The sequence below is a fragment of the Marmota monax genome, unplaced genomic scaffold (genome assembly GCF_021218885.2).
Source record: "Marmota monax isolate L192 unplaced genomic scaffold, Marmota_monax_Labrador192_F-V1.1 WCK01_AAM20220418_F8-fsc00076, whole genome shotgun sequence".
In the NCBI taxonomy this organism is placed as follows: domain Eukaryota; kingdom Metazoa; phylum Chordata; class Mammalia; order Rodentia; family Sciuridae; genus Marmota; species Marmota monax.
This window is the reverse complement of record NW_026692843.1, coordinates 5121210-5192876: the sequence shown is the minus strand read 5'-3', so window position 1 is coordinate 5192876 and position 71667 is coordinate 5121210. Positions and strand designations below refer to the sequence as shown.

The 71667-nt window shown below is 50.2% G+C and overlaps 1 long non-coding RNA gene across 2 annotated transcripts; it reads right to left on the bottom strand.

Moving 5' to 3' along the window:
* Positions 1-38095: 38095 nt before the first annotated feature.
* Positions 38096-43784, bottom strand: LOC124095659 (uncharacterized). 2 transcript variants are annotated; one of them, XR_006852561.2, is made up of 4 exons: positions 41691-43784; positions 39997-40176; positions 38459-39826; positions 38096-38225 (listed from the first exon to the last, which is right to left on the bottom strand). It is a non-coding gene; the product is annotated as an uncharacterized LOC124095659 (long non-coding RNA). The 2 variants fall into 2 exon arrangements; XR_006852560.2 differs by having other exon boundaries at positions 39997-42131; positions 43500-43784.
* Positions 43785-71667: the final 27883 nt, after the last annotated feature.

The window sequence follows — 71667 nt, the reverse complement described above, 5'->3', positions numbered from 1 at the left end:
TGCCCACGTTTTGACACACTGACTGCTCAGTGGTCCCAGTGTCCCATTGGGACAGGAGCTTCCAGATGATGGGAAGAGGCAGCCGATCACCACCCACCTCAGTGCCTCAACCAGTCGGGCACTTAAGGGCTCAGGTTATGGTCACAAGCTGCAGGGACAGGAAGAAACAAAGAGTGTCTGTCCTTGTTGAGAGTCAGGTCTCAGACTCTACGGCCTTCAAGGACAGCAAGCCTTCCTGGGGACAGGGACTCCTGGCTGGAACCAGTGGAGGGACAGCTGATTGGCCCGTGGACTGTCTCCTAAAGGGAGCCGCGTGGGAATGTGCTCACCACCTACCCACCAACCCTGTGGAAAGGTGGTAAGGGCGGCACAGGAAATCTGCTGGAAATCGGGGGAGGTGGAGATTTCTGTGGTCGTTTTTTCATGAAACAAATTTTTTATCTGATCTTTCGCCTTCTAAAGCCTGAAAAAATAAACCAGTCTATCTGTCAGAGGGTATTCTTTGGACTATTTAAGAGAAAGCAAGAAACACGTTTTATAATTGGTGCTCCCCCTGAGGAGCCCTTTACCCAATTAATTCTCATACAATCACTGTGAGTTAGGTGAGATGGGGTAAGTCAGGCCTCATTCACTAAAAGCCAGGGGACCACACTTAAAAACCACCCTCCCGAGTGAGATCAGATCAGGGTCTCCGTGCTCAATGGGGCGTGTAGGACAAGTCCTTCCACTCCTCCCACAGACCCTCTACAGCACTGTCACCCACCGTGCTCCTCTGCTTTCACAGCTGGATCCTCCCCTGGACTGCCATCTTGGTACTCCATAGCCCAGCGCCATGCCTGGGTGAACAGCGTGATCATGGGCAGTCATCAAACCATGGTCCAGCCCACTCCTCCACCTTGACGCTGTCCTGTGAGATGGAGCCTGTATTTCAGATCTTTACAGATTTCTGGAGGAGCACACGTAGCCGCTCACCCTGGTGTTGAGAGAAGAGAAACCAGTGCTACCCACCACCATAGCACCTCCTGATCATGTGACACTCCTGTCCTCTGCATTCAGAGCCCAAGTCAGATCCATTTACAGAGCATGTGTTCCCTTGTCACTGGCAGAAGCAGCTGACAAGTAATCACTGCAGCACACAACCCATTAAATGTGGGGCTCAGCACCGCACACACCCACGGGGACACCTACAAAGTTGTGGGGGGGACGGAGCGTGAGCACTGCAGAAACAGGGAGTGGCCAGGCAAATGGCACTAATCAAGGACAGGAACTGGCACCTGTTCCCAGCTGAACAGAAACGAGCAAGCCAACCCACCAGCACAGCCCCACCCCACTGAGCCTTTATTTTAAAACTCTCACCAGGTACAACCACAGTGGTCTTGGGGTGGACATGGAGACCGTCCTTTCGGATGCCCATCAGGAACGGCCTCCCCACACTACTGAGGAAGGAGGATGGCCGAGTCCAGGGGTTAATCCTGCCTGGCCTCCTCAGTATTTGGTCCAAGTTCAAATCTTCCTGGGGCTGGTCGGTAGTCAATCACAGGGCAAAGAGGTGGTAGCTGCAGTCAGTCTTCTATAGGTGGCCCAGAGAGTGACAGATGAGGTAACCTTTGTCAGTGAGGCATTTCCACCCAGCATCGGTGTCCCTGGCAGGTGACTTTGCTCTCCCTGTGGTAGGCTGACACAGCTGTCAACATGGCCTCTCAGTCCCACCATTCCCTGCCCAATCTCACTTAGGTCCCCCTCAAGAGTGCTTCCTCCCAATAAGCCGTGCTCACTCCTACTCTGTCCCGCGTCTCTTTCACAGAGAGCCCACCCTGGAAGAAGCACCTCTGCAAACGCCCGCCTTTCCTATCCTTAACATCCCCTCCCCTGTCCCCACTGGACATGGTCAAGAAGTCACGAGCTGGGCCAATGCCCACCAGAACCCTTGAGATGACAACTGGAGGCAGAATCGCCATGGAAACACATCAGGCCTCAAAGCCTGGACCTTTCAAGAAGTGTCAGTGGTCTTGCAGGACTTGGCCTTCTGGGGGCGCTGGCCTAGGCTGACCAAGCACTCAGACACCATCCAAGGAAGCGGCTCCCAAACCCTCACTAAACAAGACGAGAAAACCCTTGAGTGAGTAGTTGGTCTAGAAGCTCAGTAGAGAAATGCTTTTACCTTTGTTCAGATTCACAGTGAATGTCCCTGAGAAATCCTTCTGTCGAGAAGTCGTATTTTGACCTTGTTTTACCCACCATTCTCCAAATAAAATTGGATGCCTATTTCCACAGAGATGTCTCCTAATGCCTCGATAATCACTAGTGCACCACAAAACACAACTCAGAAACTGTTGATAAGAAGTGCATTCTCCTTTTTTTTTTTAAAAAAAAAAATATCATTTTCTTACAAATTTTATGTAAGAACATACCATTGGTTAGGGAAAGAGAAGAAATAAATTAGAAAGCCAGAATTCCGTCAGCCAGTGGAACCACTGTTATTACTATTTCAATGTGTCTTCTTCCATGCTTTTTCCCAGGAAGGAAGGAAGGAAGGAAGGGAGGGAGGAGGGAGGGAGAGAGGGAGGAGGGAGGGAGGGGCAAAGCTGGAGGTACTTGACTGTGTGAGAGCTCTTCCCTGCCCTCATGACCCCACACTCCCTACACACTGACTGCCCCTGCCCCTCCCTCTCCAGCCGGGCTGTCGGGGGCCCCATCACCCCATCTTCTGGGCTCCTCCCTGGTTGTCCTTCTTTGATACCCATCACCCCTCCTGGATCAGCTCATGCTGTGTTTAACCTCCCAGTCCTGGGCTGCTGCTGCTGCTGGCTGGGGACAGGCTGCAACACAGTGCCCCCGGCCAGCGGCTCGGTGACTTCTGACCCATGGCCAGTCCCTGCAGGCCAGAGCAGAACCCCTAGCCAGCGCTCTCCCTTCTCCTCTCAGCCACAAGCCAGCTTCCTGCTCTCCCTGCACCTCCAGTCTCCTCGTCCAGATCTCTTCACCGTGGTCTCTAAGTAAGCGCTCGCCTCTCCCAGGCTGTACAACCTGCGCTGGCCCACGCGACCCCTTTAAGGACAGTCCGAACTCTCCCATCCCTGTCAGGGTCAGTCCCCTGGGCTTCTTTCCCCACCCGCCCACTCATCCAGGCACACCCCCACACACTCACCCTGCTCTCTCGGCAGGCTGCTTGGCACAGGACAGGCATCAAGAAGAGGACAAGCCCAGCCTGCAAGGGCCTCAGGGACTGGTGGTGAAGGACAAGCGAATTATCATGGTATGAGAAGAATCTGTGGACAAATGGTCACCCCCAGAGGGCGGTACAGAGTGCTCTGAGGAGACTGGTTCCACAAACTGCCATTGTCCAGACACACTTCACGCTCCTCTGAGCCTCTGCTCTGTCTTGCCCAGGCTATGAGTATTCTCAGAGCCAAGTCCAGCCACATCTTTGTTCTACTTCTGCTCTAACTTCCAGTCCCATACGACACTGGACACTAACTCCCCATCCACGCCCCTGTACCCTCCCTATTGCATGTTTTCCAGGCTCCCCAACACCGTGAGGAAGACACTAATCCTGGTACCCTCAAATACCAGTTGATGTGGAAAGCTGTAAAGTCTGTGGGCCCCACCCTGTCCCTCCTGCTGGACTCAAATCTCACTTCCAACAACAGCCCATGCAGGCAGGGCCACCTGTCAATCAAGCTCAGCATTCCCAAGAGCAAACTTGTGATCTTCCCCAATATGGCTGAAACCCTCAGAAATGATCCTAAATCCATCTCTCTTCCTCACCCACTGCCATCCCTTTGCCACCAATCAATGCTATTGTTGCCAGCTCCACCATGCCCCTCTAATGGGATTATTTTCATTTCTTCTACCCTAGTTGGAGTGGTAAATAAATGACAACTGAAGTGACTTGGGAGTCCGTGCTTTCCCTGCTCCACCCTGTCCTGCCCTCGATGAGTCTTTTCCAAAGCACCACTCACCACCTTCACAGGAAGTTGGGAACTTCCCCCTTGCATGGAGATTGAAGGCCATACTCTGTCCTGCAGAAATCAACACACTGTGCAGTCTGAGCTGCTTCCCTTCCAAACTACACAGCCCTGCTTGGCACCAGGAAGCATTCGTACGTGTGATCTTGCTTGAGCAAAATCCACGACTCCATCCATTCATTCATTGATTGCCTATTGATCGTTGAGCACCTTCTGTATGCCACACCCCACTCGGGCCCTGCGGGCTCATTAGCAAACACTGCAGACTCAGTCGCTGCCCATGTTCAGTTGAGAGAGACAGCTGAAAATGAATCAAAGGTAAGTACAAACCACTTCCAGAAAAGGAAAACCAGGCAGGGGAAAGAGAAGGAGGTTCGGGAGTAACTTTGTCATGCCGAGTGGTCAGGAAAGTCAGTTCTAAGCAGGCAACGTTGGTGGAGATGTGCAGGCAAAGCGATGGCCGTGCCAGCATCTGAGGGAGGAGCCCTCCAGGAGGAAGAGGCGGCTACCACAAAGGCCCCAGGCCACCTGCTCAGGGTGTTTCTGATGAGAAGTAACAAAGAGGCCGTGGGCTGGAGTTGAGGAGGGTCTGGGAGAGAGCAGCAGACGAAGTGGGCCATGATCAAAGGCTCTTCAGGGTCCCCTTGGCTAAGTAAGCACAGTGCATTCTATCACATTGTCTTCCGGAAACAGATCCCCTTGTCAAATAGGTTTGGGAAATGCTAAGGAAACTGAAGGATTTCTTTCTGTTCCTACTATGATAATGTTAAAAGGGAGATACACAGCATTTCCAAATCTCACTACTTATTCTAATAACAACTGGAACTGTTCAGAGCCAAATACTTCTATGAGCCAATTGCACATAGAATTTTTTGAATTTTCTTAATTTGGTATTTTCTCTCAACAATGGATTAGGAGCTTATAAATACAAAGTGATATCAACATATGTATGCATGTGTTATTGCCTAATAAAATAAGTCTCTTTTTTATGTTCTGAAAGTCGAGAGTCTGTATAAGGAATAGAATCTTCTGGTTTCTTCATATCTGCCTGCCTAAGGTCATTTAGATCTCCAAAACCCTTCTAGCTCATGTCTCAGAAAATGGTGGTTATAAAAAAAAATCTTCATAAAATATGACAGCATACCTACAAAATCTACAATTATTCAATTTTTCAAAAAAATAGCAAAGAAAAATGAATTACTTCCTTACTACATAGCAATTTTTTGTTATAACTCAGTGACAAAAGTGCTTTGGACAGTAAAGAATATAGAAATGTTTAAGAATCTCCCAACTTTGGGGTTGGATTGATTTCTAGACCTCTCACTAGGTAAGATGTGTGACACCTCATGCTTCCTCAATGTGCTGGTGACAGACCACCTAAGAGTCACAGCATGCTGGATGTGTAACTGTGATCTTAAACATTTGCCACCAGATAAGTACAAAGGTAGTACAAACCACTTCAAGAAAAGGAAAAATAGGCAGGGGAAAGAGAAGGAGGTTCAGGGAGTTACTTCCTCATGCTGAGTGGTCAGGAAAGTCATTTCTAAGTAGGCAACATTGGAGGAAATGTGCAGGCAAAGTGACGGCCGTGCCAGCATCTGAGGGAAGAGCACTCCATGGGGATTCAACAAGCTCTAGATGGAAAAAACTGGAAGAGATATACATGTAGACACTTCCTAATCAAACTGTTGGAAGTCAAAGACCAAGAGAAAAATATTAAAAGCAGCAAGACAGAAGAGATTCATCCTATACGAGGGGTCCTCAATAAGGTTAACAGCTGATTTCTCCTGGAAACTCAAAAAGCCAGAAAACAATGGAATAACATATTCAAAGTGTGAAAAGAAACAGTCAACCAAGAATTCTATGTCCAGCAAAACTATCCTTCCAAACTCAAGGATAAATCGATATTCCAGATAAACAAAATTAAGAAAATCCATTGGAATTTTTTTTAATTTCCCATAGGAAATACTAAAGGGAGTCCTTTGGAATGAAATTAAAGATGTCAGACATGACACCATAAAACAATGTAAATAAATATAATTTATTAATTTAAATAAAAATTACAAGAAGAAATCAAAAGCATTTATAAGGATAACCACATAATTAAATATGGTTTTAAAACCATATGAGTATACAATTTATTTGTAACTTTAATTTTTCTCCTGAGTGATTTAAAAAGCAACTACATAAAGCAATCACTATAAATTTGTGTTAATGGGCACACAATGTATAAAGATATATTATTAATTTGTAATTTCTAATTCATAGTATTTTTAGCACAAAGGAAGGAGGAGAGGATGGAGCTTAATAGGAGAAAAGTTTTTTAAAAATTTTTGAAATTAGTTGGTATTAATCTGAAACAGACTGCTATTGATCAAAATGGCAATTGTAATCCATAGGGTAACAATTAAAAATAAAATGTGGCAAAAAATAAAGTAATTAAAATAATACACCAGAAAATATCTAGGACAAAACAAGGCAATAACAGAAGAATAGAGGAATAAAAATATAAAAGGCATACAGGAAAAATGACAAATGTAAGTCATAGTGATAGTTTATCAGTAATTTAATTTAAAATAAATGAATAAAAAGTTCAAATTAGGGCTGAGGCTGAAGCTCAGTAGCAAAGTGCTTGCCTAGCAAGTGTGAAGTACTGGGTTTGATCCTTAGCACCACATAAAAATTAACAAATAAAATAAAGGCATTCTGTCCATCTACAACTACAAAAAAATAATAAAATTAAAATTAAAAGGCAGGTATTGGCAGAATAAATTTTTAAAAACAATATGATCCAAATATAGGTTCTCTGCAAGAAACACATTTTAGATTCCATGACACTAATCTGAAAGTACAAAAAAAAAAAAAAAGACATCTAAAAATAGTAAAATGTAGCTGGAATGGCTACACTAATATCAAACAAAATAGACTGTAGTTTCATAATTGTCCCTAGAAATGAATAATAATATTTTATAATGATTGAATGAGTAAATCCTCCAGAATATATAATCATTATAAGCATATATGCACCTAAAAGCAGAGACGTAAAGTGCATGAAGCAAAACTTGACAGACTTAAGGAGAGAAAGAGATTATTCAACAATAAATTTTCAGACTTCAATATCTCTTTTCCAATAGTAAGTAAAATAACTAGACACAAAGTAAACAAGACATTAATAAAAACTGATAACACCACAAAACAATAAAACTAATATTTATAGTACACACTATTCAACCACAGCAAAATATAAATGTTTTTCTCAAATGTACATGAGATATTCTCCATGTAGGCCAAATAGAAAGTGTTAATAAGTATAAAAGTGTTGAAATAATATAACGACATGAAATTCATAATCAATAATGGTAGAAAAATTCAAAATTCACAAGCCTATAGAAATTGAACCACACATTCTTTAATAAACAACACATCAAAGAAGAAATAAGGGGAATTTAAAAATACTTCAATGTGGTTAAAAAATATTAAAACTTTGGGGTACAGAGAAAGCATTACTTGAAGGGAAATTTGTAGCTATGAATGCCTACATTTATTTTAATTCTGTAAATTCAATGACCTAAACTTCCAAATTAAGTAGCTTTCACAAGCAAATGGAGCCAAATGCAAACATAAAAAATAAAATAATAAAGATTAGAGCTTAAATACATGAAATAGAAGGTATAAAAATAATGGAGAATATCAGCAATACCAAAAGTTGATTATTTGAAATAAAAATCAACAAAATAAACAAACTACAGCTAGACTGACAAAAAAGAGAGAGAATGTTTCAATTACTAGAATCAGCAATTAACTGGCAACCTTACTACTAAACTCACCAAAGAATTTTTAAAATATTATTAATAACCAAATACAGCAAATTAGATAGCCTAGATGAAATTTCAAGAAAGATACCAAATGGCCCAAAAATATCTATACAGACTTATAACAAAAAAAGAGATTTAATAAGTTTCCTACAAAGAAAATCCCAGGACTACATTGAATTACTGGTGAATTTTACCAATGTTTAAAGAATTTACTAATCCTTCATAAATTCTCCCCTCAAAACAAGAGGAAGGCACACTTCCAAACTCATTCTGTGAGACCAATATTAACCTGATTCCAAAATCAGACAAAGACATCACAAGAAAATAAACTACATATCCATACCCTTTATGAATATATATGTCAAAATTTTTAACAAATACAAGCAAACTAAATCCAACAACATATCGAAAGGATTATGTACCACGATCATGTAGGATTTATCTTAATTTTACAGGGTTCATTCAACATATGAAAATCTATCCATGTAACACACCATATTAACACAAAGGACAAAACTCACATGAGTATCTCAATGGAGACAAAAAGTCACTTGGAAAATTCTAACTCCTTTTTGCAATAAAAATACTGAAATAGAAATATAAAGGACAAGAATGTCTGATCTCACCACTTCCATTTAATATTATAGAAGAGATACTAGCCAGGACAATAAGGCAAGAAAAAAAATTTAAACTCTATGTTGTAAAAGTTATAAATCTATCTCAATTTGAAGATGACATGATTTTGTATATGAAAACCCTAAGGAATTAAAACCAAAAAAATGCACCAAAAAATGAGTTCATCCAGGTTGCAGATACAATATAATTTTCCAAAGATAATTGTTTCATAACTTAGTAACGAACAAGCCAAAAATAATATAAAGAAATAATTCCATTTGCAAAGTATTAAGAATGAAATACTTAGAATATAACAGAATAAGTGTAAGACTTGTATATTGAAATCACAAAATCTTACTGAATTTATTTTAGAAGGCTTACATGAATGAAAAGCATCTGTGTTCATGAGCTGGAAGACTATTATTAAGCAGATTATTGTACCCAAATTGTTCTACAGAGTCAACACAATCTCTGATGAAAATGGGAAACCACATCTTGAAAAACAGCTGTAATCTTATCTGAGCTTCATTTTCTTCACTCTTTGAAATGAAGGGATGGGATTTTCATTATAGCTCAATCCTTTTCTTTTTTAATAACTTTATTGGGGTGTAATTTGCAAACCACATAACTCATCCAGTTAAACCATATCATTCAATGATTTTTTTTAGTATACTCATGGATGTGTACAAGCATCGCACAACCATTTTTAGAACATTTTCATTATCTCAAAAAAAAAAAAAAAAAAAACTTCCATTATCACCCTTTTTTCCCCAATAGGTATATCAGGTAAAATTGTCGTACATGACACGTCACACACGGAGCTGCTGTGACAGGTGCAGGCGGGGCCCTCTGTGGAGACCACACATCCTTCTCTCCCTGCACCACCAGAACCTCCAGCCCCTCTGGGTGGGTCTCACAGTTAATTTGAAAGCCACTAGTGACGGCTCTCTGTGGATCTGTCTTTCAATAGCAGAACACTGCAGAAGGAAATCATTGAGAAGTCTTCCAGTTGTCTTGCATGTGTCATTCCCAGGGTCGTGACCCCAACGGGCATGGGAAAGGTAACAAGGACATTGAGAAGCCCACTCCATCCCGTCAGGAAGATGCATCTCCAGGAAGCAAAGGGTGTTGTTGCTGTGTCAAGTCTTCCACACCGAGGGACCTCGAGCAAAGGTCTGAGCTTTGGGGGAGTAATAGGATCCATGGGCGTGCAGGAGGGAGGGCATGCACCGGAATCCCAAGGCCTCCTTAAAAATGCCAGGAAAACAGCTCAGAGTGGAAGACTAGGCTTGAAACCCCAGAACACTGGTGGACCATGAGGGCAGACGCCTTTGGCCCCTCCCACCCCAGATTCCCCCTCTATTCACAGACAGGCTCATTCTTCAAAGCAAGAGAATCCAGTTCCACAGCAGATGTCAACTGAGTACGACACCCAGCTTCCATCCCCGACTCAGTGAGGAGGAGACCCCAGGAATGCCACATGGGAGGGCGCTGCCTGTTACTAACACCTCCAATTTGTACCCAGTGACAAGCACCAACTTGTCCTTTGCTCTGGAGATTGCAGTGGGCTTCAGAGAGATCCCAGGAATTGTTCCTAACAAAACCTATGTGTATGTGTGTGTGTCTTCCTTTCAGTAATTATGATACTGAAAGTAGTCAATGGCACTGATATTTAATTTTTATATTATGTACGCCTCAAAAGTCTGGAGAGATTATCACTCTCGATGGTCTAAAATCTCCTGGTTTTACTTAACAAATATAATATTCTTATAAATTGTAAATGTTTAATAAATTTTCTTTCCCTGAAGGAAAGAAAACCACTTTCTATTCATAAAAATCAACTCAGGGAAGAGATAGACAGAAAGGGCTAGATCCGTATTATGGAGTTCAAGTGAGGAGTTCTGGGGCCTGGCTCCTCCCCCTGCCCTGGGAGTGAGGGGTAGAGACAGCCAGAGGACCACCTCTGCACCCCAAATGCTGCCCTTCCTCCCGCCTCTCTCTGTCTAAAGCTACAGGCCCTGGCAACTTGATTGGCACCTCCGTGTTCACCGCTCCGATTTTTGATGCTTGTTTCCCCGCGGTGGCCTTTGCAAAGCTGTCAGTGTCTACCTGGCAATTCTCCACACAGGGTATTTCCTGGTTATTTGCAGCTCTGACTTAAGCCACATAGTCTCTGGAAGCTTGCTCCCATCCTGCCCTTCCACTGGCTCTTACCTGCTGGGTCTGTTGCATGTAATTTCTCCTCTGTCCTGTGCATACTGAAAGGTGTGTCCTAGTCAGGCTACTGGGGAAGGGAGCTGCTCGTATACACCACTGACCCCCCCCAGGTTCTGTTCCGTAAAATCTTCAAGCCATTTCTTCCCTGTGCCTTGAAATCTACTTCCCTTCATAGTTGAAATATTTCCCATGACTGTATACTCCTTCTTATTTCTTGGGAACAAATGAAGTCCTTCCCATGCATGAGCAAGGGCCACTGTGAGGCCAAGTACATCATCCACCCCTTGAGAGGCGAGCCTGGGCTTACTAACAGAGCCCAGACCTCCCGGAGACTGCTGTCTCTGGCTACAGAAAAAGAGAATGTCGTCCACGCAGACGGTAGGCGCTTGTTTCTTGACTAATAACCAGTTCTCTACGGCAAACTTCCAGGTTGAGCCCAGGGGCTTTTGATCCACACCTGCAGAAGATGAGACTCAGCCTTCCAATTCCTTGAGGCGCCTGAGGCTGGGGGAGGAGGGTGGGCTCCTCCGGAATTCTCTCCCCCCCGGGAGTCTGGGGCCTGCCTCCGGCCCAACTCCAGGTATCCGTGCTGCAGGCTACGCTGGTCATGCTGGTCTTGTCAGGCCTGGCTCCTGCACAGGGCTGCCTCCTCTACGTCCTCAGCCTCGGGGACCATGCGAGCCTGCCACTCTTCTCCATCCTAGGGTCCTTGCCTCTGTCCCCTGCTCCCAGCTCCCCTTACTACTTGGGATCAAGCCACAGTTGGAAGCCACTCCTTGGCAGTTTGACTTTCATCTTCAGTTTGGTTTCCCTCAAATGCCTGATGCACATTAACCGATATCACCCCTGACATTCATCTATTTGGGAACAATGATTTGAATTGAAAGCTCTCACCTCCAACACAAACAACCGTGGGATGTTTCCATGCAAGTCTGCTGAGAAATTATCTGATTTTGCAGCAGCAGCCACTGATTTAAAATAACAGCGGTGCAAGGCAGAACCAATCAGCAGACTCTCCTGACATAAGCTAAACATCTTTACTCCCTGAAACAGAATTATGTATGGTGCGGAAACGCATTGGAGTGAAATTATTCCTGGGTGGAACAATGACAATGCAATTTCCCGGGTTTGCAATGGGCACTTGGGGAATTGGGTAAGTGGCCTAAAAGAGTTAATGTCCCTCCCCACGTGCTTTATTTTAATGTTTGGGAAGTTTATAACCTAGTATACTATACTGCTTTACAGAAATATCTTGCCATTACTAGCTCCATCCATATGAAAATATTTGCCTTTATGAATGAAGACAAAAATATTAAATGTAGCAAGTTTGCAGCTTCCTAAATCCAATCACTTTAAAATTTTGCAGTTTCCACATTAGCACAATACTGAAAATGCCATATGTAAGTATCCACTGCCATTCTGGCCAAAGGGCCATTTCAGTGGTTGGTTGAACGAGGATAAACTGCATTTCTCTTCCACCCAAGCTGCCTTCTCCGCCTTTTGCTGCCTCTCTGTACAGTGTCAATCCACCATCAGCAAAATGCAGGGGAACTAGAGGAAGAAGAAAGATGACAAATTGTCCATGAAAAGGATTAGGAACAAAGACAGGGCCTTAACTGAGCAGTAGCACAGCCACGCAGGAGAAATTAGCCACCGGATGGAAAAGTCAGAAATGGAAGAGCCAGGAAGGGGGTGGGGTGAGATTGTCACAGTAATTTGGGGAAAACATCGTGTGAGAACAGAGATGAATTCGGTTGGATATGCTAACCAGGACTCCTGCTCCCTTTTTCTGAATGAAAAGTCTTGGAAAAGACTGAACTTTTCCAAGAGTGAAAAACAGATCTGTGTTTAAATGATGTTCACAGCCTCTTCCTGACCGGCTCCCATAAATCATCCTCCCCAGGTGGCCCACCCTCCAAAGCAGGATGGTGCAATGGGAGAAACGCGCCTCACTCCCCCTTGGGCACAGTAAATACAGTCCATTATCAGCCAGCAACAGTGGTTCCAAATCCACGGCCCCAGAAGTTGGAGCCGAGACCAGTGCAGAGCAGGATCCAAGCTCCGTTGTTCTTGAAAAGTTTGACTCCGGCTGTCTGGACTTCTCACGACTGCCAACTCGGAATGGAACCCCCTCGGGAACACATTTTCTTACAGAACTTACAAAGAGCTTGCTGGGAGCCAAGGGCTGGGAATGCCGGGCGAGGAGCTGCTCTGAGATCTGATTCCTCACAGAGCGTTGGCACCTCTGGCTGCTCCTGGCCGGCAACCAGAAGCCAGCAGGATAACGAAACGCTGTCGGCCCCTAGGACAGCTGTGAGCCAGGCTCCTTCCCAGAGAGGCGGTGATACTGCCAGGACAAGGCTGGGCTGAGCTTTTGCTGCTCTTATCAGAGGGCCACGAGGGACAGCTCTGGACAGCACGCACATGCTTCGTGCCGTTGCTGGGGACAGGCACCAGGGCACCTCCCTCTGCAGGGCCAGCGGTCTCTAGGCTGCTCTGGCCTTCACAGAAGCCGCCTCCGCAACATCAGCTTAATTTGCCAGCTTCAATCCCAAGTGATTTGTGACAAGTAGTGTCCACTCCCTGATCATTTTAAAATTAACTAGGAACTGCTGTGCAGGCTGGATGTTGGTCCTCTGGTCTGTCTTGTGTTGATGGCCCTGTCCTTGCCTGGCTGTTGACGCTACTCTTCTTTAGTCCCCATTTCTGCTCCACGGAAGAAAGGGCTGAGATGCTAGGAGCCAAGATGAAGGAGGCTGTCCTGCGCCAAGGTTCTGTTTCCACCATGAGGGCATCCAGAGGGACAGCAGGGAATGTCCCTCAGGGAGTTTGCAGCTGTAACCCCACAGGAAGAGAAATATCCCCACCCAGGCAGCATGTTGTCCTCCCAGACAAAGCCACAACCTCAACTCTAATTCATCAAGTTCTTAATTATTTCCCTGGTTCTGAAAATTAGAGTCCATTAATGATTACAGAGGGGAATGGCCACGTGTGAACTTCTGGTAGCCACTTTCTGAGCACCCCTTGACAGGACCTGAGAGAGGCCATCCTCGACATGATTCGCCTCCCACAAGGACCCAGAGAGACGCAGCAGGCCATGGCTGTGTTGGCTCAAAGACTGTGGTCCTGGCCGGCCCCACCCACGGCAAGGGCCCACGAGGCAAAGCCACCAGGCAGAGGGGAGGCAAGAGGCCAAGTGGACAAGGGCAGGCCCTCGGGGAGCAGGCTTGCCACGTGAAATAAGGACACCCAGGTAAAGTTCAGGTGAACAAATGAACTGTCTTTAATACGCATTATCCCTCGAAATATTTGGGACACATGATACTAAAAAAGGTCCCTGTCGCTCACCTGGAATCAGATGCAGCCAGGCGTCTAAATTGTTTTATCTGCTAAGTCTGGCAGTTGTGACTGGGGGTTTCTGTCAACTCACAGTCACACCTAACTGGGAGCCAACACAAGCCCTGGGGCAGCACCTCCTCCTCCACCCCTGGGGACTTCCAGGGCTCAGAGCTGCTCCCGGACTGGGAAAGGCTTTCTCCGGAAGGTAAGCTGGACAGCAGACACCAGAAGTAACCCAGGGCTAACCGGAGGAGGCCACTGGGGTGAAGTAGGGGAGTGTAATTAGCTGAAAGCAGGAGGCTGCAAGCCACCCCTTTCCAAAATGGCAAGTGGAGGAAGTGTCAGGAACAGAAAAACCGAAAGAGCCAGAGGGGCATGGGGCGGGCGGGACACCACACCACCAGCCTCCAGCCTGGGCTTCGCTCCCAGCTTCACAGGGCTGGAAGGTCTGCTGAGTGGGCACTGGGACAGCAAGGCCCCTCTGCTTCCCTCCGGAGCTTCCCAGCTCGTTACTATGATCGTGATGATCCACACCTAAGGGACACGTGCCGGAGCGTAAATTCCAAGACGTTAGAGATGAATAAGGAGACAATAAAAATTACCCCTACTTCCGAGATTGGAAGATCCTCCCTGTCCCTCCCTCCATCCTCCATCTGGGCCGGTGTCAGAACCACAGCACTTACCACATTTCCTAACCTGCTCTTATCACTTAATAAACTGGGAACACCATTGCCCGTGCTCACGGGGTTCTCAGAACATGGTTTGTAGGGACTGCTTAGTACTCCAGTACATCTAATGGACCACAGCTTATTCAACTCCTTTCCTCTCTTGGTACTTAGGCCATTTCCCCCTTGATAGCTATTCCAGAGAGCACCCGGAGCCTCCTGCAAGGCAGCCCTTCAGGAATCCCTCATGCCATAGGAAGAGGAGGACCTGAAGAAGACTCTGGGGCCACAGTGGTAAATAATGTTAAGGTTTTAACTCATATTGTCAGTTTATCCTCCAGAACATTGCTATATGCAAAATGCAAGAACTGCTGTTTCCCATGACCTTACAACACCAGGCTTTACCTCAGAAATCTTTACCAATTTGATCAGCCAAAAATATCCCTCATTAATAAGATCATATTTCCTTCACTCCTAACAGCATGAACATTTCCTCAAGTGTTCACTGAGGAAGTTTTCACCTATCTAGCGAGTGCTTCTGCCTGATTTCAGGATCTGGGGCATTTTTTTTAAATCTTTTACTGAATCCCAGGGTTTTTCCATATTAAAGATAATAACCCTTGATGTCAGAACGCTTCCGTGAGGACCCACTGTCTGCTGAGAAGGGAGAGGGCGCAACTGGGGCTGGGAATTCTCAGGGGCCGAGGCACCAAGTCTCAGTGAGCTTCCTTGTGGCTTCTTCCTTGTTCTCTCCCGCAGCCTTGAAGCCAGACACCCACAGCCCTCCTTCTGGGGTCACCCAGGGCTCTGACACCCACCTCTTCAATATGCTGAAGTGAGAATTCGTCTAGGAGTGATCGTCTCCACACGGTCAGCGAGTGGTCCCAACTCGCCCGCCTCATCAGGTGCTGGGCGAGGGGTCCTCACACGCCTGGCCTCGGCCCCGCTCCCTGTCCACCTTGCCCTCCCACTCCCACCTCCTCCCTGCTCCCCTCCCTCCACACCTGCGGTCAGCCTCTCTGGGCTCTTCCTGTGGAGTAAGAGGAGCGCTTTCCATTTTGATTGGCACTAACCCTAACCCTAACCCCTGCCCACTGCTGAGCTCCGAGGGCCGCGTCCCCACTTACTCAAGACTCCTGGGCCCTCTGCAGACCCGCAGTGCTCCGTGCCTGGTGCACCGGCCAGGTGTGCTCCTCGGATGCAGTGCGTTACGGTCACCAGGTGGCCATCTTGTCATGGAACATAAGAAAGTCATAGATCTGAGCACGCTGCCTCCAGTGCACACTCTGCCAACCGCACTCTTGAAGATGCTCTTCCAGGGCTTCTAGATGAACCGTCCCACCGCAGGCAGGTTTTTGCCCGTTCCTTAATCTGGTTTCTGGGTCCCGTCTTAGTGCACTTGGGGGAACTTACAGAAGGTGGTCGTGATGGGGGCCTGACTGTGACCTCCTCACCCTGTGTGGACTTGCGGACTTGAACTGCAGCAGCTTCGGACCCTTACCAACGGAATGGGGCCCTCGCTTGCTGCTGATGCTTCTTTTTCTTTTTTTTTAACGTCAAGGAACCATTCTCCTCTTCCTGGCTTATTAAGTTTTTATCAGAAATTGATGTCGAATTTTATCAGGTGTCTGCCGGGAATTTGTCGAGGTCTTTCGTCTTTTAATCTACCGATGTGATATATTTTATTAATAGATTTCTGAATATTAAAACATTATTGTATTCCTAGGCTAGATCTATATGGTCTATGAAACTGTTGTTTGCAATCTGCCATATATTATTCAGGGCTTTTTGTTCTTTGATTCAACAGTGACCAGCTGCATCTCACCAGGAGCCAGCCGGCCGCGGCTCCAGCCTCCTCTCCCAGCGAGGTGGCCTGGAGTCCCCCACCTCTTTAGGACTTAGCTTCCAGCCACCCCTGAAAAGTGCAGCAGGGGACCTCTTTTCCCAGTGCTTGACAATCTTTCATACAGCAGGGAAATCACTGGTGCTTACAAGACTGGAACCCCTCTCCCCCAAACTCTGAAGAATCCTGGAATTATTCTGGGAGAATGACCAAAATACTGAATAAAAACAGAAGGGCAGACACAAGAGATTGATTCCAAAATGTTACAAAACTACACTAATTAAGCCCAAGCAACTTTTGAAGTTTCTCCTCATGGTTATTAAGAGGTATAAGTGTGACGCATTTTCAGTCAGACATGAAAATGTTCATTTTTCTCAGGAAAAAAGCTTCACTAGCCATTATCACCCCTGAGTCACGTGTGGTGTTTCTTAAGAGCTTTTTTTTATTCTCATCAAGTTGATTATAATGTCTTCTTTTTGTTCTTTCCTCAGTCATATTTGTTCATTCCTCATTTTACATATTGAGATTTTCCCTCTTTTCTTCTTACATCGAATTTATCAGGGGTTGATCTATCAGAATGTGAATCAGTTTTTAAGGTTCTCGAATTCCTCAAGTTTATTGTTTTCTGTGTCCTAATTCATAAACTTTCTCATTATCTTATGTTTCCTTTTTAACATCCCTGAACTTAGCATCCTGGATTTTTAATTATGAAATGAGGTGGCTGTTAGAGGTCTGCTACCGCTGTTCAGTCTGGCTTCCTAACAAACAACCTAAATGATGCATTTGACCCCAAATTGACTGAGGGCTTTTTCCTTTAATTTTTTTATAGTTCTTGTTTTTTAATCATTCTAGAATTAAAGGCCCATTTCCTTTGATCTAAAATTCCCTGGAAAAGCATTATTTTAATTTTTAGCTGTATTTCAGTTTTTGTTATATTTTTGTTAATGAATCTATGGCTCTTGGTGTAGCCATGCATATGGCCAGTGCAGTGTGTCCCTTAGGATAATTCATTAACTCATTTGCTCGTGGTTCGTTTTTTCATTTGGTTGTTAGTTTCTACAAATATACCATGGACATTATCCTTTTTCTTTGGGTGACATAAAATCACGGCACATTACTAAATGCTGAGTGAGCTCTTTTATATATGGTCCAGGTTTTATCTTTGTTTTTGTCAACTTTTCTTATGGGGACGTTGTTAATCATGACTTTGCCAACCATTTCTTGTACTTTTAATTTATTGCTACTTTATATATCCTAGTGATTATATTTTACGCATATTGGTGGTGATTCTTACTTTCAGTGAATATGGAAATAAGCCACCCGCAGCTGCTTAGACACTGGTGTGATGCAAATATGGCCTCCATCTCCGTCTTCCAGCTTTCATTTGTATTTCCCACTTTGTCTTTATCCAGCCCATTGCTTTTCAACCGTTCCCTACTTTTCCTTTTAGATGCATCTCTCGCCAATGGATTTTAATTTGACCCTGTTCTTGGATCCGGACTGAAAGCCTGCCCTGGGGATCTGGCCGTCCACACACGTGTCTGGACCGACTCCTAACGTGCCCTCATATTTCTTCACGCTTCCTTGTTGCTGTCCTTTATTTTTTTTAGCTCCTTTTTCCCTCTGGTTATTTGCTTGAGTGAGAATCTTGGTTTTATTTCACGTGTGCTTATTTTTACCTTTGTTTTTTGTTTTTTTTTTTTTGTCATCAAACCTCGTGTTTTTTCCTAGTTACCATTAACACTGAGATGTTATTCAATGACTCTTCTCAAATAAAATTAAAATTTCTCACACATTTATTTGTTCTCTTCCTGCCTCATTGGCCAATTTTGCTTCTATTATCTAACAGCTAAACTAGATAATTAATACTAAATGGTTTGCTTGCCTTGTGCAGTTTTCTTCAATAATTGTATTTGGGTCTGGGTTGCTTTCTAATCATATAAGCAACAGTTATTTGAACGTTGTGTGCTTTACTGGCTTTGCTGTGGCCTCCTCTTTGCACCACGGCCTCCCCATCTGTCTATAGCTGACTGCAGCGGGTCTTGAATACACTCATCACTAAGGGCACATAACTGGTACATTTATCAGGTTCTTTACAAATCTGAGAATGACCTTTTCTGTAGCCAATTCAAATCAACATACACGCAATGTGCAACTACTATGTGTCCGGCACCTTGCTAGAGAATTAGGAATTCAGCACAAATCCTTGCAGCCCTTATCTTATGGAGCTTGCAGGCTGACTCAATGTCAGCTTAAAAAGGTACATTGACCTCGCAGAGGCTACTTGGGTCAAAAATTTTCTGTAAAAACTCTGCAAACTTTGACCCAGGTTATCTTGTATTTATTGCAGAAAAGTCTCTTGGTTATCTAGACTCAGATGATGGAAGAGTTGAAAATTTTTTCCTAAGGTTAATTGTTTAGGTAAATATGAAATAAAAATCTTTGGAAATCTTAAGCAGAACTAAATGTGTGCTGTGTGTTTCAAAAAAAGTAAAAGTGGATTTGGGTTTTTGTAGGTTAAAGAGACTCTCTGCGGGTCAATTTTTCCCTCTATGGGTAAGCTTCTCCTCAGCCTGGATGTGTACTACACAGCATTTCAACCAACAACAAGTCACACGCAGGGCGGTCTCGTGAGATTCCATCGCCTGGTGACGCTACAGCCATCTTGGCTTAGCGAGTGCAATCTATGATGTTCACACAACAATGAAATCATCAGACAATGCACTTCTCAGAACGCATCCCGTCGTTGAGTGACGCTTGACTTGTGCTTCCTTTTATCTTTGAAATTCAAGCTCCATTAATTGTGTCTAGTACTCCGAGAGTCCCTGTGATTCCTCAGTGGTGACTCGGCCTCAGGGAGGCCCAGGGCACATGCACTGGATTTCTTGCACTCTGCATCTCCCGCTTTCTCCATCCCTTTATTACTTGCCCCCTTTCTCTGGGCTGCCCTGTCTCCTTAACTCTGTCTTCTACTTCACTGGATCAATCTTTTTTTAGCCAGTTGCCCACGTTGCTGTTTGAAGTTCTGTACTTGCTTGTTTACATGTGGCCTTGCTTTATCCATCTTCAAAAAAATGCCTCCTCTGATTTCATAGGTGCAAGGTGTTCCTAAATCTTGTTAAAAACAGAAACTAAGAACTTTCTGGAATTTCCGCTCCCTGGCTGTTGCCTCTTTTCACAGAAGACTGGCTCTGGGTCAGAACTTCTGGTTGTCTCCTTGAAAGTCTCTGTTCGCAGTCTGTACTAGTAAGGAGGGTTTTTCTTCTGGGCCCCCCTTGAGTTGTCTTGGGTCTGTCACTAGACCACTATTTTAGGCACAGAATAAAGGGTACAGGGAAAGAGGAGGCTTCCTGCAGCCATGCTTGCTGTGTTGACTCACCTGAGAGGACAGACGACAGAACAGAACTGGGGCCTTCCCACACAGGAGCCTCCTTTTCGGAAGTCTCTCCTGGGTCCATTTGGGAATCCACACTTCCAAAAACAGACTCCCCATCTCTACCTGGCCTGGATGCTGGCCTGGTCCAGATGTGCTCTCTGCCCAGCCCCTCCCAGCCAGGGATCTGAAGTGTGGCTCTGCTGGACTTCTAGCAGTTCTCTGAGGCCATCTCTGTCCTTCTGGTAAGACATGGTGGGGGCTGGCCTTTCCTTCCTGGTGGTCCTGCCCCCAGAAAATGAAGATAGGTGGTCAAGAGTTCTCTGCCTGCAGATGCTGCTGTGGTCTCCAGCTCCAACTTCAGATCTTCCCTATGGTCACACTTTTCTGTTCCTGTCCAGGGAGTCCGGGTAGTGAGGATGGGCAGAGACGGCCACCTGGTACCAGAGCCCCAACCTGGCTGAGGACAAGAAGCAGGGGAGGCGCCTTGCTATATCCACACATGGAGAGGCCACCGCTGCTCCTCCACCCTAGGATACCTGCTGACCGGTGCAGGGAAGCACAGTCCAGGGGACAACTTGCCCCAGGTCCTCTGAGGGCTGCTGACTTGCAGAAGGCTGAGAAGGAGAGCTGATTCCAGCCTTTGCCCCCTGAGGCCCTTTCTGGTGCACACCGGGTGAGTGCCGGGACATAGGAAGGAGGAGGACTGAGCAGGCTCTCTGGCAGCACCTTCTGGCCAGAGCCAGGGCTCCATAAGCACCGCGTTTCCCCAGTCGCTGTGCTCTGGAAGGAGCCGAGCCACAGCCTGAATCCTGAACAGGCAACACCAGGGTCCGGGTCCCCAGGTCCCCGCAGGGAGGACTGTTCATGCTTTCACTGGGGAACATTTTTATTTTAGCCTTCCAGTCTCAAAGTGCAACGCAAGGCAACCATGTGGAATTTTCCCAAGAAAATTAAATGAAAATAAAATGTCCCTCGGACACTCAGCCACGTCCCGGGACCAGGAAGGGAGATGCGCCCTGTGCTCGGGAATCCCGTTGGTCCCCTTCTTGTTTCTCAGGGAGCCCGTCTGGGCAGGCTGCGTGGGAACGCGGGGAAGCTGCCGCCCAGCGCGCAGGGCGGCCGCCTTCTTCATCTCGCTCCCCATCGATCGCCTCTAATGAGCTCCAGAGCAGCTGCAGCTAATGGTGGTGCGTCTGGTGTTGAGGGCAAAAGTGGGAGAAGATTATCAACCCAAGGGGCTTAACAGTTGCTGGACGGCCGAGCCCTGGGGGCGATGATGCACTTGAGAGGTCACTGAATCAAATGAGGGAAAGATGCAGTGCCTGCCGCCAGAAGAAATGCAGCAGCTCTGGGTTTCTTTTCTTTTCTTTTCTTTTCTTTTTCCAACAGAGACTACAGGCATCAACAAAACCGTTACCTTCTGCTAGTCATTAGTCCCTGACCCTTCGCCCGATGAGAAGGCTCCTAGTGGAGCCGCCTCGTCCTAATTATGACTCATCAGACGGCAGCAATCCTACCCAATTAGTGGGGCGTGAGCGAGGGGCACTTGATGGAACAGGGTCCGAGCCCTGTGTGAGCCGGGCAAGCAGCCGCCTGCCCTCAGCCCTCCACCCAGCCTGCTCCTTACCTGGGGGGCAGCTGCCATTTGATCTGATGCGCTTGATATTTCATTCACTGTGTTGCCTGCCGCCCCCCTCGGAGATCTGAGAGGGGCCAGATGAGTGGCCATAAGAGGTGCTGAGGCCAGCGGCCTTCAAGGGACAGCTAACCGGCAGATCCTATAGAATGCTCGCAGTCAAATGTCAGCACAGACAGAGAGCCACAGGTATTAGACAAGATAAAAAAAAAATGACTGGCAAATGCCTTCAGGGGTCGGGCATGTTGCACATTCTGAACTTTAATAGCATAATGGAGTAATTGCAGCTGGGAAAAGAACCCAGAGCCAGCAGGAAGGAAGGGTGTGCCGAGGCTGGGCAGCGCGGCGGGGGAGGGGCGGGAGTGACGTCGCGCGTCCTCTGCTCTGCAAAAATGCCCAAACCACTATTTATTTTAATGTTGTAAATAAGAAATTTAAATATTATCCTAGTTCCATAATAAGTAACATGGTAACGTGATGCCCTCCGGTTGTAACAAATTATTTATTAGGTTTTTTAAAATTCTAAGGCAGCGTCTTTGTAACCAGGAGATTTCCGTTGGGTCAGATCATTAAAAATAAGGGTGTGAGCCTGCCCCCGCCTCGTCAGGGAGCACTGATCTCTGAAACTCGGCTGATACATGCATTTTCTTTGTCGCTTTTTCTGCACTGCCAGAAGGTCTTTAAAAGTGGTTACCCCGTGAAGAGGTCACAGGCCCCCAAAACCCACTCTCTGCTCTTCACACGTGATAGAGGGAGAAAAAAAAAAAGAGTCCAAAAGATGAGGGTCAATTGCCTGAGAAACCCTTCAGGTTGTATGCCCTGGCACCGGCACATTTTAAATAATGGCCATAATTTGGAAGTGTTTGTTTCCAATACGCCTGGAACAGTGGCCGGGGCATCAAGGTTAGCCAAGTCCATGACTGACTTTCCCAGAAATAAAATCATGAAGTGCATTAACCTTTTCCAGGAGAGTATAAAGACAGGAGTGGCCAAGATGGCCATTACTAATGAAGACAAGCGCCCTCATGGGTTGGCTGTTTATTCCTTAGTCACATTCTCGAAGATCTGGCTGAGGAACCTGCTCCCTACCCCGGTGTCAGATGCTACTGGGCATATGGAGAAGTAGGAGCAGGGACTCCTGACCACAGAGGCTCAGACAAGGTTGAGAATATTGCATGACACTTGTGATCAGGACCCAAGGAGAGCCACAAGGGAGGCTTCGGTGCTCTGAGAGGGACAGGGGAGAAGGGCTTCAAGAACATGGCCCAAGCAGAACCTGCCCTGGAGCAGGCAGTTGGTGGGGGGCGTGCTGAGGTAGGAAAGGATCCAAGTGAGCACAGAACAAGGAGAGGGACAGGGACGTTACATGGTGCACAGGACATGCTCCCGTTATGTTAACAAAACATGCACACCCAGAGTTAGATAGATTAAAATATGGAAAGAAAAATACACGAGTGAGCTCTTTGTTGTGTGTTTCTTCACTTGTAAGCATTCTATAATGAGCACTATAACTTCATGCAATACTGTGAACTACGAAAGGACACATCAAGCTGGGCAGAAGCTGCACTGGGAGGACAAGTGTGGGACAGAGAGGCTGGCTGAAGCCAGGGGGAGGAGCCCAGCACATCCACGCCCTTTCCCGGAGGCAGGCTCACCGCCCCACAGGTTTAGAAAGCGCCAACAGCAAAGCTCTGAGCCTTGTCCTGTTGTAGATCCAGCTAGTTTCAAGTCAATGGCTTCTGACCTCCTGGGTGGCACACTATGTGACTGGGTTCTTCCCTCTTTGCTGTAGAGAGCAGAACATGAAGGGGCTGGAAAGGATGGAGCTGGTGGGGGCAGACAGGTGCATGGGATTAATACACAGAATGCAAAAGCCAGGTTCATTGTCTCTGTGGAGCATCTCTAGGGCCTAGGGCCTAGCCCTGAGAGGGGCATGGGGACTCACAGAGGACATGAAGCCAGATCTCTACTCTCAGAAGTCTGATTCTGGAGAAATCTGCCTGCACCATGCCCCTTCTGGTCAGCGAGCCAGGTGAGCCCCTTGTTTGTCCACATCTAGGATGCAAAACCACACTGGGCAATTAGAGTCTCTTCAGCTGGAGCCCAAACATGCCCAGGGTCCTATGCATCCCTGAGTTCCCAGGAGATCCCCATCTTCAGTATACGTCATCTCAGAAAAGCCATCTGAGACTCCCAGGTCAGCAAAGGGCATGCTATCAGGATCCGCGACAGAATCACAGTATGTGGTCACATGTAAACATTACAAGGCCAATTATAGGACATGATCTATTGAAAAGAAAGCCCTGCCCTGCAAACCAGGAGACCCTTGGTCATGCAGCAAAGAGTGAGAGCAGACAAGGTCAGACCCCAGCTGGGCAGGATAGGCACCCCTGGGCCCGAGCCAGCCTGAGTGGGCTCCTCCCATCCGGGGCATGCTGGCTGAAAGACAGACAGATGTCTGAAGATGAGGAAGAGAACTAGAGTCTCCTGGAGTGGTCCCAAGCTTGGTCCTGGACATGCCCATAGGATGGTGGGAGGCACCCCCGGGCCACAAGTCAGCCACAGCAGTCCAGTGGCCACCTTGGGAGAGGTGAGGTGAACACCAAGAGTGAGTCCCTCCATGTGAATGCCATCATATCCAAAGAATGTGCCTTCTCAGCCCAGGAAAAAATGTGTCATATGGGTGGAACCCAGGAGACAGGAGTTCCCAAACACAAACCCACTCAGCACATGCCTTGAGGGCTTCCTTCAAACTTCCCATTTGTGTGACCCCAACCTGACTTCAAGGTCAAATTAATTAGGAATTGAAAGAATCTATGATGCTATAATCTTTGTCAAGAACATAGCTAGATTTCAAAGTCCTTGGTGAATTTCATTATGCATAGAAGCCTCTAGCAGGGTAAATTTTCTACAGCAATGGACTGCGTCTGCCATCACTTTATTTGTGAACTTTTCATTTTGTGGTGTTGTAAAACCATAGGGAATCCAAGAATCTTAGCTCTGGGAGGCATCTTAGAAGCTACCAACCCAGCCACTTCAGCTCCCCAACTGCCTTACCCAAGGCCCCGACAGCTGCCTGGAGGCGAAGCTGCCCCTGGTGTCTGGAGCTGGGCTTGTCCCCCGTGGGACACAACCAGCAGGGCTTCTGACTGACCTGGGTCCTCAGAACCACATATAAGGAGACAAGTGAAGTCCTGGCCTAGACAACCTCAGCCTGTATGTCAGATCCCAGCTCTGCAGAGGACCCAGCTATGCCCAGGAGTCATGGGCACATTGCACAGTGTGCTCAACAGGACCACTGCCCCGGGGCCCTGGCCCTGGCCCCGGCTGACCTCTCCATGCCTTGGCTTTCCTGTTACCACACTGCCCTGCTCCTCAGGAGAACCTCTGAGCACCCCAGACCCTGTTCCCTCCTGTGGCTGGACTTGGCTCAAGGTGCTGCTCTGCCTCAAATACTTCTGGGTCCTTTCAGACCCAGATCTGCCAGCCTCTACCCCAACAGCCACAGTGTCCAGTGCGACCAGCTCCAGGGAGTTCCCTGACACCCCAGGTCCCTGGCTCCTGAGAGCAGGATTCCCCATCGGGAAGCCATGGTCGCAGACCTGCACAGTGACTGTCGGAACCACCACTCTCACAAGGGTGGAGATGGTGTTTATTTATTTGTTTTTCCTAACTTTAGCATCCAGCAAATACCTGGCCTGTGGATGCTCAAGAACAGACAAAAAGCTGAAAATAAAACCAGTGTATATCAGGTGCCTATTATAGGCCCATGAGCTCCATCCCTACTTTAGCCCCACGTGGGAGAACACACAGTTTACCTGAGCAAACCAAGCCCTAGAAGTGGAGCCCCCGTGGGTGTGCAGAGCTGGCGCCGGTGGGCAGCCAAGGTTGACACAGCCAGGAGGAGAGCAAGAGGCTTAGGACAGTGTGCTAGGAAGGCTGTCACAGAGCTGCCTGCTTCCTCGCACAGGTTCCCCCTGTCGAGATTCGTGATCTCTCTTGATGTGATACACTTTGGAAGGATGGTCAGAAAATAGTGCAGACTAAAATTAACCACATTCTGTGCACCGTTGGGGTGTCTGCAAAAGACTGATAGTTTGCAAAGACTCTTCCTTATTTTCCATTATTAATACACACCGAGCTAATTAAATGTGAGATGGCTACTGCCAGGTGAGCTCACGGATGGGGGGTGCCAATTCAACAGCAGAGATCCTCAGTTTATCTCATTGATGGCTGGTGGACAGGAAGTTCAGGTCAGGGCAGCAAGATGGGAGGGGCAATGCCTCCCAGGAGTGGGATCCCTCCACATCTGTCTCAAAGAGCCTCAGTGGAATTCCCAGGAGGGTCTCCAGCAGCAGGGAGCCTGTGTGGGTGTGCAAAGGGGAGAGGCTGGAGTGCGAATTTTAATTCCTGAAATCCTATCTTTGTTTTGGACTTCATGAAAAAGTTGATCCCCAAACAATGACACATCCCACGTGAGAGCACCACAGAAAGGGATCCCCATGGAGGGACTGTCCTAAGTGAGCATGGGTGGCGTCATCACACAAATCCACAGGATGGCTTAGAATCAACCCAGTCACAGAAGTGCTTCTCCAACTAGTAAAAACAAATAGAGCAATGGATTGTACTGTGTGGACATCCTGGTTTTGATAAAGGACTAAAATCATGCAAGGTGGTGCCACCGAGACGGGTGGGCACAGGGCCTCCCTGCACTGTCTCTTACCACTGGGTGGATCTGCAGCTGTTGCAGAATAAAGCAGGTATTTCATAAAAGTGAGTCGCTGCTCAGGCTAACATTCAAACACCACCGAGTCTGTGCTAAAGGTAACCAGTGAGCCGCACTTCTCACCTGTGACATTGCCAACACTGAAGCCATGGAGTTGCTCTCCTGTGTGTTGCCCTTCCTGTTCATACTTTTCCAGATCTTTCTCCCCACACTCAATTATTGGATGTGGTTACTCTGTAGAGCCAAAGCCGAGGCCAGAATGGCCAAAAACCCCTCATTGCTGCAGCAGATTGTGACACAGAGATCATCGTGTACAAGTAAACAACTTCTCTGAACTGTAGGTGTTAACTATTGAAAATCTAGTTACATCAGTAGAAAAAAAAATCAATGTATTTTTTAAAAATAGTAATAATCTCAGAAGTCACATTTGTCAGATTTTTGTCTCTGTGACCAAAATACATGACAAGAACAACTCAGAGGAATAAAGGTTTATTTTGACTCTTGGTTTCAGAGGTTCAGTCTGTGGTCAGCTGGCTTCAAAGAAGAAATATGGCAGAAGGGTGTGGAGGAGGGAAACTGCCCAGCTTAGGTAGCCGGGAAGTAGAGAGAGAAAGAAAGGGTTGAGGGACAAGATAAACCCTTCCATACCTGCCCCCAGTGGCCTACTTCCTCCAACTAGGTACCCCCTCCCAGTAGTCCATTCAGCTACCAATGGATTAATCCATCAAACAGAGTAGTCCACCGAGGAGACTGGATCTCTCATGGTACATCATTGTTCCTAAAAGTACCACCTCTGACATTGCCACAGTGAGAACCAGGTCTTCATCACATAAGCTTTTGGAGGACATTCTAGATCCAAGCCATATCAGAAGTGTAGCAGCCTCGGGGTGTCTTCCTGGACGTCCGTCCTCCTTTCCCCACCCTGGGCGCAGTAGGTCCAGGGGGAGAGGACCACAGTCGTGCCTTCTCTGGGCTGTGCTCTTTCTCCTCGAGACCTGGAAGGCGGCAACACAGCTGTGGATGTGAGCATGCCCACAAACACAGGGCAGGTCACATGCGTGTACCCCGGTTTTACAAGTACTGCACGTAGGATGCAGCATGTCTCCAGAACCCAAGGAAACCCTCTGTTCGTAAACAAAATGAGCAGTCTGCCCGGAGGACCACTGCTTCCCATGAGGCTGTTTATAACTCTAGGTTTCACCAGCCACGAGCCTGTCTTAGGGAGCCTGGCTAAAACACTCCATCCCCCCATCATCTCCACCACAAGTTCCAGCTGGTTTTGCTTTTGTGACCATCTTCAGGGTTCCTGATAGTGCTTCCGGGACATTCCTAACCTGGTCCTTGGAATCTTCCGCCTATTTACAGACAATAGAAGAGCCAAGTGTGCTGCGCATCTCACACGCAGCAGGAAGGCAGCAGCTGAACCTGACTCCTCAGCCCAGGGCAGGCCACAAACAGCACACCCAGGGCCCTGCAGCTGGTAAGTGAGCACTAGGTGGCTCCTCATGTCTAGCCCACCACATCACTACAGGACTCAGTTACCAGACACAGAAGTGACAGCAACACGCTCAGACTAGCCCAAGCATCAAAGATAACCCATTCCCTCAAATTCCAGAGAGACTCCAGGGTGGCCTGAGGAGCTTCTCTGGAGTCAGACCCAGACTCCAGGGTCCCAGGCCCTCCTCCAGCTGAGCTTCCCTCTGCTTGATCCACTCTCAGAAGACCCCTCCCGGGCCCCAGGTCTGGTCCTTCCAGTTCGTGATCCCAGAGAAAGTGAGCACCCTTCCTGGGAGCACAGCTGAAGCCCTGAGGAGGAAGGTGTGTAGCCCAGAGGGGTCCTGAGCCATTCAAGGCAATCCCTGCTGCAGTACGCTGATGGGCCATCTGGGGCTTCCCAGGTGGGGGACAGGAAAAGAGGGTATCAGCTTGACCTCAGAATCTGAACAAGATTATTTTAGGATGGAAAAAAAAGAAATGGGCTGGATCCTCTAAAACAAGAATATCAAGCAGACAAAAGGAAATAGAGGTCTTCCCGGCATGCTTATCCCTCCTTCTGGACTGGCCAGAAGACTGATTTTGTGGGCATTTTGGGTGTGGTTCTATTTTTGAACTTAAAATCTTCCAGCTTTGCAGTTCAGGTTATTGCTCAGGGAAAAAAGAGGGTGGGCAGGAGGTAAGTTCAGAGAATTTAATTTGCAAAATAATTTTAAATGTGAGACCCCAGAGCACCTGGGTTCAGCTTGCAGTGGATTCTCTGGACACAATGGAGGCTGTATCACACAATGGATATGAAGAGGTCAGTGCTCCAACTATTGAAGAAAATAGCACCTTTTCTCCCAAGTCCATCCATTTCATTCATAAAAGAGGAAGCATACTAAATGCACCAGCAGCAACTCCCCTCTATGCTTAAGAAGCTTCTATGTGGAAATAAAATATTGCAAAGGATTTAAGTAAAAAATTGCTCATTAATGCTAACTCCCTCTTGTTTGCAAAGAATCACATACACTTTTGATAATGATCAACACAAAGAAATGATTTTGAAATATTTTATTTTATGGAACAGTCCTGTCTACGTTGCTTACAGAGACGACATGGAACTGCAGAATTCCTTATCTTCTAGACCACGGAAATCTCCTCTTTCAGGAATAATCTTAAAAAGAGAGGACTCTTAAAAATTCAAACCTTCCAAACTCCCAGGAAGTCTTGAGGTTTCTTATTCATCTAACCTCTCTTGGCAGCAACGACAGAACTAGTACTCAGTCACACTGGAAAGAGAGAAATTTTGATGGACAAAATAGGGAGGTTATGAGGGGTGGGTGGGGGCAAGGATCTCAGAGCTGGATGCAGCAGGCCCCTCTTGTACCCTCTCCCACCCAGGTCAGCTTTGTTCTCCCAGGCAAATTTCTCTGTGAGGCCAGGACCTAGGCTTCTGGAAACTTCCAGGCTCATATCATCCCAGCTCCACAACTAAAAAGAACATATTTTCTTTATTTCTCTCTGTTTTGATCAGACTCAAATTAGACCTTGCCACATGAGCATATCCAGAGCAGTTCGTGACTGGAAGAATGGGGCGCAGCATTTGGCCCAGACTAAGTCGCACCCCCTCCCCAGCACAAGGGAAACTGGTATGTAGGGTTGGGAGGAGGTCTGCACTATAGCCTATAGGTTCAGGCAAGCAAACCAGACTCTGCATTAGACCAGAGCCACTCAAAGTCCAAGGACCATGAGGTCTACATGCTGTCCCATCTGCTGTGGTCCATGCCAGAGCAAGGAGCTACCCCAGCCTGCACCTCCACACTGTGCTTCTTTTGTTAGGAAAGTCTGCTCCCCAAACCAAAACTCAGTTGAACCAGCGAGTGTGTTCAATGACATATCTGGCTTTGCTGTGACACCTCTGCCTGGTAGTGAAAGGTCCTGAAGGTGCAAAGGTGAACACACACAAACCATGGGTCTTGCTATTTGGTAAGAGAAACAGGTACACACACAGTTTTTGTGTAGGTAACAAGGCAGACTCCTGAATGGGGATTTGAGATCTCATTTGAAGTGGAAGTCCTATTCAGTGCAGTCCCCCAAATACAAGATGCCTTGAACAGCTAGACAGTGCTGTCCCGTTCCACAGATCGGGACCTCTGCAGACACAGCAGGAGGGGCCCACTTAGGACTCCTTCCCTGAGGCCCCAGCCTACACTCCAGTGTCACAATTCTAGCTCTGGATTCGAACTTGTCTTCATTGCTGAAGCTCAGGATCTCACCTTGAGCTCTCCTCTGCTTTCAGACATGAAAACCCCTCGTGGACCATTCCGGAGCCATGCCAGAAAATTACCCTTGCTAATTACAATGAAATAAAGAGAGCCTCAGTGCCAAGCAGCAAACCTACGCTATCTCTACAGCAACTGTCAGGGAAAAAGCAATCCAGAGTCGCATTAAAAGGGAGAACTGAAAGTATTGTGCTCTCTCAGGAAATTGAAAGAAAATTCACATCTTTACTTTTGTCTGCCAACAGATGTCTTTACCTTGGAGGATGCCCTTCCTGCCTGCGGGTGGGTCAAGCCTGGCAGGCTGGCTCAGGCCAGCAAACCCACTTGGATCCCCTGATTCTCTAGTCTCTCGGAAGAATACTTAATCCTAATGATATTTCCTGCAGATACACATTAATTCTGCATTGTTCCAACCACAGAAAATGCCATGTTCCTGGGCCACAGTATTAAACATTCCCTTCACGTCTCTCTTTGCAAGATTGAGTCTTCCTTTGTCGGGGACATGGCTGCATGGCTGGTCCTACCCACCGTGCTCAGCCTCTGGTCTCTCCCCAGGTCCCAGAGTTTTCTCCTGCAGTTACCTGGTGGCTGCCAACAGCTCTGCGTCACTTCTTCCTTGCCCCTGGCATTAAAGTCGTCCTGGTTGCTCCTCATCATGCCAACAGCTGGCTCCAGCCTGGCTTGGTGCCCCTCAGAATGGGCCACAGCTGCCCCATTCTTCCTAAGGCCTTTGCAACAGCAAGTGCCAATTCCAGTGTTTTTTGCGGTTCTTATTAGTCCCTGCTACCGAGGGGCAGAAACAGATTGAGACAAAGAGAGAGAAAGAAAAAGCACAATAATCCGAATGAAATTCTAAGACCCACCAGGAGATAGCCTGAATCCTCACTAACCTACTCTCAATTCCTTCTTTCCTGGCATCTTAAGTGCTCCAGGGTTCTGTCTCAGCCAGGGAGCTGTTCGGTGCAAAACAAAAATCACAAGGAAACATCAGGAACAATGCAATAAGAGCCGGCAGTCAATGAACCCAATTTGTATAAAGTTCCCTCTGATTATGAAAACAATACTTTGTTTCCTTCATTTCACAAAATCATTTGGAACAGGAAGCTGCGTGGAACAGAGAATCAAGTGCTGAATCATGAAAGGCAGCGGATGAAGGTCTTTCATCTAGGAAATCTTTAGCTAAAGAGAGAGAGCAGGAGAGAGAACATCAATCAGATATTATTTCCAATTATTTTTCAAATTGGAACAGAGAAAGAAAACACACACACCCAAAGCCTGACATGGTGTTACTCCAGTTCGTTGCTGGAAGGAAAGTCCTTGCTTATATTGAAGTAAAGTTCTGAAAATAAGCAAAGAACAGATTTATTGATTTTGGGGGAGTCTGAGTGTAAAAAAGAGAAAGAATAAAGAAGTGCTCTTTGCCCGCTCTGTCCAAATGACATCCCCAGTGGCCTCCCTAATGGTGGGGGAGGGGAGGGGCAGGTGCCTACCCGGGCACATGGACAGAACTGCCCTTAGGCTAGGGCTAATGGTATTGGCTGAGGCTGCTGTAAGCCTCTCTTTTCTAATAGCCAACTTTCTATGTGCGAGAAGACAGACAGATATTGATTGGTCCAAATGCCCTTGAGTTGACAACATCTGAAATGAAAATCCACAAGGCTAGCACAAACTTTCTGCAAGTTCAATTTCTGGAATCTGATTATGACACTGGCTTGTGAAACCGTGAGCTCACGTAAAAGGCCTCTCTCTCTTTCGTACCCCTATTTGGCACCTGTAATCGGTGGGAGTTAAGTGGCTTCATCAAGCTTGTTATTCAAATGGCCAACAGAAAGAGGCAACTACAGGCTAATCTTGGAGTGATTAAAGGAAGAAGCATTCTCTCGCTGGTGCAGGGCTAATGTCCGCCACAAAGTGGACCAAGGCCTCGCATTGCTTCCCACCTGAAACGGGAATTACGCGCAGCTTAAGTACACATTCTCTCAAAAGCTGATGCATGAAGCAGCTTTTCGAAGTTATTTCGGAGCAGCTACAGAGAATCTCCACAATCCCGTGCCTGCCGCACTCGGTGGGCATCAGAGCCCCCATTTTGTGGTCTCCATTACTCTATCACAATTAATTTTTCCGCTTTTCTTTCCTCTCCCAAATAAAATGCTGAAGTTGCATTTCACAATTGCTGAAGTCCTGGGAATAGCAAGGCTGGTGCAACTCTATCCAGCTCTTATTAAAACACGCCTCTGTATTCTACAAATTCCTCTTGATCGATACATCGACTGCAGCATGAGCCTTAAATAAAGCACTACTACACTCGAAGCACACACCGTTCTTGTCTTAGTAGGTTATTTAGAAGCATAAAAAAAGCAAAACTGTTTGCAATTGGCATCTGGACACATGTACCAAGGAAGCTGCAGGTGGAATACACATGAAATGTATCCCATCCTTGCTGGAAGCGCTGATCCTTTATGGCTTCACATTTCTTTCCTCGTCCATCTTAGTTAACCCTCTCAAAACAATGCCAGCTTTGTCGCTCCAAGTGTCAAACACCTGCCCTGCACAGAGGCGGCTTCTGAAAGAGCGTTCTGTGCCTGGCATCTGCACATCAGTCAGCAACGCTGTCTTAGGAGATACCACGGCATTCTTCTGTAGAATATCAGGACCGGAAGGAACCACTCTCTGCCAGACATGGAGTGAAGGGATAAGGGGGAGGCAGAAAAGAAGGAAAAGACAGGGGCCCAGGCAGGTAAGCATCACATGGGACAGCCCCAAGTCAGCCAGAGAAGCAGCACACCAGCCCGCAGACTTGCTGCAGCTCCAGTGAGGGTGAATCCCAATCCCGATGTCACCTGCAACCTTGACCAAGTGAGGCGAAGGCCCACCTGCAGGGAGAACAGTGTCTGATGACTTCCACAGCTCAAGAGGCAGTACCTCCCAACCAAAGAAGCAGCTGGGGTCTACAGATCGTGCAACACTTCCAATAATGAAGGAAGCATTCTCAGACATGAAGTTGTGTTCCCTGCACCCCAATGTGGCTGATTTATATGCAGGAGAACCTTCCATCCTTCCGTCAAGCAGAAAGTCACATCTTACAACACTCCTCCCTTACCACAGGGCACGAAGGCCTCGGCTGTGTCTCAACTTGCCAACAGCAGGCTCCATACTGCCTGGCCACCCCAGGAACAGGCCCCAGCTCCCCTCTTCCTAAGGTCTCTGCAGCAGCAAGCACCAACCTTCTCACTAGTCCCTACTGGGAGGCAGAGACAGAACTAGAAGAGGGAAACATTGCAAAAACTTGAACACAAATTCTGAAAGCTTCTAATTACAAGATAACTAGGAAATACCTAGACAGAAATAGTAATCATCACCACCTACTGCTGCAGCCAAAATTAAAAACATTTCACAAAGGATTCAAAGCCCTGTGTTGACATGAAGTGACGCATTTAGCCTACCAGACCGTGCGGATGGGCTCCGGAGGTAAAGGCCCTTTCTGAATTCATGAAAAGATCAACATCTGAATATATATTAAAGATAAAGTCTAAATAATTCATAAGAGGCAGAAAAACACCGGCTTAACTTCTAGGTGGGTGCGGGGCCACTGGCCCCTGAGGGAGGGAGGGAACAGAGTCCAGGAGGCACGTGCTAATGAATTCTGTGCCTCTTGCCTCCACCCAGGCCTGGCTTTAAATGGCAGACTGTTTTATTAGAAGAAAACACCAATCTCTCAACTCAGAAGACACGATCTCAGCACAAAAAGGTGGAAATCACCCATCCCTAACTCCAGGACTTTTAAAAGAGAAACAAAGTTCATGGGTCCTCAGATGGCTCGCCTCCAGGGACGCGAAGCCCCGGAAGAGCTGCTGGGATCATTCCTGGTCCTGTGACTTGGAACCATCCCACGGGCCCAGAACCAGCCTCAGGCATGGGACAAGACAGCCGGCACAGTAGACCCAGGGCTGTGGCCTCACGCCTTCACCAGCAGGGACGGTCTCCTGGGAGCTGCCTCTTCAGGGCCACCTGGAGACCAGCTGAGAAGCAGCACAATCCCAGGAACGGCTCTGAGCCTGGCTCTGCCGCTCTCCTCGAGTCCTCGGATTTCTCCACACCTCTGTCCTCTCCACCCTATACTGGAGATCTTGTTTCCTGCCCAGTGGGCTTGTGGCCACCAAATAGCCCCTGGTGCTCTGCAAAGCCACGTAGCCCCTTTAGTCCTGTGCTCGTCAAGACACTCAGCTCCAAGAGACTTCTGTCCACTAACAAAGACAAGAGCTGCCATCTTCAAGACACTAAATTGTCCATTTAAAGATTGGACAAGTGAGCACCAGGCCTGGAAGGCTGCCCCAAAGGGACAGCCAGGTCCTGGTTATCTACGCAGTTATCTCCGTGCCTTAAGCTGAGCTCAGGGTTCACCAGAAAGCTCCCAACACCGCAGAAATCCCTTTCTTCTCCAATCATGAACCACCCACCACCAAACAGGAATGCCATAAGAGAGAAGGAACCCATTCCGATGACTTAGCCATCCCGTCTGCAAGGCCAGCTCTCCGGCCCCCTGCCTGCACCATGTAAGAGAGACCTGTGCAGACTGGGCCTAGGGACACTCAGGGGATTCTGTCTGGCAGTTAGGACCTCGGATAAAACCCTGTGGCCTCACTGGGTGGGCACGCCCAAGCTGCTCTGACACTGTCCTCAGGAGGGCCGAGGCTCTGCACAGCCACCCTCAGACCACATCTCCTGAGCAGGGTGTGGACACGGCCTGCTTCCTGGCCAAGTGAGCAGGAGTGCTGGGGTGACTGGCTGCTCACAGGGTGCACTCCCTGGACCCTGCCCACCAGGCCAGCTCCACGCCAGGGACCAGCCAGCTCATACTTCCCTGCTTGCAGAGGAGGAAAACGCTTTTCTGACTGATGACAAAAGGTCCCCTGAAAACGCCCTGCCCTGTGTTCACATGTAAAGAGCACCTAACAGAGAGGGGCCAGCCAGGTGGGGCCAGAGCTCCAGGTGGGCCTGGCCCCTCTGCCCCCACTGCCCACAGGCCCCACCTTCAGGCAATTCCTCAAAACACAGAAGGTGGGGCTTTTCCTAATTTTGCAGTAATACTTTTTTTAAAAATTTGTAAATTCATAAAAATGCAGGAAGAAAATGAAATTTTAAAACACCTATAATTCTGCTCTTTCCATAGTAGCCACAGTTTTTGGTATATCATTCTAAATTTTTTTTCATGGCTATATCTACCTTTTTTGAAACAAAAATGTGATTATGCTGTACATTCTATTTTATAACCTGCTTTTTTACACTTGTCAACATAATTTAAACAATTTTTGGTTTTTAAAAAATATTTATTTTTTAGTTGTAGTTGGACACAATACCTTTATTTCACTTATTTATTTAATTTTATATATATATATATATATATATATATATATATATATATATATATTTAGTTTTAGGTGGACACAATATCTTTATTTTATTTTTGTGTAGTGCTGAGGATCGAACCTAGGGCCTCATATGTGCTAGGCAAGCGCTCTACGGCTGAGTCACAATCCCAGCCCCAATTTTCGATTTTTTAGTATGCTCATCTGATGCTGTTTAAAGGATGCAGAGTTGTAACATTCTGGCCCACCCAGGAGACCTCATGGTGCACTTTGATAAGCAATCCTGCCAGGGACAGCCTCACCCAGCTAAGTCTTTGCCCACACCCATGACTGTACCCTTAGAATACATAAGGAGGTGTAAATGTGGGCAGCACTGGTGGAGTTAAACCCGTGTGCACAGTTTCTCCATGTAGAGCAGGGAGTGGTTTTATAGCAAAAAAAAAAAAAAACAAGCTCCCTGAGTTGGCACCTCGCCACGCACGGTTCAGGGCACATTCCACACCTGAGCCCGTGATCGCCCTCTGCCCTCCTCGGGCCTCATTCTTCAGTGTGTGGCTCACACTTTTGAAGCTTTTCAACACAGTCTCTGTAAGAATCACCATCAATGACGCTGTCCTGGGGCCCCCGCCTGCTCACAGCCTCTCTCCAGGGCCTGGAGGAGAGGGACACGGCTCCTGGGCAGCAGGAGACACTTAGGCTAGCTGTCACCAGCCTGCCTAGGGCCACCTTCCCCTATATGCTGGGGAGTCCACTTCTGCAACCTGCCCCTCTGTCCCCAGGGGGAGAGGGTAGGACCTGAGCAGGAAGGGTGGACTCCTGAGCCTTACACAGCCCAGGTGACCAAAACTCAGATTCAGTGTTACAAGGCTACCCTTCCCCCTGGGGCTCTCCTTTTGCAGAAGACAACCTGAGAACCAGGCAATCTACCTCTCCCTCCCCATCTACCTACCTACCTACCTACCTACCTACCTGTGTCTCTATCTGTAGGCCTCTACCTGTATCTCTACCTCTCTCCTCCTTCTCCCTCAGCAATCAATGGCTTGATCACAAAGCCCTGAGGACTTTGTGGTCAGAATACATACTGGCAGGTGGTGTGGTTATTGGGCATATAGAATGCTTGGCACAGCCCCTGGGAAGAGCATCCCTACAGTTCCACACCACATCACACATGCACACCAACATGCCACAACTGCCTCTGGCCACCACCCTCCCCTGGTCTTGCTCTACATGAGTCCTGGATTGGAGAGAAGCTGTGGAAGGGTCTTTTAAACTATCAGTCTGAGTGCTTCACCCTACTGCTTAAACCCTTTGTGGCTTCCCATCATCCCCAACACCAGTCCCCATGTATTCATCCCCTCACAATGCTCTCTCCATCAGGGGCAATTCTCTCTACTTCTCTCACCTCTCCACACTTGTATTGTATTAGTGTCTTCTTCATTGCTATAACAAAACACCTGAGGCTGTGTACTTTGTACAGAAAAGAAGTTTATTCAGTTCACAGTACTCAAAGTCCAAGAACATGACACCAGCCTCTGCTCAGCTCAGGTGAAGGACTTCAGACTACACCACAAATGGCAGATGGCATTGTGTTACGAGCACACACACAAAACACACACACACACACACACACGGGAATCACATGACAGGAAGCAAGACAGAACAAGCTAAGACAATCAAACTCATTTTAACACGTTCTTGCAGGAACCAATTCAACACCAGAAGCCCTGCATTAATCCCTCCACAAGGGTGCAGCCCATGATTTAATCACCTCCCACCAGGCGATTCCTCTTAAAGAGTCACCCCTTCTGAACATCTCCCACAGTGGGGAGCAAGCTTCCCACACCTGAACCTCTGGGGACAGTCCCAAACCACAGCGGCCACCTGCACACACCTGCCCCAGACAGCACTGCTCACCACCACAGTGGCAGTGCCACACATGGACATTCAGACTGGGTTTCAATCAGTGCAATGTAGTCTTGTGTTCTTCAGCTGCCCCGGCCACACATCTCATGTGGCTGTGACCTTGGACAGCTTGGACGGCAGAGACGAGGACCTTCCCCAGACACCCCCACTGGACGGCAATCCGAAGCCTGGAGAACCTTGCCCAAGCTCTCCAGAACCACAGCCTTTCTCCCGAGTTCTTCCCCATCGTAACCACTAGGACACTGATGAATCGGTTCCTGAGACGACCCCCAAACCAACAGTGAGCACCACTGTCCCTTAAGTTATTGGATTACTTGTGTTTCTTGGAGAATCGACTCCTGGTGGACTAAGCTGATTACCCTCAGCCTTCTGCGAGGCAAATCCTAATCTCCTAGAAGCCCCTCTCTACCTGCCTAAGGCCCCCGAGTCTGTCCTCAGAGGTGTCCCTCTCAGCCCGGGGTCCTTCACCTTCTGACAGCTCCTGCGGCCCCAGGATGCAGCCTCTTCCCTTGAACACTCTGTACCGCAGCTGGAGCAGCAGGGACAGCAGAGGTCACCTTCTGTCACCACCGTCGAAGGCAGTCCCAGGGGCCACACGTGGTCACCCGGCTTGCAATCTGGGAGGGGGCTAATGCAGAACGCAGCCCAGTGGCAGCGGGGAGTGTGTGCGGGGGGCCTCTCAGCTAAGACACGGAAGATGCACCCGCATGGAGAGAAGAAGCACTCGCCTGGGAGAGAGGCAGCCATGCTGCAGGTGGGACCTCACCCGGCCGAGAGCTCTGGGAGACAACCTGTGCGGGAGCCCGGGGGGGGGGGGGGGGGGGGGGACCTAGAACTGGGGGGGGAGGGGGGGAAGAAGGAAGAGGGAAGGTCCGAGGGAAGCCAGGCCCAGCAGCCAGCCCTGTAGCCCCAGCTACTCCGGAGGCTGAGGCAGGAGGATTGCAAGTTCCAGGCCAGCATCAGCAAATTAGCAAAACCCTGTCTCAAAAAAAAAAAATGAATAGCTGAGAATGTAGTTCAGTGGTAGATCACCCCTGGGTTCAATCCCCCGTCCAGGAAAGGGGGGGGCAGCGTCTCACGGTTCCCCTGGGGGAACCTGTGGCGGAGGAAGCCCAACCCAGGAGAGCAGCCGAGAACCCTGCAGTGACGCGCCTTGTCACGAGCAGGGGGCCGTCCCGGCAGGCTGCTCTGCAGTCCACAGAGCCACTGACCTCACTGAGAGCAGAGGACCTCCACAGGCCAAAGGGAAAGGAAGATGAAGCTAACTGTCTCCATAAAAGCAAAGATGGGAGCCCAGACTTTCCATGGGCCATTGGCTAACCGGAGGACAGGGCAGACATCTAGGAGATCCGCAGGTGGCAGTTGTCTGTCTGCATGGCCCCTGGAGACCCTGGGCACCTAGTGATCACGATGAGAGGGGCTCCCGTCTGCAGGACTGTAGTATGTCCACTTTGTGGGCATCCGGGAGGTCCTCGAAGACCAAATCAAATGCCTGCTTGGTAGGGCAGAGAAGGAGGCGGACTTGAGAACAGGACCTGCAGCTGCACCGCGAGCTTCTCAGAGTGGAGCCAGGTGCTTCCCGGGGGCTGCCCGCTGCAGAGCCGCAGACAAGGGGCCGCTCTGGGAGGCTACCGTGCTCTGGTGCTTTGGTACCTGGACCAAGGGACAGGAGGGGCAGACAGAGTGGAGGTGACACTGCTAAGACAAGACAAGAGCAGTTGCCCTTTCCTGACTGAGTCCCCTTTCCCAACAGTTGCCCCTCCTGGGACGCATCCTGTGCCTCCCCAGGTAGGACATGACTGTCCATTTGAAGTGTCGTGTGAACCTCACCACTTCCCATGCTCCCGGGCACGGCACTTGCCATCCTGGCCCCGCTGCCCAGGGCTGCCTGAGAGAAGGGCTCCGTGTCTGTGTGACATGAGGGCATTTCAGTGGCACAGGTCTCCTGCCCCACAGCACGGGCCCCAGTGCCCCAAGAATACTTTGGACAGGGGCGTAAACCACCTCCGCCACTCACGCCTAGCCCTGAAAGGACACGCACGCCCTGAGCCCGCGCGCTCTCCAGGCCCTTCCCCGAGTGGACAAGGAGCAGCATTTGCTTTTGAGCCACCAGACAAAAGCTTCATGTGGTGCTGGAAGGAGCAGGCAGGGCAAAACTCCAAATGAGGGTGTCCTTGGGGACCCAGAGGGGTCATTTTCAGGTCTTAGGAAACACATATGATGCGAGTAGTGCTGGGCCGGGGAGGGGCGCGTTCACGTGGCCTCCCTACAAGAGCGGGGAAGGCACTCCCATCCCATCCCACTGGCACGGTGACAGGAAGCAATGACATAAGGAAACATGGACCCTCGGGACCTTGCAGGGCACACAGCCACGACCTGGCTCAGAGCCCCACACCTGCTTGTCTTGATTCCACCCCAAGACTCTTCACAGGAAGGTGAGCAGTCCGGTGAAGAGCTGCAGGTCAGTGGGGCTGGGAAGCCACCAGCTGTCCTTGCTGGTGTTTCTCACTCCACCAGCTGGCCCCCAGGGGACAGCCTCACAGCCCAGTAGACACTGATGGGAGGAGCCTCTCTTCCCTCTGCAAAGAAAATGAAATGGTAGAAGCCATTCTGAGGAGCCCACCCCTCCCGACCTCCAGCATCACACAGGAGCCAGGTGCAAAAGATCATCATGCACAGCGAGGTCACACCCAGCACCATCTCCACCTCCAAGGTCCCCAGAGGGTGACGTCCCCTGGCTGTAGCTCACCCAGCTCCAAGGTTCTTTTGACCTTCACACTCCCATCCTATACCCCTGACGTCCTGATAAACCAGAGGAGCGTCCCAGCAACGGTCAAGCAGGAATCCTTCTTCGTAGCACATAGGAAGACACGCCGGAAACGTCTTCTAAAATGAAAGGGCTCCGGGAAGAGCGATTCCCGGTCTCAGACTGCAGAGTCAGAGCCGGGGTTACATTTGGGTTAGGTTTAAGGATAATCCACATGGGAGGATTTTTATAATTCCTTAATCTGGGATAAACTGATAAAATGGAAATTTTCTAGAAGTAAAGATCATGTTCCTTTATCCTAAGGGGACAGGAGACAGTGGAAGCTTTAAGCCAGGGGCAAATGTGAGAAGGCAGGGCAGGAAGGAAGGTGGGCAGGGCGGACCTCGGAGTTATTCCAGAGCCACCCCAGTGCCCAGGGGCGTCCCAGCTCAGACTGCAGAGAGGCTCACAGCCCAGCCCCCCCCCCCCCCCTCTGGGCTTGCACTCTGGCTGGGGAAACAGAAAGCAAATAAAGGAGGAAGCCTCAGAGCCCGGCCAGGCGGGGGCGCGGGAGGCACGCAAGTCCTTCCTGTCTTCCGAATCATTTGAACTTTAATTGGTGTTTCTCCAAGAGTTGGGTCCACCAGCAGGGGACGGAGGGGGACTTCCAGGTGGCTGCAGAGGTGACAATCTCATAGGTACCCTCCTCAGGAGAGCAGGAGAACTGTCACCTCCAGATCTGCAGAGCAGATCACAGCAAGCCCCAAAGTCTGGAACTCGCCTCTCCAGGTGCTGCCACTCAGCCCGACCTGCACACCAGCTCCCCGGAAACCACGAGGCCTGTGGAAGCCCGTGGCCACTGTCCCATTGGGCTTCTGGCTCCTGTGTGGCAGTGCTCAGCCCTTAACTGAGAGGACAGTCACCTATTCACGCGGAAGAGGTCTGCTCAATACCAGGGACTTCAGGTGCTAAGGCCGAAGGCCAGGAGAAGAAGACCCGTGGCAAAGCCGATCCAGAGGTCTGCTCACTGGGGGCCACTGGAGGACACCAGGTAGCCAGACAGGAGAGTAGTGGGCCACCGAAGCCCCAAATCCCTGTCAGGAGTCCTCAGAAGGCTCCAAAGAGAGGTGACCTAGGACCTGGGATTTTGAAGAATGAATGTGTTTTTCAGGCTGAGAAGAGGTGGAGAGGCATTCCAGGCTGGGAGGGCAAGAGACGCACCATCACAGAGCGGGGACCAGCCAGAATGTCCGAGGATGGCTGCCCAGTTGTTCAGAGTGGCTGGAGCCCGGGTATGTGGCAGGAGGGGCAGAGCTGTCTGGGGAGGGATGTGGGGACTGGATGATGAGACCCTTGCCAGCTGAAGCAGGGACCCTGGCCTTCCTCGGCAGCCGTGTGGGGTAGGGACATCACCAGGTTTACACAGATTTCTGGGTATCAGGGTGCAGCTGGCACTGACAGGTGACGGGCACCATGGCAGGGACGTCCACAGGAGGCCACTGCCCAGGCCCAGGACACAATGGCGAGATCAGAAGCGAGGCAGGCAGTGGGCTGGGAGGAGAGTTGGGGACGTGGACTGGAGTGGCAATGGGGAACTCAGGTGGGTCCCCGAGGAGAAATGTGTTCGTTTTCTATAGCTGTGACAACATTACCACAAAATCAGCAGCTTAAAGAAGGACATTTATGATAGCACCCACCTCTGTGGGTCCAGAGTCCCAGCGAAGCCCCACAGGATGTCTGCCTGGGTCTCTCAAGCTCGCAGGAGAGGCAGCAACAGGAATGGGTCTCAGCCGGTGGCCTGACAGGGCAAGGACCCTTCCCCTCTCTGCGGGTTGTTGTAGAACTTGGTTTCCGCTGGCTGCTGGTGGCTGGCTGGAGGCCACCCTCCAAGTGGATCCCAACACGACCACCTGCTTTCTCACAGAAAGATGGCTGCTGGGGAGGGAGTGAGAAGGACCACACACAGACAGGGTCTTCTCGGGTTGAAGAAATGTCCTGAACTTATGCTGTGGTGTTGGTTTCACAATTCTGTAAAGTTGCTGAAGATCGCTGGCTTAAAATAGGCCCCTGTCACAGCAGGCCAGAGGCACCTGGATGCAGCTGTCAGTCTGGAAGCCACAGATGCAGGACGACACTGCCTGAAACAGGGTCAGTGGGCACAAGGCAGCTGCACAAAGGGAGGGGACACTTGCTCACGGCACTGTAATCCACCTTCCTCTGCAGAAGCACCTCAGACCCAGAGAGCAGGGCTGACGGCCACCCCGGAAGGTACTGGGCAAGAGTGTGTGGGCCCCGTGTCCAGGAAGAGATGCGTGGACAGAGTGTCTCCCAAAGAGATGCAGCGCGCCCCTCCCCTTCGCTCACCCAGTAAACGCACTGGGAACCTGCAGGCACCAGCTGGGTCCTTGGCCCCAGCTTGCTGACGGGCCAGCGTGGAGGCACAGATGCCCTATGAGGACCCAGCTGCCTCAGTGGGAATGTGTCCAGGATGTCAGCAACAGCCTGGACCACCCCAATCAACAGGAAAGTTTGTTCCCTCCCTGGCTCTAGCCTGTGACTTTCGGCAGCCATGACCGTCTCCTGTGGAAGCTGTGGTGGACTCCAGGTGGCGCACATGTTGAGCCCAGCTTGTCCCTAATTAGTTAAGCCCAGGAGGCAGCCACTCATTCGCCCTCTCTGCAGTCTCCCTGTGGGGCCAGCGCCACATCTCGCTGCTAAATGTAACCAGGAGAATCAGGTACTCAGGGACTCAAGATGAGAGGTTTGGTCCCTCTCCCAAAGCCAAAGGAAAAGCCTGTGGCCAGAGAGAAGGAGGTGAAGAATTTGTGGCAGAATGACAGCGCCTGGCATTCCCGTGGTTCGTGCTGCGTGCCAGCAGGACCTCGGGGCGTGTTTACAAAGCATGTCATTGCCTTTGCTGCTCATCCCAACCCTAGAAAAGAGGCACGACCCCATCTCCCAGATGAGAAAACTGAAGCTCGGGGTCAATCCCTCTTTTCCATCCTCCAGGCCCACAAACCAGCAGCTACCCACATTTCTCCTTGGCTCTGCCTGTTCATGTACATGCAAAGCTCCCGCCACCTCTGCATGACATTTCCCATCACCCCAATGTGCCCAAGTCACTGCAGTTGGCACAAAATGCATTTAGATTGTTTTCTTACACAGTAAATGTTTTCAAAGCATTCACCTCACTTGTTTCTATGATTACGTAAAAGTCCAAACAAGTTGCAAGGCAAACTAGAGGTCATTTTAGAGCCACACAACCCAGCTAAGTATTTTAAGTAGGGCCCAGGATTATGAGTCACAGCTGTGAGTGACAGGGAGGCGGATAGAATTACACACTCGGCCTGGAAGGAGCAACAGGCGGGCCCAAGCCCGAGTTAGAGAGGCAAGAGAGAGACTGCAGCCCTGACAGGGGCGCCACCTGCCCGGGTGAGTTGGCGGGCCGCCCCAGGCAGCCGCGGCCCTGCCCTGCCCCTGCAAGCTGCCCTGTCTGATGAACTCACGGATGAAGGCAGGACGGTTTCTCGGACACCTGACAAAGGCTGTTTCCAAGGAAGGGTTCTATTTAGTCCTTACACACGACCTGTGTATTTTCTCTCCTGGAACCGGATACCTCTGGAAACCTGCCAGGCGCTAGTCAACGGGGAGGGCGAGTGTGTAAGATGGGAAAGGGAAACTCAGGCAGGAAGGTGCTGGCGCAGAATTGCCGCCGGATGAATTTCTCACTCTGCAATGGGAACCGGATGGGGCCCTGGATGTCGCAAGGGCCTCAGGCTGAGAACCAGTGTTTGCACAACCCAGGCCTGGCCCAGGCAGCCTCCTCCCTAGGGAGCTCTTGGCCAGCCCAATAGAAGTGACTTCTCCCCTGCACAGCCACGGAGCTGGGGCCATCCCACACCACTGGCAGTCCCGCTGGCTGAGAAATCACGTTATTTAATGTTGTTTTAGAAGGGACTTTTCCAAACTCATCAATCAGTAAACCTGTGTCCAGAGTGATATTAATGGCAATTATCGTTGTCAAGGCTCTTTAATTTTTTTCGAAGGACGGCTTAATCTACTGCACTGTGATGGATCAGGATGGAGGCCACTTATCATTTCTGAAAACGACACATGCAAAATAACAGTGAGATGTGAGATCAGGCCTTTGTTCTGATTTACAGTTTGCCTCTGACATTCTCTCATCTGCTCCCTCCTTCATCCATTCTACAACACCCTCTGTGTGCCTCATGGGGGCAAGACCTCAGGGCGAAGGTGCCCAGGACAGCCCCACCCTCCCCAAGACCCAGACCTTCCTTGAAGGACACCATGAAAACTATAGGCAGTGCTGTCCAGCAGGGCACAGCACCAGGCACTGGGTGGACGTCCATCACAGGGATTGACCTGCCCTAGGTCAATGGGAAGACATTGAAGGACAGGCAAGAGCTGGCTAAGGCAGGAGGATGGTCATGCAGGACAGAAGCCCAGGAGGAGTGGCAGAGGGAATCAGCAGAGCCTGGTGGGGAGACCCCACCATTATGGCCACACAGCTCAGAGCAACAAAAACCACCCCTGAGCCTGGGCCTGCGGACCCCAAAGGCAAGTACTGGGCTGCTTTGAGGGTCCCCAGGGTCCACAGATTTGTCCTGTTTGGTGTCTGATGGAGAATGAGCAGGGAGAGGGATTCGGGGCACTTGGTTCAAAGCGGTCTCTCCACGTGTGGCCAAGCCAGAACCTCCGTTTCCCACTCCGGCTCTCCAGTGGTTGCTATCTTGAGCAAATATTCCCATCAGAAAACAGAACCACCATAAAGTCATCTCAACCACTGAGTTTATTTAGCACAGTCCAGCCCCAAACTGAAAACCCAAGGAGACAGTTAATTGAGCCTCAGCACAGAGCCCAGCAGGGCACGAGCCAGAGCAGGCCCGAGCAGACCTCCCGAGGTGCCCCTGACTTCCCCTGAGCCAGTTAATTTATTCCACATACAATCTCCTCCCAGCCTCCAGGGAATCCAGCTTCATGGAGGTCCTCTTAGTGGAGGATTTATCAAACCAGAGTATATGCATGGTATGAACATCAGATCCATTATCTAAGCTGTTGGTTTTAGTCGAAATGTCAAGAAATGATTTAGTATAAAATCCGTCACAAAAGCATTTATTAAAAAATCTTTTGCTGCTCTTCATCTACAAACATTTACTACCCTGCATACAAATGTCAGTGGTTCAGCCTAATATACTTCTTCATTATTTACTGTTCACTCCTGGATAAAAGCCAAAAAGGATGTCCACCAGGACTGCAGCACGGTACAGACCAGAGCTGCCCGACATCAGGTGGGGTGCTGTGGGGGCCAGCACACTGCACAGAGATCAGGCCCTCTCTGGGGAGCAGAGTCCTCCTCATGTCAAAGCTTCACTTACAAATGGAAGTTTATCAATGTATTACAAGGACTTTCTAGAGTAAACCAAATTAAACAAGGACATGACAGCTAATTGATCCATGCATGCCAGCGTACTTTTATCCAAATATAGAATTTATAAAAACCAACGATCGACCTGCTAGGTCCCCGCCTTAGTCCACAGACCCTGGATTGTCTCCACGGAGCTCCTCTCATGTTGTCCAAACTCGCTAAGTTAAGCCAGTTCCCATGGAGTCGTGGGATTCTGTGGTGGGGAAGGGCTCTTCATCCTTCATACCTCAGCACGACACCCACCCTTCATTACCAGGAAGCAGGGAGAGCTCCGGAGGATCTGAGCAGCCTGTCGAGGTCACCCAGCTGGCTGGTGACAGAAGAGCTCTGGAACCTTCGACGCGTGATTTAGGATTAAATGGATGTCATTTGGCCCGGCTGGAGGGGAGCACCAGGGGATTCCAAGTCAGAGAGAGCGGCCAGAATAAGCAAACAAATATGGGCCATGGAAGCTCAGGGGGAGCTTGGGTTTCAGAGCCTCGGTTATAAGCATGAAAAACCACATTTCACCTCCCAGTAACCCCTGTCTGCTTTCTGTCTTCCAAATCTACACCAGTCACGTCACCCTTACAACGGGTTATCGATGCCTTCCTTACGAGACCCACGTACTCTGAATTGGCAAGGCAGACATCCAGCTGTTAAACACCCTCTGCAGACAAATGGATATGCTCCAACCTGAAGGAGCCAGATCACCTGGCCATGGGGACCCGGGCTTTAGTGGAGCTGCACCCAAGTCAGCTTTGGAGCCCCAGCAATAAATGTGCATGCCTTGCTCTCTGCATGTGGGGGTGCCTCCTGCTCTTAACTTGAGCAAACTGTGCCAGCATGAGAACCCTAGTCCCACCCCACCCTGGGCCTCAGCAGCAGGAAGGTGCTTATGCCTGAGTTGTACCCACACCCCGTTTTGAGTGTCCAGCAGACAGGGGTGTAAAGAGGGGGGGATGGAGGAGCTACAGGACCAGCAGGGCAGGCCACGTCCCTGGTCTCAGAGAGCTTCTTTGAACCTCCCTGGATGCTCTGGGGTAGGAGAGCTTGGAGCAGGGCAGACTTAGACTGCAGAGGAGAGCAGACAACACCAGGTGCAAGCCCGGGGCACCCCTCCCCGTGCTCCACCATCACTCCTTGTCTCCAACTCCTCAGTCCCTTCTGTTCCCCTCCCTGCCTCACGTCATGAAGACCCTCTGCTGAGGGCACAGTGGTGTCAGAATCAGAAACACGACAGCCCCCAGCAGGAGAAGCCAGCATACACTGAGTGTGCCCGCACCCGTTGCTGGGCCTGCTGCCGTCCAGCTCCCCAGGAGCAGACACAATTGTTAGCCACCTCCTCCTTTCCAGAGCCTTCCACAGTCTGATTCTTGCACAACTTGCTGTCTCTCTTGCCCTCTGCCTCCACAACCCGAGCTACAAGCCATGAGGCAGGGCCTGTGGACCCTGATGGCTACTGGAACCCTGTGCCTGACGACCCCAGGGAAGGCCCCTGACAGCCAGAATGGGAGTCCAAGATTCCAAAAAGTGGCGGCTCCCAGGTCTCCCCCAGCAGGAGACAGGATCAAGCTGCGGTGAGGTCAGCCACATGTCCCTCTCCCTCCTCCCGCCCGCCAGTGTCTCTGGCCTCTCAACCCCCCCACTCAGGCTCCTGGAGAGCAGCACAGGCAGTTCCCAGCTGTGAGGCAGACGTGGCCCCTGCTCTTCCTAGACTGTTCCAGATTGAGAGATGCCCAGGTCTTGGTGCCACCTGCAGCTCCCCTTGTGGCAGATGTGGCCCCAGCTGGTCTCCAGGGGTTGAAGTATTCGGCACCCTCAGCCACAGCTCCCACGCGCACTGATCTTCCCAGCGTGAAGTACATCTGTATCACTTAAAGGAGCAAGCTCAATTATTTAACTCTACCTAGATTTAGTTCAAATATAAGAGTTACAGTGTACATCTGAGACTTCTGGGAAATTGATTTTTCTGCTTAAGATCATTTCATAGGGTTTAGCATGAAAACCAAATCGGGCGCAAACCGATCTCTTAGTAGATACTGAGCTTGTTTCCTTTCTCCAAAGAGCGGCTGAGGCCAGAGTCCTGCCCCTGCCCCTGCCCTGGCCGTGTGAGTAGGCTGATGTTCAGGTTATTCACAGGCCGGAAGGGCCTGCCCGCAGTCTTCTTTGGAGCAGCCATTGAGCCTTCCCTCATCCCAGCACCATGGACCGGACATGCCCAGGGAGCACACATCGATGTCACAGCCACCCTTCAGGACACCTGGGGAGCTGAGAGGGCTGGAGGTGGGGTGGGTTTCTTGGGCTCCTCGGCCATCGTCAAGTGGTTTCTTTAGTTTCTCTTAGGAAGACAGCACTGGGGGGCCAGGGAGTTTAGACTGAAACCTCTCACAGACGACACCCTTGATGCTTCCCGGGGTGCTTGGGCTGATCCTCGTGCTCACAACTAAAGCACTGTCATGGTTTCTATGAAGATGCTCTGTGTCCTTGAGCTTCTCAGAAGAGAGAGGACCGTGTGGCCCTGTGAGGACAACGTCTCAAAGAACTTTACAAATGATGGCAGCCTAAAAAGTGGACATGGCAAGCTTTCAGATGAAGAGTCCTCGCAGAGAAGTGAGAGCGCAGGCCCCAGGCACTGCAGTGGAGGCCCCGCTCTCCCTGCAAGTGGGTCCCTGATTGATTTCCTCTGGGGGGAGATGTGCAAGCCAGGGTGCTGCTGGAGTAGGATTATCCCAACAGGAGAGATGTGGACAGGGCAGGGTGTGCTTGGGCTTCAAAGGGAGAACTCAATCAGAACCAGTCCCTCTGCCACCAGTGGGCCACCGGGGCTGCTCTAGGCCCAAGAGTCTCTGTCTGTAATGAGCAGCATGCTGGTTATACCTGCTGGTGGGCAGCAGGGACTCACAGCGGTAACTATGGCACCTGGCACAGAGCGGGCACCCAGTTATCGATGGTAGTCACCTGTTACTTACAGTCATTGCCAACACGCATGCAGCATAGTGCCTCGCCCATCCGAATAAAATACAAAGAAGAGAAAGAAACACAGTTCCCTGTCCTCTACCTGTGTTCTCCCCAATTTAGATGAAATCTAACAGCCCACTAAAGGCTCCCAGTGACCTTGTACGTGGCAGCAAAGATGGGGCTCAAGAGCAAAGCCCAGGGATACAGGGACCTCAAGGTCCCTGATGCCTCACAGCCGCCGTTCATCTGACCCTGGCGATGGGGGTGCACTCAGAGCCACTCTCTCTAGCAAGAGTGACCAGCAGAGCTTTCCGCCATAAAGAAAACACCTGCATCTGTGCCAACCTGGGCAACCATGGGCGGCTGCCTGGCACCTGAATCCTGGCAGTGCCACTGGGAAAATGGAGGCTTAAGTTTCATGTTACTAATTAATTTAATGGATTGACTGATAATTAATCAATTAATTGATTCCATTTAAAAGCAACCTGTAGGGCATGGATACTGCTTTGGGCATCATGACTCTAGCACAAGACTGGACAGGCTGGCCGCTCTGAGGCCAGGGTAGTTAGAAGGTACATTCTGGGCCTGCACAGCCTCCAGGGAGCAGCTCTCTTCTCCAGCCCAGGCTCCTGATGTGGAGGCTGCTGGGGACACTGTGTCCAGCACCTCCTGCCTCATGGCTCCAAGGCAGCCAACTCAGCACAATGCCGAGTGCTGCTGCACAGGCAGGCTGTCCCCCCTCCTCTGTGACTGTCTTCTCCCCTGGGTCTTCCGTCTGTCCCCCAGGCAGACTCTCCAGCCCCCACCCTGAGCTGTTTCTGCCCCTTTTTCTCAGGGGCTGTAGGGGTTGGAGACGATCTTCACCCACCACAGGGCCTCTTAAGAACAGCACCCTGCACATACAGAAGAAATATTCTGACAACTTGCTCATGGCAGACGGTCGAGATCAAAGAGCAAGCTCAAGTGCCAATGGGGTTGTGAGGCTGCTCGAGGACCGTCCTGACACTGAGAGCTGGCAGCATCTACAAGCTCCAGCCAGCAGCGGGGCCAGAGCTAAGCTCAAGGGTGACCCTGCAGAAAGGGAAGCAGGGTGGTCATGTGCAGGAGGGCCCAGAGAGGAGCGCCAAGGACAGTGTGATGAATGGCAGGTGGCAGTGTGGCTAGACTGACCAAGGCCACATAAATTAGTGTGAGCGAGCACATCCCAAGGGCCAAAGCCAGGCCCTTCCACTTTTGCACAGCCACAAACTGGGAGTGTGTATTACATTTGTCAAGGGTAGAAAAAAGTCAAATGAATGATAATATTTCATGACACATAAAAAGTATATGAAATTCCATTTCAGTACACATAAATAAACTTTGCGAGCATGTAGCCACACTTGTGTGTTTCCACATACCCGTGCTGGTCTTCACTCTTCAACGGCAGGGCCTGGGCAGGAACTATGAATCTGAGAATACCTGGCCCTTACAGAAGAAGGCTCCCGGCTGCTCTCCAGCTCCTCTGGAATTTCCAGAGCACCACCACGGACCCAGACACACAGGGCACCAGTAAAGGCCAGGCAGAGGCACCCTCTGGGTGGAGAGGAAGGGCATGGCCAGCATTAGCATTCCTAGGGTTTTCCTGTGCCACACACTGTTCAGTGGACACACACACCACACACACCGTACACAAGACATGCCACACACACACATCACATACACCATATACACATCACACACACATACCACACACACATCACACACACATACATACACATACACACACCACCCTACACCTGTCCTATGGAAGAGAAAATAAAAACTATTTATAGCTTCTAAAATATAAATAAACTTATTCCCATATTAGAAATTACTTCTTAAAAAGCAGCAAGGCCCAATATTTGGGACTATAAGTTCTAATTTCTGCAGCAGAGAAATTTCCACGTGGAGCTTTGGCATCATCTGGGGAGCCCAAAAGTCTCTTGGACAACAGAGCCAACTGGGAAAGGCAATGGCCAAATGGCTCCAGACAGCCTCAGATCCCCACCAAGAACGCACCTGGGTGGGAAACAGGCAGTCTAACACAGCACGACGCTCCTCAGGGAGGGTTAGAAAGAGCTCCAGAAAGTCAGACAGTGTTTCCCCAAATCGCTCTATTTTATAATCTGACCACTGGCAAAGCAAGTCCAAAATAGAATGCCCAGGGCTCAAATCAGAGGCACAGAGTTGGGTCACCTCCACAATCTGACAAAAGACATCGTCTAGCCACGCCAAACAAGGAGGGGCGTAAGACAGGTAGGCAGAAGAGGGCACACACAAGATGTGCTCCGTGTGAGGTTTCAAACGGCTTAGTGACAGCTCTGAGAACCTGTCTGGGGATAATTTTATGGAAAAGCAGTCACAATGATATCAATTAGGAGAGCAAGGAGGATGTGTGTTGCCATTTTCAGAGGGAAAGGGCTGCTTGATTTTCCTGGGTGTGCTCTCTCATAGCCACTTTGAAGACCTCTCAGCTGAGAAGGGAAATCCAGGTTCTGACAGGTTCCCCACATGTTCCTCCCATCACTTCGTCTTTCATCCTCCACTAAGTGGGGCACTCAGAACCCGGGTGGGGCTGGGGCCGAGAGCTCAGAGCCCTGCCTCCCTGGAGTCCTTGGCACTTGCTGGAGTGAGTCCCACCAGCCCTTCTCGGAGCCTCAGCGTGCTCATCTGTGCAGTGGGAAAGAAGCCCAGCCTTGCCGTCTGCAGCGAGCCTCTGCTGAGATGAAGAGGTGAGATTGCTAAGCAGAGGGGGAATATCCTCATATTTATCACAACTGTAACAAAATGAGGACCAGGGCAGGTGGGAAAAGCACCCCGAGTGTGTTTGTCCACCAGCACCCGCAGACTCTCCCTGATCTAAATGGGGGATGCGTGTACCACTTGGAAGCCTGGGGGTCGACTGCCATACACATAGACCAAGTGCCTTTAGTGGCCTCTGGCCCCCTCCCCTAGGAAAGTGCAAAAGGCCTAGAGTCTGTCTAATTCCGCTTTTGTGCTGTCTCAAACCAGAAAATGCTCACAAAACAAGAAAACTATATTGACACAATCCCCAAGATAGAACAGGAGAGAGATTTTGATGGGGAGACAAGAGCAGAATGCTGAATCTTCTTAATGGTGAGTTTACATCAGCCCAGAGTATCTTAAACATACCAGCTCTAGAAAACACCACACAAAAAGGAGAGCTGGGTTCTGCGCTCTGTGGCCAGGAGAGGCTTGGCCACAAGTGTGTGTGCTCCCGCCTCTGGAGGAACAGCACAATTCTCACCACAAGGGCTACTGTGAGTGGCTTGCACAGGCTAATATCATATGAATAGAGATGTTTTAAATGTATTAAACATTGGTCCCTTTTTTAAGAGATTACACTGACAGAGCCTTCCTTAAACATTATTTGAATAAAGCCTCATTACTCACAGTCCAAAGAAGTTCATTAGGAGGAGATGGCTTTGGAAAGAAATCAAGGAGCTGGCCTTTCTTCTCAGCAGTGAATTACATTAGCAACTTCCTAGTTATTTAAATCTTGAAATAAAAGATGTAAACGCTACAGTGACATCTTAAGATCATTGCGAAGGCAGGTCTTGCATGCACAAAAATGCCCAGCTGGTCTGCAGATAAAACAGATTGATAATTAGTTGCAAAATGTAACATTTCATCAAGAATATTTTGAATAATCCAATTTATCTTTGTCAGATATGCAGCACATATTTTTCTGGGGAGCAGCTTTGTTCTTTAACATAATATTATAATTTCAGGCTGCTAATGAAGGCGCCCGCCGGCCGGCCCGGCCTTGATGTGCGGCGTGGCGGGGAGCGCGCCGCGGCCCGGGGACCCGTGCGCCCGAGCGCGCCGCGCCCCGCTGCCGCCACCTGCCCGCTGCGGCGCGGGCTATGGGCTGCGGGCCGCGGGCCGCGGGCGATCAAAGGGCCGACGGGCGGCAGGGAGGGCGCCCCCGGCGGGCGGAGCGCGGGACGCCGGGCGGGGCTCCACCGACTCGGCTTCTAATTAACCGCCGGAAACGCGCGCTCGCGGCCGGTGGCGATGGCGGCGGCCGGCGGGCAGCGGGCGCGTGTATGCTGGCGGCTTGGCTGCCGGGACTCGGGCTTCCCCAGGGGCGCGCCCGGGGTGCACCTGGCTGGCCTTACCGCGAGCGGGAGGGGCGGCCGAGAGATGGGAAGGGCCGGGCTGGTTTGCAGGTGACGACAAGAGCTGAAAACGCAGGCTCCAGGATGTCCCAGCGCCCAGAGACAGCCAGGGCCCACGCGCTGGTCCAGCCCTCCCGGGGACAGCTGAACCTCAACGACGAGAGGCGATTGAAACCCAGGACGTCCGTTTTTGCACGTTGACTGAGAGCTACCAGCTGTCTTCCCCAGAGCCCCGCGCTGCCCAAGAGGGAGCCTTCTTTTTCACCTGAGAGACTGAGATGCCTGAGCTCCGTGCTCAGCGGTTCCGCAGAATGGACAGCGGAGGGGACAGCGGAGCGGGCAGCGGAGGGGGAGTGCCGGCATAATTGGGAAAATTAGCTGGCTCTTCCCAAAAAGATCATGATGAAGTTTAGCGGAACATGGAAAACCCCAATACCAAGACGTCAACCGTCAGGCACGTGCTAGATGTGCCAAATGTTTATTTCACTTAGAATTTTAGCAAGTGCAAAGTGTGTGCAAGTGTGTGTGCAAACGTTGCTGATGGTGCATCTGTGCTGGAGTTTAGAAAACTCCGCTATTTTCATGAGCAATTTAATTCTTGCACCAAGGTTAAAATTCCTTATTCTTTAGTATAAATCGTGATCCGTAAGAGATGGACATTGCTGTCCCAACTGCCCACCTATGAAAGAACAATGCTGGTCTGTTTTAAATCCCTCTCAAGACACTTGATGCCCGGCCTCCCCAGTGTTCAAGAGACAGGCATTCCTCACCATCTCCGCTGATCAAAAACAATAACAGCAAATGAGTGAATCATAAAATTCAGAAAAAATTTGAAACATTGACCTGCTCACAAAACCAAACCCCGGGACTGCTCACTTTGAAGATTAGCACCTAAGCAGGGCTACTCTTTCTAGGGCTGTTTCTGTCCCTGTCATTGTGGACTACATTCCCTGTTCTCAAATACTTCATGGTATCAGGGATGGCTGTGGTCAGCATCTCGAGGGCATGGAGTCCAGCCTTTCCCTGCACATGCAGCTCTTAGAATACATCACCAGTGTCATTCAGCCCAAAGCGGGCACACTCTTTAAAATCCTGACCAGTCGAGTTGTCCCTTCCGCTTTGATTTCTGCTGCGTGTTGTCACCAGTAAGCATTCATCTTGTCCAGGCTTAAAAGTCAGGACTGTGATCTCTTTTACAAGTCACCCTTCCCTGGGTAAACTCTGGTTTGGTTTTCTCTGTGCCTCCTGACCTGACCTCCTGATGATCCATGAACTTCACTTTCTCTTTTCCTTCTCCCTGGGCTACCAAGACCCTGGGAGTCGTGGAGGATAGCCCAGCAACCCCCCAAGAATGGCCAGGAGGACAGTGTGCTCTTGGGTTTCCAGCCAGTACCCTCCTGACCTGCACATTCCCCATTCTGTCCTGAGTTCCAAGGAGGATGAGGTGACAGTGCGTGTCTTGGTCAGCGACACCCTGTGCTGGCTCCAAGGAGGGGGCTGATGCTCAGCTCCTCTGCAGAACTTGCTCCCTGCAGAGGCTCTGGGCCACCCACCCAGGCACCCGAGCTGACACATGGGTTTCTTTTTCTTTTCTTTTTTTAGCACTGGGGATTGAACTGAAAATAGTGCTCCACCACTGAACTATACCCCCAGCCTTTTTATTTTTTACTCAGACACAGGATCTTCCTAAGTTGTCCAGGCTGCCCTCAAACTTAAGATCTCCTGCCTCAGCCTCACGAGTCGCTGGGATTACAGGCATGTGTCACCATACTCAGCTGACATGTGGGTCCCTACCACTCCTTTTCCCTGAGCCTCGGAAGGAGGCCATCAGAAATAGTGGGAAACCCACTCTATCCTGACTCCTTCATGTCAACCAGCTCTCCTCCAGAGTCAAGCACTTTTGAAATATGTGGGTGAGGGCCTGTGGCCCAATCCCCAGTTTTAGGACAAGGCAAAGACCTTGAGTTGGTCAACTACCCACTGCCCTTGCAACCCACTGCACTGGGTCATCTCTGCCCAGATGAGTATCCCTCCAAACTTGGGACCAGGGACCAGGGGCAGGTTTCCTTTGTCTCTGACTCTTCAGTGCCCCTGTGCTCAACCACAGAGCAGACACCTGATAGTTGAAGACTGATGTCAATTGGACAGCTTCGTCTGGGACCGACAGACCCCAGGGACAGACAGAAGCCAGCCTAGCCCCTCTCCTCAGGCCAACCACAATGCACACCAGAATGACATGAACACAAACCCTGCTGTTGGTGGGGTTTCTTGGAGGTGACAATTGCCCATGCCTGACTCAACAAGCAGGAGCCACATGCTCTCAGCAGGTTCCTGTCACCAAACAGGCAGCTGTCAGAGAGTGGGGCATGGCTGCACCCATGTTATTTTGTCCCCACCATCCAGAAGGATGCCACCCACTCACACTGAGGGTTCTGGGCCCTTGGCCTTCCCACCTCCTTTCCCCAGAGCCCTGCTCTGTAGAAGCTGCAGTGTTCCCAGAAGCCAAGGCTCTGCACACCACCATCCTCCTCACTGCTCATGGTTGACCCCTTAGATGGGTCCTTGCTTGAGAAGGGCCACTGTCCCCGCGGTCGGCGGCTCCACCTCAGAGTGCCTCCTCGCCTCTCAATCAGAGCTCATCCTCCTGCTGGTTCTGGAGAGCCGCCTCAAGCCTCATCGTCCACACACCTGTGAGCCACTGCGCCCCTCAGCACAGGGCACAAGTCTGCTGGGGACTGCTCTGGCACCCGGAGCTGGTGGCACCCATGCCTCCCCCCACCTTCCTCCACCCAGTGGCCCACAGGGCCAAGCAAGCAGACCATCATTGGTATGTCCAAGTCTGGATCCCCTTGGTTATCAGCCAGGAAAGAAGATGCCTAGCCAGGACTCAGGGGCAGCCCCAGCCTCTAGAACCAGAAGGCTCTGATTGGAAGTGTGAAGTCTGATACACCTGTTAGCTCACCAGCTGGACCCCATCTGAGGCTGGACGTTCTTCATGCTGGCTTCTGTCTGACTCCACATGGTGAGGAGGCCCTCAGTGTCTCCTCTGCCTTGCACAGAAGGTGGGAGAAACCTGGTCACTGAGAACTGGCAGAATGGGATGCCTGAGCCGCGAGGTCTGCTTTCCTAAAGTGCACAATGTCCCATCACTGCAGATGGCAACGCTTCAGCCAGGGTCAAGCTACCGTGGGAAGAGTCAGACTGCTTCTCTGCAGCCCTCATGACCCAACATCGAAGAACAGCCTGGTGGCTGGCTGGCTCGGGATTGGTTCATGTTCTGTGTGAACTGGGTGTGATCCAGCATCCCCAAGTGTAGTCCAGGGTGCAGAAAGCCCCAGCGCCCGTCTCTGACCAGGGAGAGTCACCTGCAAGATGGAGGCAGTGCAGCTGTGCCAAGTGGAGTAGAACCCGGGAAGCAGAGGGCTCTGCCACCTGGGGGCGCTGGCCCTTCCCCCTGTGCAGCCGCAGAAGGCCCGACCCCTGAGACTGTAGTGCCGGTAGAGACAGAGCTCGCGGGAGCAGCCTTCACTCAAGGCACAGGCTTGCATCAAACATAAACAGGAAAGAAAATGAAAAGTATTTCAGCTCATCACGGAGGTAGAGAGATGCGTGAGTTTGGGTATTAAGGTTGAGCAACTAAGGTGAATGTGATCTTTTTAAATGTGAACTAAATGTGAAAGTTATTTTTTCTGGGATGCCAAGCAAATTCTACCACGGATCTCCCTGGAAAGTCCAGTACAGCCCAGTACATGATAAAGAGCAGAGCAAATCTTAGTGAAGGCCCCCACGTTTTCTCCTGAGGCACAAATTTACTCAAAATGGTGGGATGGTGGGATGCAACTCCGGTTGTCAGATAGGGTCCCACAGACCATTGCTGGATGAATTTCTGGGTCAGTGCAATGGCTCCCTTCTGTGCTGCCTTCCTCCGTGAGCTGGCAGGTGCCAGGGTTCCTTGCTCCGAAGCACCCTTCCTCTCACCCAGGATGGTGGACTCTTGTGGCGAAGACCTTGACGTGCACCTGCGTTTGCTTATAGAATTGTAGCTCTCCCAAAAAAGAGCAAAATCAGACTCTGGGTGAATTATACAAGTGGCTGGCAAGTGTGTGGGGTTGGTGGGAGGTTCTAGAGGGCTCAGCAGAGGGCTGCCCTCAAAGCCACCCTGAAGACCCAGACACAAGGCCTGGCCCCGATCTCTGGGCCCTGCGTTCATTTCCTTGTCCAGGGGCCCTCTCCTCCCTTTCCTTCTGGCAGAATCCCACTCACTTTTCAAGGCCAAAATCAGATTCCACCACTGCTGGGGAGGCTCCCAGAAAACGTTCCTCTGCACCCCAAAGAAGTTGCACCAGGGCCCCTGTGACAGGTGTGTGTGGCCAAGTTTTCACCCCCAGATCTCTTGCTGTGCTTGACAGAATCAGGAAACCACGTCTACCACCACAGCACCCCAGCACCCTGCACCACCCCATAGACACCGCCGCCCCACAACGCTCCACGCAAGAGAGAGGGGGTGGCAGGGCAAGAGAGGAAGGGATGGACAGAGGGATAGACTGTCACAGCACCTGTCTCACAGTATGTGCTCAGTAAACATTCCTGGAATCACAGAAAAAGGAAATTAGTCACTCGTGACAGACCTCCTTGTTCTTCAGTTCTGTGTCATTCCTGTTTGTCTGTCTCTGAGGTTTTTTATTTGTTTGTTTTTGTTTTTTAAGAAATATTCAGTTTCTTTTTTTTTTTTACTTTTTTTTTTTAGTTGTCAATGGACTTTATTTATATGTGGCCCTGAGAATCGAACCCCATGCCTCACACATGCTAGGCAAGCGCTCTACCACTGAGCTGTAACCCCAGCCCCATCTCTGAGTTTTTATCTTAACTTTTTAATCTCTAAATTGTATTAGAAACAACTGAAGTATTTTCATAAAATGCAGTTATCTTTTAAAGCGAGTTAATATGTTCTCTTGATATTTTAGATTGAATTCATCTGTGAGTATTTTCTCTAGGAGAAAGCTACATAAATGAGAGAAGAGTTTAGACTTCCCTGCCTGCATGCCCAACTACCCACAAAAAGGTCAAACCCAAACATCAAGGCTTGAAGCTGTAAGAAGATGGACCACCTAATCCCGCTGCAGGCAGAGCGTAGCCAGTGTTCATGCATTTAGGGCAGCATCCAGGAGGAGGGTACCAGCTAGGGCAAGGTGGGCACAGACTACCAAGTGGGGATCTGCACTTACCCCTGAGCGTGGAAGCCAGGGGAGAGGGAGCACTGCATGGATCATAATGGCAGGGTCCAAGGACAGGGACAAATCAACACAAGCTCTAGCACCCCAAACGGTGCACAGCCTCAGTGGGAGAGAGCCCACTGGCCAGCTGGCCTGGTCACCTGGGGAGGGATAGGCTTCCATGTTGGCTGAGCCTCATGCTTTGACAAGCCTGGGCCTCCTCCCCTTCCATTCTGCCCACCCAGATTCCTTCAGCAGGAGGGAAGCAGAGATGGACCTAGCAGAGAGGGCCCGGGGTCAAAGGCCTCCACTTCCCCGTGGCCCCTCCCAGGGGCACCCCACAGCAGGTGACCTGTTTTTTTTCCTCCAACTCCTTGTGTCTCTTCTTTCTGTGTGCTCATTGCAGCGGGGAATCCTCTCTGCCATCCTTGTTTTACACTCCAGTTCTCTCAGTGGATCAGGAGGGTGGAGGCTGTCTTACCCACTCTGCTTTGTACATAATAGGTGCTCAGGAATCTGTTCTGAAGGAAGAAATGTGTGTCCACATGGACCAGTGTTGGGTGGGGTTCAGCCCACTGGGCAGGGTAGCACCAGGGAGGCCGGTGCAGCATCAGGGTAGGATGTGCCTCTGCCATTCCAGAAACGTGGCCCCAAGGGAGCAACTCCATCCTCTCAGTATGCACAATACTCAGCCGATGCTCAAAATAAAATTTTCCAAACAAAAATTGGTATTGCCATGGACACCGACTCCATGATGTCACATACAGATTACTTGACTCAAGAATTTCACAAATACTGAGAAAGGAGTTGACATGAGCTGCAGCACATGAGGGAGTTCAGAGATGACTGCCCATCCTGGTGACATGTGGTGCTGAGGCAGTGCAGGTCCTGTGAGCGGAGGAGAATTACCCCAGTTGCCCAGGAAGCTGGGCCACGGAATCCCCCACTTACACACACAGCAGGAGGTGCACAAACACTACACAGACAGCCACAAGCACCATATTTAAGGAACCCTCTCTTCCCAAGAATTTGGTCTGCAGCTCCAGCTATTATCTGGGGATAAATCCATTTGCAGCAGCTGTAGACAGCCACTTCCCTGTGAGTCCCACTCACTTCACCAGAGAAGCATGTTAAAAGTTAAAGTACCTTCATCACATTAAGCACACGAACTTTTCTAACCATAAATTCATTTCGTTGAATTCCTGAGCTATAAAGTCACCCCACACTCTTCCTTGTAAATCAGAGGGGGTGTACCCACTTCCTGATATGTGCCAATTTGCTATTTTTCCTGTAATTAGGAAAAAATGCAAGTCACTAGAGTCACAAGCCCCAGCGAGGGCACCATGTTGAACTGGTACTTCACATTTGCCTTGACTGTGCTGTGAAAGAATGATTCTGTGGGGAGGGAAAAGGGGAAGATAAATTATTATCTGAATGCAGGATGATGAGGCCTAATGTCGGCGGGTAGTCTTGTCCCTCAGTGTGGCTTTGGCCATTCTGCACAAACGGAGAGTGCCATCGATTTGTGGCACCTAGTGGCAGAAGGTTGCAGAGCTGGGAAAATCACAGGTAGCAGAAAACAGAAATTAAAGGTGCTTTTCAAAGGTGCGAGGGAAGAGCTCAGGCAGAGCCAAGGCACAAGAGCCACCTGGTCCCTTCCGGTGGCAGCAGCATGGAGCCCTGTTTGGAGGCCTTGGGCTCGAGGTGAATTGCAGGTTCCTAGATCTGCAGTGGCAGTCAGGGAAAGAGTCTTTACCTGACGGTTCTCTTTAAAGCAAAAGTGATTTTCATGTGTCAGAGGCTCTCTTTTTTTTTTCTTTAGATATATCTCCTAAATTCTATTTTGTGGTGCTTATTTGTTTCAATCAAACAAATGGGGAACTCAGTTTTCACTAAAATCAGCTCTTGACCAAGGACATTATTACATATTGCACAAACAGGCATGCTATCTTCCACTTCAGTTTTCAATACATAGGAATCACCTCCATTGTGTTTTGAAAAGCACCTTGATGTACAAAATTAAAATAAATATTAATGAAAAAGATAAAAACAACAAATGCTTATGTGGCCAAATAGCTCTTCAGCAAGGTTTGGTACATGGAGCATGCACAGTGAATACATGGAGAATTAACCTAAAATGCATTGAATTTGAGACTCTTTCAAAAGGTGATAGGATTTTATGCCGACAAAGAGAAAACTCTCCTATTTCCATTCATCCTTTAAAAATGAAAGCAAGAACAAAGGCCAAGTCTTCCTTAATTTTAATCAGGAGATAACAAAAAGGCGAATTAAAAGGAAAACAAACCCAGATGCCCCTGACGGAAGCTGAGCACGGGCCGCGGGAGGCCTCTCCTTCCTCTCGCTGCGACTCCATTTTCAGTCACCCAATAATTCTAAAGGTGAACAAAATGGACCCTTGTTTCTAATCATCCTAATGACCCTGGCCTTCATATTTAAAATGTCATTCAGAGATAGTTTCGAGCTGGCAGCTGCTGACGGAAAAGAGCAATAAATAATACTGCTTCCCTGCACACGCCCGCCCGAGCAGGAGGCGCCAGGGCACCTCCGCGGGACACCTGGGACCCACTACTGGAATGCCACCCCATTAGATGCCAGGCACCCCGCACATCAGCTTTCAGGAGGGGAGTGGGGAGCGGCTTGCCCAATCGGAGCTGCGAGGGGATTTAGGAAGACAGAATGTAATTACCTGACCTGGAAGCCGGCCAAGGCGCGCGGGCTGGGGAAGAAAGAAAAGAAAAAGTCAAGGGAAAAAATAACCTTAATTCTCTCCGCCGATAACAAAAGCCAAACGTGGTTCCTTTCTGCTTGTGATTTGGCAGCGTGGGGTGTTTAACTCATCTCCAAAAAATAAATAAGAAATAAAACTTCCAAATTTCCAGCAGGCCCCTCTGAACCCGGCTCTGCGCCCTGCAGATGCCTTTGCCGGGAGCTAGGTGGCACCGCGCGGCCCAGTGCAGGCTCCGTGTCCTTTCCCGTCCTCGCTCAGCACCCCACAGCAGGTCCTGCCACTGGCCGACCCTGTCACACTCTCCAGAAGGCAAGTACCTTATCAGAGGCCACCGGGAGGAGGCCAGATACTGTTTTAACAGTTTGCAGAGTGAATTTTTCCTCTTGTAGGACTGGACTTAATTCGGATGACATGGATTAAATAAAATAATATCACACCAGGGCTGTGACATTTTAGAGCTCTTCAGCTGTGAAGGGCTTGGAGATTTTTTTGTTTTGTGTCTTGTTTTTTGGTCCTTGGGTCTCCCCCAACCCCTGCCCCCCCACCCCAACAGGGAAAGACACTGGGAGAAAAAGACGGAGAGAGAGAAGTTTGTCTCTGAAGGTCTAGAGGACATCCACCTGCTTAAAATAGTCCTCAGTTGACCACAGACCCTCTCGAGAGGTCGTGGCACCAGTAATGCCGGCAGGTGTCTGAGGACCGTCTCCAGAAGCCCGTCTGTCCTAACCGCTCCATGGCAGCAGAGGGGTTCTTGGGCTGTCTCAGAGACCCCCAGAGATGCGATGCCCTCCCTCCACAACACTCCCTGCTAACGATCTGCTCCTCCTGCTGCAGGAGGGGTCAGCAGGAAAGGTCCAGGTAAGCTATGGTATGTGGTTTTCCCGGAGGGGAAGCAAAACAGTCCGGAACACCTCGAGCTTGTGAGAGGCAACACGTGTTGGTGTGGGCTGCGCAGGGTCATCGCAGGCAGGCTGGACGCAGAGAACCAGCCCTCCACTCACTGTTAACCTGGGCGGCCGTGTCTGTTATACCTCCCAAACAGCAGACACGGATGACATTGAAGTAGAAAATCTACCATTGCACCTTCCTTCCTGTGTTTCCATAGTGCTGAATACCTCGGTCATCACAGAAACCATCTGATACTTTTTTCAGAAATCTGATACCTGCACATAATTTTTAAAGCTAAAAAAAAATGATGTCCATAAATTCTAAGTGTGAAAGAAAGAGGTAGGGAAGGAACAAAAGCCAGGGACTGGGAGCTGCGGAAGGGGTTCCGGAGGACACTCTGGCTTATCACCCGTGTAGGGAGGCTCGGAGAGCTGCCTCCCCTCCTCACTGTTCAGGGCTGCACATCTGCAAGTATATCTATGATCTTTGGCTGAATTAGTTAGCAATTTTAAAGTAAAACGCCTTTGCTTGTTTGTTTACATCTCTACAAATCCTTGCCTGGGAAACAGGGGAGTGCAGACCTCCCCAGCTTGGAACCCTAAGCCATGGCTCTTTGGGGCAGTACATGTTGGTGAGCCTCAGAACCTCGTGCGGCTGCTCAGCTCACATGGTGGTGCCAGGTTGGAAGGGCCTGCGGTCTTCACCGCTCCCACAGGCAGAGTAGGGGTCAGAGGAAGGAAGCCACTGGGATTTCTCTGACCATTCCAAAAAGCTGCTGCTTCCTGAACTCCGTCCTCTCCATCAGACCTGAATCCTTAAGAAACCTTAAGCTCACACCCCAAAGCTAAGCCCATCCGATTTCCGGTCCGCGTGCACAGAACGGAGCCCAGCACAGCTGTTCACAGCAGTGACTCTGTCTAGCCATTGCTGTTGGTTGGGTGCTTTTGGTGCACGGGGTGTGTCTCCTCTTCTGGACACGTGGGCCTCATACACGTGTGACCCCAATGGCACAATCTGCTCCCCACTGCATACAATGAGCAGCAAATGAGTCTAACAGACACCCCCACCCACGCCAACGCCCATACCATCAGGGTGGGAAGCGCAGGGAGAGAGGGATTCTTATTAATAATTCATCCCAAGCAACCCCCTGGAGCAGTCTCACTATGATATGCTATGCAGAATGCTTCAACACGCTAATTAATATTTTCAAAGTGTTCCGTGGGCCCCTTTTAAAAGCATTTTTGCCATCCATTGAATGTTCTGCATTATAAGTAAAAGATCAATCCCGTCCCCCAATCCTATTGATGAGCTGTCTAACCAAAGCAAGATATTCGGAGTCAACAGCAGTTTTTTCTCCCTTAGCATTGCTCCCCAGGTAGTGGGCTGGAAACTGGCATCTCTTCTGAGACCAGCTGTTCCCCGCCCCCATGATCAACACACATCCTTGCCTCACGACGCCCGGCTTGGTGCCCCAAACAAAGACTCAGTGCACAGGGCCTCCGTCTCTAGATGCAGTGGCCACATTCACCACCTTGCAGTTGAGTCTCTGCCTGAAGGACAGGCACAAGCAGGGCACCCAGGGCAGCCCACACTCAGAGGCTGCCGGCTGCACCGTGACTCCTCCCCAGCACGCCAGGGATGAACAGCTTCCTCCACACTGTCCCTGCCCTTCAGCCTAGGGTCAGGGCATGGAAGCCTCTCTGCTGGCTTGAAGGCAGGACCATCTGACTGCTACTTTGACAAGCAGAAGTAACCAGGGCCCTTCCAGATGATTGACACATGCAAGCTACACTCCCGCCTCGCCAACCCTGGCCTCACGGCTGGCGGAGGTGGTTAGAATCCCAAAGGCTGTCCCCGTGGAGGGCAGCAGACGGTCACTTCGAGTGTGCCCGTCTCAATGATTCTTCCTAAATGTTACCTGGAGACTATTTCTCAATTCCAATCAATCGTGCCTATTGATCCCAGCAATTACAAGAGCAAGAAAGGAGTAACTTTCGCCCTTTATTCTCTCGCCTTCAAGAAAGTGATTTATAGAGTCAAGTGGGTCAAGTTGGAAATAACCACTTTCCAGGGGAGAAGAGTCTTCCCTCAAAGGAGGTCTGCAGGGTGGCCTCCAAGGGGAACCGGCCTGGCTATCAGGGATGGGCGGGCGCAGGCTGCCCTCACAGAAGGCCACGGCCACACTGCTGCTCTGACCACTGACAGGAGCACGGTGCAGATGGGAGCTTGTTTTAATCCAGGTGAAATTAGCCATTTTAAAGGACAACTTGGTGGCAGTGATGACATTCCCAGTCCTGCGGATCCATCCCTCCTCCCTGGTGACCCGCCCCTCACCTCCCAGTAAGCCCTCGCCACCCTCCCTCAGCCCTAGCAGCCCCTGCCTCTGTGAGGTTTGCCTGCTCCGGGTGTTTCACCAGGTGGAGTCACAAATCAAGAGGCCCTTGCGACCGGCTTCTCTCACTTAACCGTGTTTCTGAGGTCCATCGCGGGCAACACGCAGCTACACTCACAGTCCATCTGCGGAAGAGCGTCCGGGCTGTTCCCACCCTTTGGCTGCCGTGTTCTAGCGGCTGTGTTCGAGTGAACCTGGGGAGAAGAAGAGAGAATGTGCGTGAGTCCTCTGGTTTAAAATCTGTCCAGCCCTCAGCTTCCTTTCTTCCAGATACCCCAAGTCCCTGCACTCGTGATTTTAACCGCTGTTCCCTAACCTGCTATTCCTTATTTCAAAATCACTCATCCCTTCTCTTCCCCAAACTCACACCTTGACAACTCCTACTCACCCTTCAATATCCAGCTCAGATGTCCACCCGCTAGGTCTCGGGGCTGCGGTACCATCTCCCTCCCCTGTGGTCCAGCCCCTCCACTCCGTATCCATCATGACCACAGGCCCACGAGAGCAAGCACTGCGGGATCACACAGGCCAAGGCGTGCGTCCCACTTTGACTCTGGGTTTCTGCAGCTGTAAAACACACACTGTAAACACCTAAGCCCAGTTAGGGAAGGACGGCCGTGGGCCTAGTGAGTAAGAGAATGGGCAGTGCGTCGCCCATGCGCCATACCACGTCCACAGGGCCACGTCCACGGCGACATCCCCTGTGTGGAGTTTCATTGTGTTTGCTCTCCCGGGGTATTTTCCAGCTGACCGTGGCACCCACAACCAAGAGCTGTGCCTTCAGATGGAGGGTGTACAGCTCGTGAAAGGTGCTCGGAGAGACCCACCTGTAGGGCAAAGTAACGAGTTAAAGAGCCGCTGACGTGACTCCACATACCCAAGGCTGTGGACCGCCTTCTCTGCCCCGCCTTGGGTCCCCAGGTCCAAAGCACCTGCCTGACTCCGACAGACATGACGGGGTGAGCTTCAGCATGGGCATCGGTCCCCGGGCTACTCGAGGACATCCTGCCTCTGCTGTCCCCCTACCCAGGTCTCAGGAGGGGGCAGAGGAGGGCAGACTGACCATGCCAGGACATGGTGAGGCAGCCTGGACGCTCAGCTCTCGCTCCTGTGAGCAAGGTGACGCAGCAGTGGGCCCGTCCACCCACCCGTGCTGTGCACGGGACCCACGTCAACGGCACGACAGTGGAAGCCACTTCTGTTCTAGAAAATGGAAATGAGTCTTCTCAGGCAGAAGGAGGCACCTGGGCCGTGACGTGGGACCGACAGAGAGGACCGCACACGGCCGGGGGGAGCCTACCTGGGTCACATCGAGCTGCCCCCCGCACACTGGCCACATCCCCTCCTCCACCGCAAGCTGGACGCGCACCCACCCTGTGCTTCTGCCTCCACCCGCCAGGTGCTCCGCCCCACAGAGTGCTTTCCGGGCAGAGGACCGCCCGCCGGGCGCTCTGGGCAGGGATGAGGCTCCCAGGAGGTCTGCATCGACCAAACCAGCCTGAGTGCGTTTGGCTTGTGTGACAGAACACTCCTGCCGCTCACTGCCAAGGTCTCCGCGTGTCCTGGAAGGCCACCTCGGCCAACACGGCCAGGGCCACGCTGGTTGGAGCTCACCTGGAATAGCACAGGACAAGCAGTCAGCCCAAGAGTTAAAATCATGCGGTTTGACAGGATTGTACTTGGGCTGAATGTCAATTCTTAGTTGGTCAGTGAAGTTGATCATAAAACTAATAGGGAAACTCCAGAGATGACGGCTGACATTCTTGAAGGTTAAAAAGTTTCTGTCGGATCAGACAGGGGGCTAAGGCAGCCCAGCCAGTGTCCTCAATGTTCAACCAAAGCTTCTCTGAATGAAATTCTCCTTTCGGATGAGAACACTGAGGCCCAGGGCACCGCTTGCCTCTGGAGTTCTGGGGAGTAGTGCCAGACCTGGGCCTGACCTCCACCTTCTCAGGCAGAGTTCCCTTTACAGTAGGAACCTGGACGGGGAGCAGAAGGTCACGATGGGCCTTCAGTGTCCACTAATTCTAAAAAAAGAAATATGTAGCTCATGTGCCCTGATAGAGGTCCTGGATACAGGGATTGGACAGCAGAGTGGTCAGGGAGGCATGGTAGGAAAGTTCCAGCAAATATCAGAGATGGAAAGGGGAAAAATCTTCTCAAGCCCACAGCACTCACCCTGTGCAAAGGTACGTTCAGCTAGTCTCCACCACACCAGCCCAACTGTATCTTGAAGGGCTATTTTCTTCCTGGGGACCCCAGTCAGCTCAGAGAGGTTAATCAATATATCCAAGGTCACACAGCAAACAGGTGGTGCAGCTGAATGGAACTCAAAGGCCACGCTGTTTCCTGCTCTTCCAGAGCCATTGTCAGTGCTTTTCAAACTGTCTGACTCCAGGGCCTGGTAGATGCACACATATATAGACATGCACATGCTCGTGTGTGTGTGTGTGTGTGTGTGTGTTAGGTGATTTGCTAAACCAAAAGTTGCAAGAAACAGCTCCTTCTCCAGCACCTGCTGTGACTCTGTGTGGTCTCACAGGGGACGGTTCACTCTCACTGTGCCCACCATTCGAGACGCAAGCTGACCCTCATCATCCTATTGCAGACAGCTTCGAGGGGTGAACAGCCTACCAGGCTGTCTGTTCCGTGGCTGACGAGCACAAACACACAACACCTGGCCCAGGCACCCTCGCCTCCATGACAGGGTCCACCTCAAGCCTAACACCACCTCCGGCCCCCATGCCGGCTCCCCAGCTCCCCTGGGCACCCAGAATCCTTCTCTGTGGTCCCCGAGTCACATGACTGGTCTCAGGAGGGGCCGACATCTGGCCCTGGCAGGTCCTTGCCCTCAGATGCTCACAGGCAGACAGGTGGCTAATCACAGCCCAGGGAGGTACAGTCTCTCCTCCCAGCAGGGAGCCGGGAGGGCCTCCCAGGGCAGGGCTCCGGGTTCTGGGCCGCAGGGGGTTCCCTGACTCTCAAAGACCCTGTGATGGACCCTTTGCCAGCACAGCTGTGGACCAGCAGCAGGTGAGGAGGTGCAGGACCTCATCAGATCGCAGCCTGGCACAGCACGGGCCTCAGCGAGCTTGTCCTCCGGGGCTGGTGGTGCTCTGGGCCGGAGCCCACTGTTTTCACAGTTCTTCCTCCTTTGTCCCCATTCAGGAAACAAAGCCTGAGAGTCCAGCGGTGCGGGGGCTAGGACCACACCAGCACTCTCGGACTGAGCAGCAGCTCAGCTTGCAGGGTCTCTGGAAGCCCGCGTCGCCCAGGGGGAGTGCGAGGCAGGACCCCCAGGCTGGGGGGCACCAGGAAGGGGGCCTCCAACTTTCCTCCCTCCCCCTGGCTCCTCTGCAGCCTCTGAGGAAGGAGGCACCAGGGCGGTGGGAAGCCACATTTCTGCTCTGAGCGCCCTGCTCCTTGGAAAGCTCAAGAGTGCCATCTTGTGCACGAGAGGGGCAACGCGACCCGGCATCCCACTGTTCTGGAGGGAGCTGCCTGCCTTGGCCCCTTCCTTCTGGGACCCAGGACTCTGGGCCTCTCAGGGTCCCCACAGCTGGGAGGTTCTCCGGCCTGAGGCAAGGGCACGGGGTTCACCTCCAGGAGCAGCCGGGTTCTGCACCTGCTGCCCGTGCTCCCCCAGAGGCAGCCTTCACCCCGAACAGTCTTCCTCGGCTTTGTGCCCAACCTGCCCGTCTGCTCCCTCTGAGGACTTCAGGGGGGTCGGCCTTAGGAATCGGAGAGTTGCTTGAAAGAAAGAAAGAAAACCAGAGGTAGAAAAAAAAAGAATTGAACAGAAAGAAGACAGGAAAGAAGGGAGGAGAGCGAGACACAAATGGAAAGGGACAGACAAAATGGAGCCCAGCCACAGGGACAGGCAAAGGAGTTTGACAAGGCTTCCAGCTGATCAGCTGGTCGCAGCCGTGACTTCACATTCCAGAAATTCCACTCCCTTCTCAGAACCGTGCCGGTGCATGCTGTATGAGTGCAGAGAATGGGCACACACGAAGGCGGACCCCGAAAGTGCCCAGCTCTCCATCTGCCTTGCACTGAGTGGACCCTGCCTCAGGAGCCGCAGGGTCCCCATCTGTACAAGGGCAACTTGGGGGAGTCATCAAATTCCAACTCGGTGGCCTCTGGACACCAGGTTCTACCTCCTGGACACTCTGACTTCTGCCAGGCCCACAAAAAAGCCTGCCTTGAATTTCAGCCCCCTTCAGATCCAAATGTCTCCAAGCAGGAAACAATGGCATCAAAGGAGAAACCGAGAAAGAAGCAGTAAGGCTCCAAATGGCCCCCAGTCGTGACCAGGCGAGGCTCTCCACCTCTCTTTTTCTGAAATAAAAACGTAAGGAAATCAGCAGTTACAGTACAGGAAAACCGAAGAGAGGTGGACAGTGGGGACAGAATCCTCTTCCCAGCTCCCCCCGACCGGGTCTGGGTGGCAGAAGGGCACCATCATCTGTCACCAGCAATGAGTGGAGGCCGTCACATGCCCTCAGAGCTTGCTGCTGTTTGCTGAAGGTCTGATGAAGAATAGCGTCCATTTGCCTTTGTGTGTATGTTTCTCAGGCCTTGGAGAGTGGAGAGAGTAACCTGTTCTGTTGATAACTTTCCTCCTGTAATGATAAACAACCCAAGAAATGAAGATAAGGGATAATGACTAGGGTCATGCTGAGCAAGGAGCCACCACCTCTGCCCTCTACTCCCAGCATGCAAAGCACTGCTCGTGAGGCATGATCCTGAGAAACGACCCGCTTGTCATGAAATATGGAGCCGCAGCACCATCCAGGTAGCTTGGGACAAGCCTCAGCCCCGCTCGGCAGAGATGACTATAATAAGGCCTAAGCCACTTTCATAATTCAAACTAAATGCAGATTAGGAGAAAAGAGTCCTGAGTTCTTACAAAACAGCATACAATAAGTCCCCATTTTCAGCAGATTGGTTAAATGGGTGTTTTTAATGCAAATTAGTTCAAATTGCTATCAAGAGTAATTATTGTAAAAGAAACCCAGCATTTCCATCATCCTTCCCTCATTTAATTCTTCTATAGTCTCTTTTAAATAACTTAGCCATAAAATTTCAATTGACCACTAAAAAGGGGGGGGGGGCTAGAAAAAGAAATAAAGGAAAACTATAGGGAGACAGAGGTAAGAGGATGAGTGTCCCCAGCAGGGTGAGGGTCCTCTCTGGGCCCTGCAGGAGTGTGGGTCCCCCTCTTGGGAGGCTGCAGAAATGCAGAGAGGCTGTCTGGGTGCCTTCCAGGCTCCCCTCCCCTCCCTGGGGCAGGGCGCTTTCCTGCCTGCACGGTAGCTGCTGGAACCCATGCATTAGAGGAATATTAGGTAAAACAGGCAGGCGCATGAGGTAGGAAATTGCGTCTCATTTGTTCTAAATTTGCCAAAGTCTAAATCTTAAGGGAGGCATTTTTACTTTACATATTTGTTAATGGAATCTGTTTCTTATTGCCCCAAAATACTTAATATACAAAAGGAGTCAGATTTTCTTTCTGGCCTTAATTCATCATAACACGCAAAAACAGAAACTTGATTTCAGATTTCTCTCTGCCTCTGTCTCTGATTCATATTCATGGCTCCCGGTCCTTCAGAGTGTCTGGAGGAGCCCTTTTATTTACCTATTATGGCGTCATTTGTAACATAAAACTGTTGTGTTCTCTTTTCATTAACAGATTCAGTTGCAAATGCTGGGGAAAAAAATTACCCTGCTCCCCTTTTTAAAATGTGCACATTTATTGGGATTATTAAATCATGGCAGCTAATAGTGGTTGTCACCAACTTAATTTAAAAAGCTGATTATTACTCAAGCCCTACGTAGTCCAGGCCTGATACTGTATAATTAGCAGTTGTGATTATTTAGTTAATTTGCAGATTAGGAATAAGTGCCTGTTTTGAAAAATGTGGCCACTCGACCTTCAGCTTTAGAGAGGGAGCGAGCCAGCCCCTCTTCCGGGAACAAAAGTATCCTGTCAAATAAATGCATTCTGATACAGGTCAAAGGGTGCAAAGGAACGTTTCCCAGACCATCCGCCTGCATCCTGGCAGCCAAAAGTCCGGCAGGAAGGCTCTGCAGTAGTGTTTAAATTAGCTGCCTCCCGGCGGAGCCAAATCAAATCAAATGGCACACTTGGAGCCCAAACAAGTTAAAAGATGGTCCTCGTGGGCAGCAGCCACTAAAGCAATAGTAACTAGACAAAAAAGTCCTAGTGACCCTCGCTCAGTAACAATGTAGCCATGAAGACTGGTTGGAAGTGGAGCGCCACTTGGACTTGCGCACAGACCCGTCTGGTAGGCACTATTTCCATGGCTGCATTTGTCACCAGTCATATGACAGTAATAAAATTTGTAACTGTTTCCCTTATACTCTGTGCGATTTACCTCCTCTAATAGACAATGCAAATGCTAAGAGGCACATATACATCTTCATTACATAAGCCGGTGCTCAGCCACTCTCCTCCCGAGACACTTTTATTCATTTTTACACAATTTGCCTACTGTATGGTACAGATGGTTTCTATTAAGTAAAATATCTGTTTTCTTCCAAATTTTTAGTTTTCGTGATTAAATTACTTTAAAATGATGGTGCATTGTATTATCTTCTTTCATGACTTAATTTAGCTCAAATACTCCCAGCATAAACTCTAAGCCCAGTGTCATCCACTCAGGAAATGGCCCACATACTGTGATTTTCTGAGGGTTATTCCACCCTGGCTGTGATTTCTATGCTTTATCAATTACTTTCACCCGAGTCTTAACTATATGGATTATTTTCCAGAGATAAATTTGAATATGAATATAAATGGAAACTTTGGACGGATATTAAAATAGGATTTCTCCCCTACACTGTTTAGAATTTGAGATGTCGTTTGCTAATATGCACGAAGCCTGCAGTGTGAACGTTCCAAGTTGCTGCCCCCAAGTGGCGTGCCCTGGCACCGAGTTCTATTCCCAGCCCTCCTAGTGCACCCCGTCTCCTCCTTGTGACCCGGCTGGATCCTGCTTCAGCGGGCAGGAGAGTTTGGTCAGAGGTTCCGTGACCTTCTGGCCTCTGGGGATCATGCCCTAGGCCTCAGTTCCTCTGAATGTCAGGAGCTTGTTTCTCATTCCTTGGAACCTGCAGACCGACCTGTCTGGCTCTATTAGTGTGATACTAGGCAAATGCATCCCCAGGAATTTTTCCTTTTTACATTTTGCATTCATATTTTGGTCTGCGCTCAAGCTCTCCAACTTTCCCATGGAACACGGTCCATGGCCAGGACCTGGGGAGCTCCCTAGAGGCCATCACCCTCTCTTCTCAATTAGCTCCTCCCCGCCAGCCTCAGCAGCACCCGACTGGACCACAGACCCTCCTGCATGGAGAAGAGTGTGGGGAAGGAAGAGGGCAAGGCTTCCAAGAGGGGAGAGAGGCAGTGTGTGCTCACAAAAGGAAGGACACAGCTGGCGGGTGAGGACCAGGACAGGCAGAGGAGGAGCCTGGGAGGCCAAGCACAGACACACCGGCCCGCTACCTGGCCCGCTAGGAGCAGCTCCAGGAGCGCTTGCAGTGAAGTCTCTCTACGGAACATCCCTAGCCATGTGCCAGCGTCATAGCTGGAACCCTCCAGACATGGACCTGTCCTCCAGCTCCTCTGGAACAGTGGGGCTAACTCTTTGGTGCCATCTTCCTGTATCTCTCCAACCCCAGGGTGCAGGGACAGTGGGTATCACAAGGTATCTTTGTCCTCAGGGGTATGGCAAGGCCGTGAGTACAGAAGCAGATGAGGGGAGACCCCCAGGCATTCTCCCAGCTCCCACCTGAGGCCCGAGGCAGGTCAGTTAACCTCTCTGGGGCCCCCTGTGTGGGAGACATATGAAGATAAAATAAAA